This window comes from Peromyscus eremicus, chromosome 5 (genome assembly GCF_949786415.1).
Source record: "Peromyscus eremicus chromosome 5, PerEre_H2_v1, whole genome shotgun sequence".
In the NCBI taxonomy this organism is placed as follows: domain Eukaryota; kingdom Metazoa; phylum Chordata; class Mammalia; order Rodentia; family Cricetidae; genus Peromyscus; species Peromyscus eremicus.
Genome location: NC_081420.1, coordinates 110,802,499 through 110,874,587, shown reverse-complemented (window position 1 = coordinate 110,874,587; position 72,089 = coordinate 110,802,499). Strand labels below are relative to the sequence as shown.

Below are 72,089 nucleotides of genomic sequence, written 5' to 3'. Positions count from 1 at the left end.
GGTTGGGGGTGGGGGGAGTGGGAGAAGGGAAGGGAGAGGAAACAGGCATTTGTATGTAAAAGGAAAGACATTTTTTTAAAAAAAATTATTAAAAAAATGAAATCCTGAAACAATTCAGGTTGTTGCTCAGACAGCTGGTTACTATCCGTGCAAACTGACAGTGGGGCCCCATTGCTGAGGTCAACACCTACACAACTCATTGAGCATGGAGAAGTTGAGCTGGCCCCTACATGGAGCCTTCACCCCTACATTCTAGTCACTTTGGTGCAGGAAGGTACTCTGCAGGATACTGAAATAGAAACATGAACACCAACCCAGCCATGAAACCTTTAAGTTACAATCTGTCCTGCCTGAAAAAATGTGCTAGGGCAATGGTGTCACTGAAGTTGTGTAAGTAGCCAACCAGTGATTTGACTTAAGGCCCACTTCAAGAGTAGGAACTCATCCTTGACACTGCTTCGGCAACTAAGAACCAGAGACTAGATATCTCTGAGACCTAGGGCAAAACCAAACAATACAGACCTAAATAATAATAATAATAATAATAATAATAATAATAATAATAATAATAGAAAAATGATTCCTAGTGATACTCTGCTATAGTCATAGAGAAGTGCCTTATCTAGTCATCATCAGAGAGGCTTCCTCTGGCAGCAGATGGGAATAGATGCAGAAACCCACAGATATTAGATGGAGACAGATTCAAAATTGGAGGTCTCCATCAAATCCCTCCGCTCAGAGCTTAGGGAATCCCATGGAAGAGGATTTGGAAAGATTGTAAGAGCAAGAAGGGATGGAAGACACAGGAGAACAAGGCCCTCTGAATCAATGAAGCAAGATACATGTGAGCTCACAAATACTGAAGCAGAAAGCACATGACCTGCATGGGTCTGCACTGGATCCTTCATGTACGTATTATAGCTATTAGCCTAGCATTTTTATGGGACTCCGAAGTGTGAGAAAGAGTGGATACTGACTCTAAGGCTTACTCTTAGAACTCTTTTCCTCTTGTTGGTTTGTCATGTTCAATGTTGATATGATATTTTTGCTTCATCTTAATGTATTTTATTTTGTCATATTCGGTTATTATCTCTAAGAAGCTGGTTCTTTTCTAATGAGAGATTGAGAGGGAGTGGATTTGGAAGAGGGAGGAGGGAACAACAGGGAGGAGTAGAGGGAGGGCAAACTATAATCAGAACATATTGTATAAGAAAAGAATCTATTTTTAGTAAGAGATGCAGAGTAGCATACTTTATGAGCAAGTCACATGATACGTATATGAAATAGAAAAGACAATATTTTTTTTTTCTTCAAGATAGGGTTTCTCTGTGTAGCTTTGCGCCTTCCCTGGAACTCACTTGGTAGCCTGGGCTGGCTTCGAACTCACAGAGATCCACCTGGCTCTGCCTTCCAAGTGCTGGGATTAAAGGTGTGCGCCACCACCGCCTGGTGAAAAGACAATATTTCTATACACACAATACCTAACAATGCCGAGTCATGAAGAAACAGAAGAATCTAAGAAGAATAAGAATAAAAGGCATATGAAAATCCCCAAATAAATGTTTTTGTAGAGGTTTCTGCCAACCTTTTAAGAACTAATACCAGTCTTCCTCAAACTCTTTAAAATACTGAAAAAGAGGCAAAAATTCCAAACTAATGTTCCAATATCAAGACCATATGAGTATATAATTTGAAAAAAAATGTAGGCTAATATACCTGATGAAGCACCTCTATTTAATTTAATAGAACTTTAGAAGAATAACCCACCACAAGATTCCTAGTAATGGGGATTACAGAGCTTGACTCAACAATCTTCTGTCATCAAGCAAGACTCCTAGTAGTGCGACTGGGACATCAAAAGATTTCAACCTACAATTTGTCCTGCTTGCAAGATGTGCTGGGGTAATGGTGGTACAGAACTTCTGGAAATGGCCAATCAGTGACTGGTCCAAATGACTGGTCAAACTTGAGGTCCATACCATGAGAAAGATAGCATGCTTGATACTGCCTGCATGGCCATGGATAGCCCAGAGACCTAGGGTAGAACCAAACATGACTGGCCACAAAAAAAGTCTATGAAATGGTTGCTAGTGATATTCTGTTATACTCGTAGATTGGTGCCTAGCCCAATCATCACCAGAGTGGCTTCATCCAGCAACTGATGGGAATAAAACCCAGAGACCCATAGCCAGACATTAGTTGGAATTTGGAAAACCCCACAGAAGAGGAATAATTGTAGGAAAGAGAGGGATTGAGGATAGCATGAGAACATGGTCTGCAGAATCAACTAAGGAGAGCTCATAGGAATCCACAGAGATTGAAGAAATAATCACTCACAGAGCCTGTATGGATCTGCACTAGGACCTCTTCATATATGCTATGGTTGGGTAGATTGGTATTCTTGTGGGACTCTTAACAATAGGAGTTGAGGGTGTTGCTAACTCTTTTGCGTTCTCTTTTTCCTACTAAATGGGTCACATAATCCTGCATCAATATGAGCGTTTGTGCCTAGTCTTATTGTATCTTGTTATGTCATATTCGATTGATATCCCAGGGAGGCCTGCTCATTTCTACAAGGAAATGGAACAGTGAATCTCAGGGAGAGTGGAGGTGTGTGTCGGGGGTTGATCATCAGGATGTAATGCAATTAAGAATAATAGAGTATAAAAATAAATAAAATGTATTGGTTCTGGGATAGAAGGAATGTTTATCAATCCAAATATATATAATAACATTAATAAAATGAAGACTACAAATTAAAAGAGCCTTTAGATAGGAGGGAAAGTGTCAAAATTATTTCGAGATAGAATTTTTCTAGAGAGAGGGGGATCTTTGATTGGTGTGTAATATGAATGAAAGAATTTTCTTAATAAAAAAGAGAAAAAAAGAATTTCTCAATAAGATATTAAAGGAATGACTATCAACAACCAAGCATGAAACCCCCATAGCAACATCATTACCATTAAGAACCTGAGAGCAGCCGGGCGGTGGTGGCGCACGCCTTTAATCCCAGCACTCTGGAGGCAGAGCCAGGCGGATCTCTGTGAATTCGAGGCCAGCCTGGGCTACCAAGTGAGTTCCAGGAAAGGCGCAAAGCTACACAGAGAAACCCTGTCTCGAAAAACAAAAACAAAAACAAAAAACATAAAAAAGAACCTGAGAGCTTTTCTCCTTTTTTTAAAGACAACTTGTTTCTAACATGGTATCAGACAACAAAGCAATCATAAAAGTGAGCAAAGTAAATGCTACTTTTAGATGAAAGTGTGGGTTGTCCGTGTCCACAGAAGATCTTACAGCTATAGATAACTCTTACTTTGAGGTGTGAGGCACTTAAAATGTATCTTCAATATTACTAAGAGTACCTCACAATTATCTCAGCACCTTAAATTTAAAAAAAGGCATTAAATGCATTCATCAGTTGATCATTTATTATTGTATTAATGTATCAAATTATCACATTTCACCCCATACATGAATACAATTGATTTGCCAATTTAAAATGGCACAGGCCATTAAAATGGCTCACGGAACAATCATGGACAAGGGGCAGAAAATTGTAAAATCTAGAGGAGACCGCATATGGCTACAAGGAAACCATTTTCTCCAGACAAAGCAGAGCCATTTCACATGGGAACTCGCAGTGATTGTGACAGAAGGCAGCGGACTGACGCACACTCAAGCCGGCCCAAATCCTGGCATGAGTGAGGGGAAGTGGACAGGAAACCATGGCCCCAGCTGAGGAGCTACCAGCAATCCACAGTTTCTACAAGAGGAACAGTCAATTTTCTTTAAGGATTGGATGCCTCGTACGTAGACTTCTCTCCCAGGCAGGCTCCACCCTGTCTGTACTGACTTCTTGTGGCAGTTACATCCTTGAAGTGCGGCTAATGTGAGAAAAAAAAAAAAAAAACCTAAAATTTTGATTTGTATTTATTTTAATAAATTTACATCTAAGTAAACACATATGGTAAATGACTCTCATAATCATCAATGTAGCAGAACTTTGTAAAATAACTGATTATATTAGGAGGTTCAATCACAACCAGTTTGTTATAACATCTGGTCTTTGACAATGATGCTATGAAGTCATCAGTGAGAAAGTGTCCTCTTTTGGTTTGCTTTTGTTCTTATGAAGGCAGTGTTTTGAGGGGTGAATGGGAATAAATTCTCAGTCTGTGTTCTTTACTAAGTTAATTTTATGTTTACACAAGAAATAGTACTCTATTTTAATCTCTCAGGGGACTTAAAAATGACATTTATATTTTATGACATTTACATTTTAAAAATTATTGAACAACCACTAATTACAAGATGCAAGGCATGTTCTTGAGCTGCAAAGATAAATAAAATATGGTCTTCTGCCTCAAACTCATGATTTAGGTTAATACTGCCTATGACAATTACTTTAATATTTATAAAGTGCCGAGGAAAACAAATGTCACCAGACTTCCATTATTTAGTTACTGTAATGTTTCCTGTACTAAAGGTCAGATTCCAACAATGGATAGTATTGAAAAGACATAAATTGGAACATAAAAGCCTATATTGAGAAAAGCTGAGTGATCTAAGATCACACACATCTCTTAGGAAGTGGTTGTTAGGTGACAGGAAGGTAAGTGACTTTCCTGATGACTGAGAGCAATTAGTACAAATGACATCTAGTCAGTGCTTTAAAATTTCTGAAATACGGTCACAATGTCTTGACCCATACTCAAGGTATGAAATGTAAACTCTAGACTGTGGAAAATCAGAGATATCTGAGAAAAAGAGGAAATTGAACTCGTTCCGAAAGACAGGATGTTTAGAGATGAGATTAGATCATCACCGGGGAAGATATTAATGAGAATCAAAGGTCATTGCTTTATGTGTAGGAAAATGAGCAGAAGAAAAAAAAATAGCACAGCTCCACAGTTTGAGGATAATGATTTCTCTACTTTAACAGCCACCAAATTCACGTTTGAGATAAATAACCCTACTAAAGAGAAGAAGGGAGCATTGGAGAGGCTGTGCATACCACATTCATATTAGTAAATATGAATTCATCTCGAGCAGAACAACAGATTTAGTGTCTGATTTTAATTATGTACTCCATGTGAAAATGTTTTGTGTATTTCTAATGTAATGATTACTTTATTTTTTCAACTTTAATTATTAATGACTAACCTTATCTCTGTCATATAATTGGGGAACTGAGTACCAGGTGTGCAGTCACTGGCCCAGAGTTAAGTGGCTCTTAAGTAATTCCAGTTTTCTTTTGTTCAGGTATTTCTACAGTATTTCAAAAACTCTTTTCATTAAAAAAACAAATATAAACAGGCCGGGCGGTGGTGGCGCACGCCTTTAATCCCAGCACTCAGGAGGCAGAGGCAGGCGGATCTCTGTGAGTTCGTGGCCAGCCTGAGCTACCAAGTGAGTTTCAGGAAAGGCACAAAGCTACACAGAGAAACCCTGTCTGGAAAAACCAAAACAACAAAAACAACAACAAACAAACAAATATAAATAGCAAACAAGCTATTTAGAAGCAAAGCTTTAAGTCTCTCTCTCTCTCTCTCTCTCTCTCTCTTTTTTTTTTTTTTTTTGGACATCGATCTAGTAATTTCTCTTTGTAATTACTGGGTACTCAGTAATTGCTGAAAAAGAAATGATTCTGCCTGCAGTAAGATGTCAGCTGAGCAGAAGTTGTGACCATCTCTGGATCAGCTTCTGGAAAGTGATGATCTGCTTCCTTGCACTGGGGCCCATAATTAACTAAACACAATCAATAACTAGCTGTTATTCACATACCTGAACTGATATATTTTCATCTATTGCTGATTTTGAAGATAACCTCAACGTGTCCAAATTCCCCACCTCAGAATCTCTCCCCCCATTATTTTGGGCTCTCTTAGCTTCTTTCTGCAGCCTCCTTCTGCCTGTCTTAGACCTGTCTCCTACTCAATACTATTGCCATCCAGGTCTGAGCTCAACAGCCAGACCATGTTCTCCTCTCCACTTCCATCTGAGTCCAATTTGTGAAGCATCAAAGAACATAATAAACCCTCAGGTGTCAGTAAGAATTTATATAATGGATGAATTCATTTTTGTAATACCTGTCTCACCCCACTACTTTGCTGTTGTCATAAAAGAAGCCAGAGATAATATTTAAATAATGGGTTGCAGCTGTATAATAATAAAAGAACTTATAAAATCTGGATGACTACAGAGTTGGCCTGCTGACTGTGGTTTGTTGACTCTGAATACCACTACATTATGCAAAAAAAACTTCTAAAATTAGAATAATTGAATTTGCTTTTTAAGGTCCTTGAAAATATTCTCATAACGTAACTGTCATGTTAGTAATGTGCAAAACCATATGTTTAAGAGAAATCCACAAAGAGAGAGCACATTTAAGGAGCTAGGTTTGGGACAATGGCCTGTTCTCCATTTCTTGCCTGTGTGATTATTTATTTAAAAACTTTGAAGGTTTGGTCTCTTCTTTTAAAGTAATTGATGGGATTCTTCACATAACTCTCTCTCTCTCTCTTTCTCTCTCTCTCTCTCTCTCTCTCTCTCTCTCTCTCTCTCTCTCTCCCCCCCCCCCATCAAAGAGATTAGCTAAAAAAAAAAAAAACAATGAAACAGGTATATATAAGAGGTTAGGAGAAGTGAAAATTCAGTTCCCTGTACTTGGAGATGCAAAAAGAAAGGAGAAAAGGGGTCATGGGGAGGTGTTGATGCCTGGTGATAGATAATGATGTGTTACTGTGTTCTGGACCAGTTAATTTGTCTGAATCCTCTTTCAAGTATTTATATTCTCCATCTTTAGAGAAAATAGAGGTATAGATACACTACCCACTGAGTTAAATGGTACTTGCCTTTATTTCATATAATCTGACCTTTATCAAGATTGACAGGGGGGTGTTCATTTTGCTTCAACAAATCTCCAAATGACAAATCTGTTCTCGCTCTCTTGAGCCCTCTGTGACACATGAGCAGGTGTGTCATCTGCCCCGCAAGCCATCATTATTCCAGGTAAAGGTATGATTCTTTTGTGACTAATCCCAGACCCGAGGGACTCTCAAGAAAATTTCTCTCTAATTTGAAGATGGGTAAATAATGTTCTGGAATGGAAAGACGCAACGATTTAGAGTTTGATGAATTCTTCCTCCTTTAGGGCTTTCTGTAACAGCATGTAAGTTCAGTGGGTCACCTCATCATTAAGGAGAAAGCACATCTATCAAAGCGCAGGACATAATAAGCCCTGATGATAAAGTGATGGGCCGTATTGGCATTAGTGTACTCTCTTCAAACTTGGGGGCCAATAGAAAAGAAAAAAAATAAATATGCATACTTTCAGATTTAAGTATGTTGATTATTTATGGTTCTTTATTATTTAATTTTAACTCTTTGTATTGGTTGATGAGCAGGAAATGGTTTTTTGAGAAGTAATACTTAATCTGATATTTGAATGATGAGTAGACAATACCAGACAAAAGAAGGACAGTGAGTATACTTGTCAGAGGCAACAGCATGAACCAATTTCTTGAGAAGGTGGGAGAGGAGAAAACATGAATGTAATATGTGTGCATGGCATTGTGTAAGTAGTTATAATATTTGTACAACAAATGTCACTGAATTGTTCTGAACAACAGAGTAGCAAGAATTGCTTTTGTGAATGGTAACTGACTTTAGATAAATGAGTGAGAAAATGTAACAGCAAGATAAGCAGCCCGAGGCCTACTGCCTCCATTGAGCCTAGTCTGTCTGGGTATTTATTTATTGAATTGTTTTTATATTTGGAGAATATAATATAATAAATAAGTGACTATTTTTAGGAAATGATTTTTTAGTTGGACTGAATAGTAATATCTGTTTTCCTTCTAAACCAGAGTTGTTCCCTTCCATGTAAGCTCCATGCTCATTTCATACTCCTCTCTGGGACCGGAAGAATGATAGGACAATGCCACAATTTTGAAGATGAGAGATTTTCATGCCACTTCTGCACCAATTCTCAAGCACAAGTTTCTGTGCAGGGTGGGATCCAGCTGTACTTAGTACCTTCACAATGTTGTGAGTTCAATTTCATTATCATCTTTAAAATGTGTGTGTGTGTGTGTGTGTGTGTGTGTGTGTGTGTGTGTGTGTGCAGCATGTGTATGTACACCTTAGCACATATGCAGAAGAGGACAACTTGTGGAATAAGGATATTTCCTTCTATCATGTATGACCTGGGAGTTAAATTCAAGTCACCAACGGTTGGTGCCAAGTGCTTTTACCCATCATGCCGTGTTACTGGATCTTTATTTTTATCTTGAAAGGGCTTTTTGAAGCAGGACAACAGAAAATCCATTATCCTAACCTCCAATGGTTAAAAACCTCAATAAACATAGGTGACTCCTTCCCTTTAGACTGTTGCTGGACTTTTTTGATTTGAACAAAGTGAGGTAAAGCTGTGTCCATTCTCTTCCTTTTTTTTAGGACTGCCATAAACATGTTAATACAACACATAATATGTAGCACGAATCTTAAAAGTTCTTATTAATAAAAACAAACCTGGAGCCAGGTACTGGGGTCAATGCTGGAAGATCAGAGAAGCAGAAAAAGCCACAGCTTCCTCACCTCACAATTCCTCAGCTGATTCTGTTTCCACAGACTGGAAGCCTCTGTATCCTCATGGATCTCAGTTGAACTGCTTTTCAAAAGCCTGAAAGCTTAACCAGCTCTAGTTCCTGGTCCTCATGCCTTATATACCTTTCTGTTTTCTGCCATCACTTCCTGGGATTAAAGGCTCTTGCTAGCACACCTGGCTGTTTCCAGTGTGGCCTTGAACTCACAGAAATCCAGGTGGATCTGCTTCTGGAATGACCCCAGATAAGTTTATTAGGGTGCACAATATTTTTGGGAGCACAGTATCACCACAGTAGTATAACTATATTTTGAAAAGTTCTGTCTGTATGAAAAAATGGCTCACATCTTCCTGAATTTAAATTTGCAGTATTATAAGTCTGCTTCTCCAGAAATGGGTGAAGGGATTGAGATTAGCATAGAAGATGAGTAGTCATGATAAAAACCTGTAAAAGGAGTTTCAGAAACCTAGCAGAACTAGTGAAAGAGAAATCAAATGTGATTGAGGCTTGGCTCTGTCTTGAGTAACTCAAGTCACTGAATTGATCCTTTTAAGCTATCTCACAGTTTAGTGGAGTTCTTGAGATGGTAAGTCAAGGCCATCACAAGGCCATCCAAGCAGCATAAAACCTGAATGCTTTCCTTAGCACAGAGAGTTTGTTAGAAATCATTTATTGAAATAACTAAAATACTGAATTTTAACCCTGATTTTACTACTCAGTCCAGAACACCTTTTCCAACATAATGATACTCTCTGTTCTTCTAGATCTAGACAGTATGTTTCTCTATGAGAATTCTTAGAGTTTTCTCTGACATCTAGCAGTGGCGGGATCTAAGTAGGACTTTATAATGCATGTTGAATTAAAAGAACTCTCATAAAAATAACCACATTCACAGGTATTGCTTCCAGTTAATTTATTTTAGTTTTAGGTAGGCAGAATTATTTATAGGCTAGACAGTTACAAAAGGCATCTTCTTAAAGATTTTTAAGCCACATAATAAACTGCAAACAAAACACACAACCACTTGTTCCAAATCTGTTCTTTTTCTCCCTCTTGAAAATTGTTGACAATATGGGATAATTAGGAGACAGAAAGAGAAGAGAGGTAGAAAGCACAATTAGATGCCCACATAATAGAAGATACACTAATCTGAGTGTGTATGTCCTCATGAACATTAAGAAGAAATAGCCATTAGATGAACAATTTGGGTTAGATTTTGATAAGATGTAGATATAGTTTGTTATTGCATAAAGCAGCAGAAGATTTTGTATAGAACCTGAGAAGCAACCAATTGTCTTTTGAATTAAACTGGAAAAATAATCATAGATCAATGCACTGGAGTTTTGAGGAGAATAATAGAATTATAGTGGGGTTTGTAATTGGGCACTATGCTGCTGTTTCAACTTGATGTATGTTAGGAAAGCATTGAGGGCATCTTATGATGAAGGCAGTTCTGTGGTCAATGGGATGAGAAAGGATTCAGCATTTGATAAAACAAATTCTGAAATTGCCTCTACTCATGTTATCATTCACTGCTGAGGACTTCAGTCTTATCTTTTCTAAAACATAAAAGAAGGCTAATTCCCTTTAAAAGCAGCATTCTAGTTGTCCCTCTGCAGTCCACTCAGGAGCTAATGTATTTAAAGAGCTTTTATCATGGAGCCAGCTTGATTCCTCCCTTCCTCATGCTAAGTAAATTTCAGTGAATTAAACGACAAAAAGCCATCTGCTTTCTATAAATAAGCTCTTCTAATACCTGGCAAACCTTAAAAGTCAAACCGACAATGCATCTCTGTATGATCAATGGTCTATATTGTATAATCCATCTTCTGCTGAGGAATATGGGTTTCATTATGGCTAACATTAAGTAGTTGTGCTCATGTTTATAATTTTGAGGAGAGTGTCTTACAAGAAATCAACTTTTATGCTGATAGTCAATGTCTATGACATTCTGTCGGGCCTTAGAATCCTGTCCTGTAAGGCTGAGACAATTCCTATTCATCCTTAATGGTCATTTCAGGTGAATCTTCCCTCTGATGGGTGTTTTAATTATTGGTAAGTTAGTTATTGATTCCATAAAAATAATTCATTCTCCAGTAAAATTCATCAGGGACATGTGATTATCCAAATTAAATATTCTACTAATTGGCATATATTATTTATATTTATGCTTCACAATAAAGGCATAGTGATAAATACCAGTGTTCATTAATGATATGCATACAATTAGAAAGAGTTTCTATCAGGTTTCCCAAAGACATACAGCAAGTCTTAGACAAAAGCTTCTGTATTAAGCGTTGTGCTATTAATATGCAAGAATGTAACTTTTCTATTATATATTATATACTTGCATAAACTTGTATTCAACAATAATCTAGGAACATCTTAAGAAGAGTGACTATTTTATCTTCCTTTTGTCTCTCTTAACATTGGCTCACAGTAAATATATAATAAACTTTTCTGAGTCCACATCTCATTATTTGATGTGGACTTCCTTAGCATGAGGAAGGGAGGAAGTGTTTGCTGAAACATAAACCATGTGAAGGAGTTTGAGAATATGTTTCAGCTATCACTGTTTTTTTTTTGGTAAGAATGATTTGGGAGAAGCTAGAAAATTTAATTTGGTACTTATTCCCTAAGATTAGTTATCAGGAAAAGGCCATTGCTTTTTGGATGGATACTGACAGAATAGCCTTTGAAGACTAAGTATTACAAGATTTCAAAGAAAGAAAAACCTCAATAACACCCTTCTTGATATTGTATTCCCTAGATATCATGGGACAAGTTCCCTTGGATTTGTATCTTTCTGTATGTGTCCTTAGACCATTTCTTTTCCCATTCTACTCTGCTTCACAGGCTTCAGCATGTTGTTGACTTTGTGTCAAGGATCTTTCCTTGATTCTTATTTTTACAAAATGTTTATTGAGTTTGTGCTTAGGGCAAAGAAGGGATCCGGGTAAGAGGTATGAGAGAACGTAAAGATGGCCAAGCTCTCCCACTTTACATAACCATCTGAGATCTTTCATTGACTATCTCTGACTTGTAATGTGTTACTTTGGTAACACATATAGAGAGATATGACATAAATCTTCTCGTTCTCCAAAGCTTTGAAGTTTTCACTGTAGAGATTTTTTGCCACTTTGTGTAGGTTTATTCTGAGATATTTTATTGTCTTTGATGCTATTATAAATGGGAGTGTGCCCATAATCCTTTTTCAATGTGTTTGTTGGTGGTGTATAAAGAGGATCTCTTATGGATAATATATCATCTGCAAATAGAGATAATGTAAACTCTTCTTTTCCTATTTGTATTCCTTTTTCTTTTATATCTTCTTTCATTATTGTTGTAGATAATTCTTCCAGCACTATATTAAAAATCAGTGGAGCCAGGCAGTGGTGGTACACGCCTTTGATCCCAGCACTCGGAGGCAGAGCCAGGTAGATCTCTGTGAGTTCAAGGCCAGCCTGGGCTGCAGAGTGAGTTCCAGGAAAGGTGCAAAGCTACACAGAGAAACCCTGTCTCGAAAAAAAAATCAACGGAGTAGTGGGCATCCCAGTCTCATTCCTGATTTTAGAGGGATTGCTTTCATTTTTCTCTATTTAGTATAATGTCTGCTGTAGATTTGTTATAATATATTCTTTATTGTGTTGATTTACATTCTCTCCAGTCCTACATTCTCTAGAATGTAGTCATTCTTAGTGTCATTGATTTTTTTCTTTTAGCATTGTACTTTTGTTTCTACATCATTACTCATTTGATTAATAATGGCTGTAGTTTTTTTAATTCTTTCCATTTACTAGGTTTGGATTTTGTTGTATTATATTTTCATTTTCATTAATTTCAGGAATATTTTTATACTTCTTAATTTCCTTCTTGATCCAGTCATCATTCAGTAAAGAGTTGTGAAAGACATTAGAAAATGGAATGACACTAATGTTCATGGATCAAAAGAATTAATATTGTGGAAATAACCATCATATCAAAAAATTTGAGATTAGGTGTGGTCACAATCAAAATAATTACAATATTCTTCAGAGAATTAAAAAAAAATTCTAGAACACATATGGAAACAGAAAAGTTCTCAGATAGTCAAAGCAATAATGAAGAAAGAATACTGGTGGAATTGCTATTCCTGATTTCAAGCTATATTATAGAGTAATAATAATAACAATTAAAAACACAATGCCAGCACAAAAACAGATGTGTAGACCAATGGAGTAAAATAAAGGATCCAAACATGAGTACTTGTAGTCACAGCTATCTGATATTTGACAAGAGAAAAAACACACACAAGTGAACCGAGAGCATCTTCAACAGATGGTGTTGGGAAAATTGGATATCTACATGCAGAAGAAATAAGTTAGACTTGCATCTTCCATGCTCACAAGAGTTAGTTCCATAAGCATCAAATATCTCAAGTTGAAACCTGAAAAGCTAAAACTGTTTGAAGAAAACATGGGTAGTACCTTTCTAGATATAAGTTAAGAAAGGCCATTCTGAATAGGATACCTTTCAGAATAGCTAAGATAAAAAAGACAAATGACAGCTCATGCTGGAGAGGTTGTGGAACAAGAGGAACACTCCTCCATTGCTGGTAGAAGTGCAAACTTGTACAGACACTTTGGAAATCAAAATGGTGGTTTCTCAGAAACATGGGAATCAGTCTACCTCAATTCCTTGCTGTTCAACTCCTGGGCATATACCTAAAGGATGTTCTACCATACAACAAGGACACTTGCTCAACTATGTTCATAGCAACTTTATTCATAACAGTCAGAAACTGGAAACAACCTTGCTGTCTCTAAACCAAAGAAGGATAAAGAAAAGGTGGTGCTTTTCCATAATGGAGTATTACTCAGCTGTAAATAACAATATCATGAAACTTGCCTGCAAATGGATAGAACTAGAAAAAATCATCCTGAATGAGATAATTAGTCCCAGAGAGACAAACATGGTATGTACTCACATATAGGTAGATATTAGCCATAAAATAAAGGAGAACCATGCTACAATCCACACACCCAAACAAGCTAAGTAACAAGGAAGTCTCAAGGGGGAACACATGAATCTCACTGGGAGGGAGAAATACAATAGACATTGCCAGTGGATATAGGGAGGGACCTGGAATGTGGAATGGGGATGGGAACAGGAGGGATCAGGTGGGGGTAGGATGGGGAAAGAGAAAGTAATGAGAGACAAATGGAATTAGAGACATCTCTGGTATGAGCTAGAAACCCAGTGCAATGGAAACTTCCAGGAATCTACAAGGGTGACCCTAGCTAAGATTTCTAGCAATGGGAGATATGGAGCCCGAACTGACCATCTTCTGGAACTAGGCAAGCTTGCAAGTGGAGTGATTAGGACCACAACTCTACCATACAACCTCTGACCTGCAATTTGCCCTGCCTACAGGATATGATAGGAGAAATGTGGCACAGACTCATGGGAGTGGCCAACCAATGACTGGTCCAGCTTGAGATCCATGCTATAGGAGGGAGCACACCCCTGAAAATGCCTGGATGGATAAGTCCCAGAGGCTGGACAGCCCAGAGAACTAGCATAGGACCAAACAATACTGGTAAAACAAAATAAATAAAAGAAAATTCAATATAATGATTACCAGTGATGTTCTGCTGTACTCGCAGATCATTGCCTAGCTCAATCATCATCAGAGAGACTTCACCCAGCAACTGAAGGAAACAGATGCAGAGACCCACAGCCAAACATTAGGTGGACCTTGGGAAATCCTGTGGAAGAGAGGGAGGAAGGATTATCAGAGCCAGTGGGCCAAGGTCACCACGGGAAAACACACAGAGTCAACTGACCTCAGCTCATGGTGGCTCACAGAGACTGAATCAGAGAACTTGTATGGGACTGATCTGGGTCCTCTGCACATGTGTTTGCAGTTCTGTGACTTGGTCCTCTTGTGGGACTCCTGGTGGAGGGAGCAGGAGCTATCTCTGACTCTGTTGCCTGCTCTTTAGAATCCTTTCCTCCTGCGGGGTTGCCTCATCCAGCCTTAATGGGAGAGGTGGTGCCTAGTCTTACTGCAAATTGATATGCCATGGAAGGCTGACATACATGGGAGGCCTGCACTATTCAGAAGGGAAGGGAGAGGGAGTGGAGTGGATGAGGGGATGGAGGTTGGGGAAAGGGACTGGGAAGAGGAAAGCGGGCGGGGTGGGGTGGGGGAACTGTGATTGGGCTGGGAAAAATTAATTGTTTTTTTTAATGTGAAAAAAATAAACACGGAAAGAGAATAAGCATCTTAACATCCTGATTTGAGATTTGGAAAATATGGTCTTTTCTTTTGGAATAAATCATCTAGAAAATTTGTAAGATGAAAATGAACATGGAAGACTAATGAACAGAAGCAATTAGGTACTGTTCTCTGATCAGAACTGCCACTCATTAACAAGGGTTGGGAATATTCAGAAGACCAGAATAATGTTTGATGAGAGACACAAGAAAGCCCTTTCAGGCATAAAACTCCAGGCAGGGAGCACAAACCTTGTGTATACCCAAGGAAGACATAATGGATCCACCACTCTGTGCAAAGGGTACTTTTGATTTATTGTTTCTACTCTTTAATGTATAATTCACTTCCACACTGCCTAGCAAATGGCTATATATTAAGACGGTCAATCAATAAAAAGAAGAAAAATATTGACCTGTGTTGAATGCAGGGGCAAAAAAGCGCAATAAAATAAATGTTGGGGTTCAAACACATTGGATAGATGGTTATTAATTTTAATGACATCTTCTTCAAAAAATAGCATGAATTTAGATCAAAACAGTTCCTTTTTCTTCTATCATACACTGTGCACAATCTATACACACTTACACACACATGCTCACATATGCATGCATTTGCAGAACCTGACCTTGACTTGTATTAAAGCACACTGAATAGATAGAAAAAAGAAATGATTTTCCCACTAAAAGAAACAATTTATACAGAGACCACATATTTTGTTTTTTTCTTATAATTTTTAAATGATCTATAAGAACCCAGATCCCTATGCCATCATAGTGGGAAGTATGGAAGGAAATTCAATTTGAATTAAAAAAAAAATATTCCCAGTGGAGCAATTTTAACAAAGGGATAAAAGAAGACTCAGGAGATAGCATAATGAGAAATAGTAATAACCCTTCCAGCAATCACGGCTCGATGGGTGAACATAATCTGAGATTAGAAGACCCACCAGGGAGCTGCAAAGTTACAGGACTGCTTGATGAAATAATTTAATACCTACCAGCTCCAATAAATAGTGCATACAAAGAAGTCTTGGTGACCTGGCAGTCCTGTTAACCCAGAGCTCTAGGGAACCTGCCTGAGGCAATGATGGATCTCACAACTCATCCTCTACCTCAGCCCTGGAGTCCCACAGGACTTTTTATTTCTCTTACCATTTGATTCACCTTTAACACAAGCTCAGAGTTCGAAGAAATTCCCCATGCAATTATCGAGAAATTCTGGAAACATTTTTTTTTTTAAAGAAAAAGAATGATAACTCTGAAAACAAAAAAAAAGCTATACAAATACTATTATATTTATCAACACCATGAATTTGCAATAGCATTTCTTGAGATCCATATCTTTTAGCATCAGCTAATCCTCAAAAGAAGCCTTGGAGACAAATAGTCAGAGGAGACAGCAGCAACAGTAATAATATTAATAATTTAATAAAATTAAAACAATACAAGCTGTGATTGTTATGTGTTTACTTGGTATGCCGGTCTTGCTTCATTCATTATTGCTACCATTATCTCAGAGCAATCATATGAGGGAATTGAAGAGTTGAGGCTTTGGTAGAGCATTCTACCAATGCAGTTACTTTAATGTAGAGCCATGATTGCGACACAGGCCATCTGTCTTTTGGCCAATATTCTACATTCCCTGTGCTAGCTTGAGGACTACATAAGGGTTAACATTTTATTTGCTCTAAAGCAAACACCTATCTAACACCAATTTTTGCCATTTTACCAATCTTCAATACTAGAAGTTAGGTTTGTTCCAACTGGGCCATAGGCAAATCAACTTTCATGACTTCCTATAGCTCAGAGCAAGTCTTTTATCCACAGAGCTCAGGATCCACTAAATGTCACCCTTGTATTTACACAGTCCTCCTTCTAGGCAAACAGGGGACAAGATACATTATCCCCTAAGTTAATACACCAGATCCTCAGGACCTGAGGGCTGAAAGCATGAGCCGCCAGAACTAATCTTCGATTTATTTACATCAAAGCTCAAGATAGGCCCAGATAAACTTCACAACTGTCATGACCATCATAGGAAAGCAGCTAAGTACTGAGTGGGAATGTAATTCCATTTTCAGCTGTTGGATGTCTCCTTGAAATACCAGCAATTGGGCCAATTAGCTCCAGTTGTTCAGGTGATATTAGATCTCTATCTGGTATCCATTGGAGTGAAACCAATAATTCATTTCACATGGGCACTACAGTGCCATCAGATAGTAATGCCTTTTAGTTACTGCCAACTTGGGGCATTTTTGAAATAGTGACCTCAAGATTTAAGCTGCAAAATTCCATTATCTATCCTCAAGCCAACCACAGCTGAATTTTTGAAATATCCTATTAAGTTTTCTGCTCTGATAAAAATTCAGAGACTCCTTTTATATTAATCTCCCCATGGCAAATAAAATTTGCTGAGTGGTAGATTTAATTTGCTCTATTTATGTATTGCTTTATTTTGGAAAAAATAATAATTGCTTTCAATATCATTTTTCTAGCATTACTAGAACAAAAATATTATAAAAATTTAAACCATCTCCTTATTTATTTCATTGTTTAGACTCTACACAGTAAATAGCTTATTCTTGCCTTTTCTATCACTTTGGCATTTTAATTAAAATATAATTACCACTCTGACTGTATTAATGTACAAGTTTAGGTAATTGTCTAAGTCAGGTCATTAAGTATATTTCTAAGATGAAGCTAAAGTAACTTAAAATGTTCTACATATTTACTTGGGGCAGGTATATCTTCATATATTGTACTATTTCCCCTGGAGAACTTCACATTTTAATTATGTAATGAAATTGAGAAGTATAAAAGAGAGAAAAGGCTCCCTGTAGAATGTGTAATAATAAAATATAAATGTTTTCATTGCTATGGATTTTTAGAAAATCTATAGGATCTTGAAATAAAAGAAAATTGATGGCTCATATTTCTATCAAAAAATGAACAAGGAAAAATAAATGCTTTTTAATAATAGAAGAGAGACCAGTGTTTCATGCCCACATCCACAGCCCACTCTGCACCCCTTCTGCATAAATTTTGTCATGAGTTGAAGGTATTCCTATTTTATTACTTGGTTTTGGTGAATAACCCTTGGAACTTATGAAGATTTAATTTTTCTGTTTTGTTTTTCTGATTGAAGAAAGTTAGTATCCTTACAGAAGACAAAGTCATGTAAGGAATTTAAATAGCCCACAGCCCCCCAAAAGATGTAACTTTAAGCAGAAAAGTTTGTTTCTTCTCAGTCTCTAGTGTAGATTGCTGTAGATTGGGCTTCATCTTGTCTCACCCTGAAAATCAGGTTATGTAACATCATTACAGTTGTTAAGGGTAACTTGCTGGTAGTTTACCAACCATCTTCACAACCTCTGGTTTAATAGTGACATACATCATACAACAACTACTCCTGAGGGAAATAGAAAATGCCATACAAGACTAAAAACAAAGAGTTCAATGTAGTTTGTGAGCATCATTAATGAAGATCCCAAGTCATACCACTACATATTTATCTCATAATTCAGCAATTGGATGTATTATAAATAAAGTCCACTACATGAAACTTGAGAGAAAGATTTTTACTTATTCAGTGATCAAAATGGCCTCAACAATCCCGACAGCTTGATTAAATCTTTGTCTTCTTGCCAACAGTGCTTTCTTTTTTTATTTTAAGAATTTTTTTATTCCTTTTACATACCAACCATAGATCCCCCTCATCCTTTCTCCTGCTCCACCCTAGCCTTCTCCCCTAACCATCCCCCTCCTCCAAAATGGTGAGGCCTCCCATGGGGAGTCAGCAAAGCCTTCTACATTGAGTTGAGGCAGGACCAAGCCCCTCCCCCTTGCATCAAGGGTGAGCAAGGAATCCCACCATAGGTAATGGGCTCCAGAAAGCTAGGTCATGCACCAGGGGTATATCCTGATCCCACTGCCAGGGCCCCTTCAAGCAGACCAAGCTACATAACTATCTCCCACATGCAGAGGGCCTAGTCCGGTCCCATGCAGGTTCCACAGCTGTAACTCTAAAGTTCGTGAGTTCATAAAAGCTTGGTTCAGTTGTCTTTGTAGATTTCTCCATCATGATCTTGACTGCCCCCCCCTTGCTCATGTAATCCCTGTTCCTTCTTTTCAGTGGACTCCCAGAGCTCAGCCTGGTGCTTGGCTGTGGATCTCTGCATCTCCTTCATCAGTTACTAGATGAAGGCTCTATGAGGACAGTTAAGATATTCACCAATCTGATTACAGGGGTAGGCCAGTTCAGCCACCCTCTCCACTATTGCTAATAGTCTAATCTGGGGTCATCCTTGTGGATTCCTGAAAATTTCCGTAGCACCAGGTTTCTTGCTAACCCCATATTGTCTCCCTCTATTAAAATACTTCTTTTTTGCTCTCCCACTCCATCCTTCCCCTAGCTCAACCATCCCATTCCCTCATGTTCTCATCCCTCCTCCCCTACTCTCTATTGTCCCCCCTCATCCCCATTTTACTCATGGAGATCTCATCTGCCAACAATACTTTTATGGTACACCTTTCCTTGGAGCATTAGCTTTAGAAAAGTCTCATTTGTAAACTCCTTTTTTTTCTATTCTTGTGAGATGAAAACGTTTCTCCAGTCTTTAACTGGACATATAAACCAAAAATGTCTTTCCAAAGAATCTGAGAGTCTTCACAATGAATACAATGGCATGGCCTCTTAATATCTGTGAGCTAAAAGATTCATGTTAGTAAGTGCCCATTACCAAACAAACATGCCTATCACCTTGATAAAACTTACTCCTAGTATTCTGTAGATTTCATTGGCTGAATCTGAACTTAGAGGCAATATGAGGTTGCAAAAAACAAAGTATGTATTTGAGTAGCTGTATTGTGGGGAAAATACTAGACTTAAATTAGTGTCAATATCCATGATGAATGTTCAAATGGAAAGTTGAATATTCAATCTAAACACATAGTAATCAAAATTATAGTAACATTATTTAAGACCAAGAGGTCAAATCATGTATCTTAAGAGGTTAATATGGTAGGAGGAAAAATAGCTTATCTTACTTTCTCTTCTACTAAAAATGTTAAGATCAAAAACACAAGAAACAGCTCATGCTGGAAATGTGGAGTAAGGGGAACACTCCTCCATTGCTGCTGGGAGTGCAAACTTGTACAGCTACTTTGGAAATCAGTATGGTGGTTTCTCAGAAAATTGGGAATTAATCTACCTCAAGACCCAACTATACCACTCCCGGGTATATACCCAAAGGATATGCAATCATACCACAAGGATACTTTCTCAACCACATTCATATCAGCCTTATTTGTAATAGCCAGAAACTGGAAAGAGCCTAAGATGTCCTTCAATCAAAGAATGGATTAAAAAAATGTGGTATATTTACACAATGGAGTATTACTTATTTGTTAAAAACAATGATACCAGTAAATTTTCTGGCAAATGGATGGAACTAGAAAACATCATTTTGAATGAGATAATTCAGAACCAGAAAGATAAACATGGTATATCCTCACTTATAAGTGAATATTAACTGTAAATTAAAGGAGAACCATGCTGCAACACACAGACCCAGAGAAGCTAAGTAACAAGGAAGGCTCAAGAGAGAACACATGAATCTCACTGTGAGGGAAAATAGAATGGACACGTCAGTTGATGTGAGGAGGGACCTGAAAGGTGGGATGGGGATGGGAACAGGAGGGATCAGGTAGGGTGAGGATAGAGGGAGAGAGTATGGGAGAGAGAACTGGAATCTGAGGCATCTGTGGAATGAACAAGAAACCTAGACCAATGGAAACTCCTAGGAATATGTGAAGGAGAAACTAGCTAGGACTCCTAGCAATAGAGGATACAGAGCATGAACTAGCCATTTCCTGTAATAGGGCAAGACTTCCAGTGGATGGACTGGGACACCAACCCAGCCACAAACCCTGTGGCTTGCAATCTGCCCTGCATATAAGATGTGCTGGCATAAAGATGGCACAGAAACTGTGGGAGTGACCAACTGATGACTAGCATAGCTGGAGACCCATACCCTGAAAGGGAGTTCCCCCATGAGGGCCAGGACCCAGTAGCAGTATACCTCACAGACCTAGGATAGAACCAAACACAAATGGCAAAAAAGTCAATGGAATGATTCCTAATGATATTCTGCTATTCTCATAGATTGGTGCCCAGCCCAGCTGTCATCAGAGAGGCTTCAGCCAGGAACTGACTGAAACAGATGCGGAGACCCATAGCCAAACATTAAGCAGGGCTTGGGGAATCCTTCAGAAGAGGGAGAGGAAGGATTGTGTGACGGGGTGGTGTCAAGAGCACCACAAGAAAACCCACAGAACCCACTAAGCTTGGCTCATGGGGGCTTACAGAGACTGAACCAACAACCAGGCAGCCTGCATGGGACTGAACTAGGCCCTCTGCCTATATGTTACAGTTGTGTAACTTGGCTTTCCTTTAGGATTCCTAGCTGTGAAAGCAGGAGAGGTCTCTGATTTAGTTGCCTGCTTCTGAGACCCATTCCTCCTGCCAGATTGCCTCCTCCAACCTTGGTGGAGGAAGGGGTGCCTGGTCTCATGGTAGCTTGATATGCCATGGCTAACTAATATCCATGGGATGCCGACCAGTATATGAAAAGAAACAGTGGCATGGATAGGGCAGTGGAGGTGGGGGTGGGGTGGGGCAAAAAGGGGAACATGGGGAGGACTGGCAAGAGGGGAGGGAGGGAAAGCTTTGGACAGGATGTAAAAACAAGAAAATAAATAAATGAAAGGAAGTGCCAACACACACACACACACACACACACACACACACACACACACACACACACACACAACTAACTGGTTTCTTCAGTAATTTGAAGTAACAACAGAAAGATTTAATTCATGTATGTGTCTTCAGTTTGCATCTTAGAAAATTCAAGATAGTAAATAGCACCTCTACTAAACAGAAAAAAATCCTGATGCTGAGACTAAGTGAATCAAAAAACAAGGATCCAGGACACTAGTGAAAATGCACATCCTCAGAGCTCCTCTACACTAAAGCATCTCCCATAGTCAGACTCAACATCAAGACTGAGAGTGGTGTCCATCAATGCTGGCTGGTACATTGCAGCTTCTTTGGAAATCTGGAGTTGATAACCACCAGACAAATGGTTACATCCCCGACACTCAGGATTCTTTTCACTTCTTCTATTAGGAGTCCCCTCTCATTTGCTAGATATGAATTAACTTGTTTTATTCCTCAGATAACAACCTCCATAAAATCTGTACCATATTCTTAATATCTGTCACTTTTTCTGACTGGAGTCAGCACCTTTTAAGGAAATGAATATTTCTTAGTATGTATCTCTTTCTTTAATAACTTAGAAACCTCAGCTTTCTTCTCTTTTTTCGTGTTTTATGATTTTTATAGATAATCACACTTGATTGCTCTTAGTAGACTAGCTCATTATCTGAAATTTGATTTTTAGTGTGCAAATTTGACCAAAACAAAAGGAGAAATCTATGGCTATTTTCTTATAACATGATCTCTCAAACACAAGACCAATTAATTCTCTGACCAAATATTTAAAATACCAGCATTGTGTATTAGAGCTATTTTACTACAGAGATGTTTATAATCTGCATTATCCAATAAGATAGTCACAAGAGAGTTCTTAAGGAAGTTATTGTGGCCACTGAAACTAAGCAAATGATACAAAATCACTTGTGCCTTCCCTATTGCATAGTCTTGCTATAAAACTAAAACAATTATATTGCCATATATCCGACTTTGGTATATTGACCTCTGGTATCAGTCACTGCAATCCCCCTGCTGTAATGATGCCTAAAACAATAGGAGCTAAATGTTAAAAGTTGTCAGGAGACAACATCTGAACGAAGGAAACAGAAAATATAGGTGGAAAAAATAACGGTGTTTCTTTAGAATATTTGTTCAGGTTAGTGGGCCCAAGGAAAGGATAGGGTGAGATAAAACTAGAGAGCTGATAGAAAAAAAAGTAAAGAAAAGGAAAGAAAATCCCACAACAAGCCAAGCTCTGCAGGCTGGAAAGTACAGTTACTGATTGCATCTGCTAAAGTATTGTCAATAACAGCAACTTGTGACTATTATGTATTTTACTTTATGTATTATTGAGTGTAATGCTGGCTACTGTTAACACTTGCCTCAGAAAGAAAGCTGTTTCTCTTCAAATATAGGAGAAGTTTGTATTTACTCGCCTGACATGAAACTCAGCAGGTGCCACTTTCAACAAACATGCTGTTACATCCCACTTAGGAAAAAAATAAAGAATGGCAAGCACATGTGGGCTTTTTGTGAGCCATTCCTGGGTATAGTGAACATCAAATCAGTTTATAGCAAATGAACTAGCTCCATGATGGAACAGAATAGCCTGAAAACATCAATTTTCTATAGATACAGGAAGAAAGTGAGATGGATTTGGTGGCTAACCAGATTTTCAGTAATATGACAGTTGTTAGCTAAACATATGATGCAATAATATTGTGAATCAATTGATAACACCCAATTCAAAGACCACTTTCAAACCCAAAAGACACTACAGAAAATTATCAGTAGATCACACCTACTTTGTGAGACGATTCTGCCCTTTTCAAATTCCCAAGCCTCCAGTTTGCTTCTTTTGACATCAGAATTTGACATTTAGGTACTTAAGACTCAGCAAAAGACAAAAAGCATGTGTTTAGCATTCAGGAAACTGGACCAAACCAGCATCTCAGAATCATGCTGTATCTGGTGGGAAATAAGTACATACAGCAAATAACCATGGGGAACTTAGGCTACAGCAGTGAAAACAGAGTCCCTAGTACTCAAGTTTGAACTCAGTGGAAATCTCCTATATAAATAAGTGCCTGCACCACACACTTGCACACAGTCATAAACACTCAGGATTCAAGCTTAATTATTAGGAACAGAGAGGTAGCAACCAGAATTAGGTTTCATATTTTATTTTAACTCTTACTATAAAGACCTGAAAAAGCTGCTTAAATCATAGTTTCTTGTTTTTACTATCTGTAAAAGAGGAGCCTAAGTTCTACCACATGTAAGTGATATTTAATGCTTAAATGAGTATATATATATATATATGTATATATATGTATATATATGTCACTAATAACTGATTAATTGTGTACATTCTATTCCTTAGACATTAGCCTTAATACTTTGAGATTTCATGTGGAGGATGGAAAATGTTGAGTTTGAGTCAGTCTTTACATTCAAGTGGTATACATTTCCAGGTTTCATAGCTCTAAAGTCCACAATTTTGTGTTATACAAATGATATCTTAAGATATCTCCAGAAATAATCTTTTTTACTTTTAGTCATGTCTCATAACTTGTATGTTGGAATGTTTTAAAGATATTTAAATGATATCTTCAGGTGTAAGATAAACAGTGTAATTATAGCTACATATTTGGATTGCATCGAGAGTGATATTGGAGACTGAATTTACAACACTTTACTCATTGCTTGTCACATTCATCATTACTAGAATCAATGATGATGATGGTTATGATGATGAGAAAATTATTTTGTTAGTTTATTTATTCATTTATTTATTTATTGTTTTTTGAGACAGGGTTTCTCTTTGTAGCTTTGGTGTCTGTCCTGAATCTCGCTCTGTAGACCAGGCTGGCCTCAAACTCATAGAGATCTGCCTGGCTATGCCTCCCGAGTGCTGGGATCAAAGGCATGCACCACCACTGCCCGGCCTTGTTAATTTATTATCATCATGTAAACATTATTTCTATGAATGAAAATAATTTCCAATCATTAAAAAAAAATTCTTTCTCTTTCTTCCTATTTTTTCTTTTTCTTTCCTTTCTTTCTTTTTTTTTGAGACAGAGTTTCTCTGTTTTGTCTTGGCTGTCCTGGAACTTGCTCTGTAGACCAGGATGGCCTCTAATTCAGAAAGATCCACCTGACTCTGCCTCCTGAGCAATGGAGTTAAAGGTGTGGGCCACCACTGCCCAAGTTAAAACTTAATTTCTTAAAAGAAGATAGTACAGTTTATATTTTTTATTGCACTATTGATGATTTTTTGCATGTCACTAATTGTTATTAATGGTGCTTTCTCCAATCCAATTATATATCACTAAATGCAGAGGAGAAATTAGATCAGTATCAATACAGGATTTAAACAATTAAACATGCAGAAAACCATTTTATAGCATGTTGAATTTCAGTAATTAATAACTCATTGATAAGAAGAGTGGTTAATACATTACGATTAGGTCCTTCCCTATATTACAGACACATACCCAATATTTAAATATAATATATTATACTCTTGACATTTCTACAGACAACTCATGAACAAGAGCCCATGATTTATTCACATCTGTTATAACACATTCAGATAATTTATTTGGAAGAAAGCAATCTGCATTAATCATTTATTAATTATTAATAAAATATAAGCATAGCATTAACCAACAGTTGTTCAAAATAACCTTTTCTTCTTCAAGCCAAGGACTTATTTATTTCCACCCTGGATTTTATAAAGATTAATCACCTTTTAAGTTGTTGTTCTCTGATTTTGCCTGATGAATCCTTGGGGGATACATTTCTTTTTCTTTTCCCTTCTTTCCTGTTTCTTCTTCCTTCCTTCCTTCCTTCCTTCCTTCCTTCCTTCCTTCCTTCCTTCCTTCCTTCCTTCCTCTCTCCCTTTTTTCTTTCCTTCTTTTTTCCCTCCTAATACAACATTATATTTCTATCCTCTGTATGCTCATGAATATTTCCAAAGGTTTTAGTGGAAAAAGAAATATTGTGTGGTAAGGTCGGAGACTCAGTGTATAAATTTTAATTCAAATGTGTGACATTCACTCTCTGTGTTACAGTGTTTGGTGAATTTGTGCATGTATCTAGATCTTCATTACATAACATGATAAGCTACACATATTCCCTCACTTAGTTTTATGTCTACTTTTAAACAAATAGTTTTTGCTGCTAAAAGCAGTGGTGCTCCCAATTTGCATCACATGCTCTCCACTAAGAGGGAGCAGCTGTTGTTTGTGGGAAATGATTTATATTACATAACAGTCACTTGCGTGGTAGGGTTGATCTCATGCAGTTAATAAAGTTAAAGTCATCAGTTCAGAATTTCTTGTTTCCTTTAGTTTTAGCTTTGAAGTGTGGAAACTTGTTAAAATAGTAAGAGAAGTTAATGTAATATAATGTAAAATGCTTACATACCAATAGCTCAACACTTTCCTGTCTGACACAACTTATTATGATTTATCAATTGGTTTATTGGTTCAAAAGCTGTATTGATATTTATTTTTTTAGAAACTATAGTATGTTCATATAGTTGTAAAGAGTGGTGAGGAATTGTTACTTCTACTAAAAATTTTCTTTCTGGTAATTAATTCTATTGTGTCATTTTCCAAGATTTTTACTTTCAATATTGAATATAATATCTTAACTCAAGGAAGTAGTCTCAGATCCAGTTAATTTTACTCTAGCATCATGAGTGTAGGGGTGTGTGTGTGTGTGTGTGTGTGTGTGTGTGTGTGTGTGTGTGTGTAAATATAGACAAGCATGTTTATGTATTCTATTATGGTGATTTTCCATATGTTTAATATTATAACTCACTTGTTTCTTTGTGACATTCTTTTGCATCTATCCTTCTTTTAAAATACTGCCTATGTTTTTGTTTATTTCTTTTTTGAGACAAGGTCTCACTATGTAGCCTTGGCTTGCCTTTAACTCCTACAGATCCACTTGTCTCTTTCTCCCTAGGGTTCGGATAAAAGACATGTGATTCCATGTCCAGCTTAAAACACTTTTTCAAATACTTTATTTGTTAAAGTTCAATTATTTTTATTTTTTCGTTTCAGACTTTATTTTTCTTATGAGATCTTATGTTGTGCATGCCTTAATGTGTGCCTTCTGATATCAGACTCATTTCAAGTTTTCTTTAAGTATCTAATCATTTCTGAACTTCTGATAGGAAACACATGGAACTCAAAAGTTAATGAGGTCAAGATCATTGAAATTTGCCAAGGAAATAACAGAGAGACAAGATCTACAACTAGGGAAAATTGTGGATATTTGTAGAAATATTTCTTGTGTGTTACTGAGTGTTCTCCACACATTCACATGTGGAAAACTCCCAATCCTGGAGAAAGTATTAAAGCAGAAACTCACTGAGGCTCTTTCTAGGAAAAAATACCTCCTATTTTCATAAACTGAGCTTGAACTTCTCATAAGTCATATGAGTATCCGAGAGCATTTTGCAGGTATTCAAATGCAGCATCTGACAGGACAAAATGTTCATGTCTCTTAACAATATCACAGATGACAGGAAGCAATATTTTAAGGAGCTCAAACATATCTACTATGGCAAAACTTCCAAATTACATTGTTTAAAATTCAATAAAAATTCCCAGAAGTGTAAGAACCAGAAGTCCATAACTGATTAGGATTGTAGCATTTAACTAATTAAAGCTGAACCAGACAGAACAAATTATAGTTTTAGGAAATAAAATAATCAATCCAGTGAACATAAAAATATCCTGAAAATGCAATGAGGTATAGAAATATTTATTATTTATTGAATGGATTGTTGTTCATTAAACAAACTTTGTATTAAATTAATTTTATAAATAAAAGAATTACACTCAAATGGCATTTTAAGCCTCTGAGAGAAGAGTGTTCATACATAAGAATTAGCAATAGAAATAATCTAAAATGGTATACATAGAAAAGATAACAATGCTGGGGAGAGGGCTCAGTTTGAAAAGTGCTTTTCGTGCAAGTAAAAGTGTTTGAGTTCAGATCCGAGCAGCCGTGCTAAAAGCCAGGAGTGTTGGCCTGGGATGCAGAGACAGGGCAATCCTAGGAGCTCCCCAACCAACTAGTCTTGTGAAATTTGTGACTTCTATGTGCAGGAAAGTACCCCATTTCAAAAAGAAAGGGAGCAATAGAGTGAGACACCCAATGATAACCTGCAGTAGAGAACACCGGAGAAAGATTGGTTACTTTTCTGTCGCCTTGATAAAACCCCATGACCAAGGTAACTTATTGAAGGAAGGGTTATTTGAGCTAACAGTTCCAACGGGCTAAGAATCCATTATGATGGGGAGGCTTGGTGGCAAGCAGAAGGCACAGCAGGAGAAACGTGAAGCTGAGAGCCCACATCTTCAAACACAGACACAGTATACAGAGAGTGAACTGGAAGTAGCATGAAGTTTTAACACTCGAGCTCCTCAGCCATTGATATACTTTCTCCATCAGTGTGCAATGTCTAATTCTCCCTAAACAATGCCACCAACCAAGGAATAAGTATTCAAATATCTAAGACTATGGGGGACATACTCATTCAAGTCAATACAATATCTGATATTTGAATTCTGTCTATCACATGCACATGCACATATGCACATAAATACCACTCACACATTTTTTTAAACAAAGAAAGTGGTGAAAGGTAGAAATTACTCAGAGAACTGAAAGGCATATTCAAATTGCTTATTATCTGTACAGCTAGTATTCATGAAGAGAAAGAGAGGGAAGGGACATGTAGGAAAATATTGAAGCATCAAGCATGGTGATGTATGCTTGTAATCTCAACAGTCAGGAGATAGAGGTAAGAGGTTTGTGAATTAAGGCCATCCAGGGGTAAGCAGTCCTACCCTGTCAGGAAGAGAGAGAGAGAGAGAGAGAGAGAGAGAGAGAGACAGAGAGAGAGAGAGAGAGAGAGAGAGAGAGACAGAGAGAGACAGAGAGAGACAGAGAGAGACAGAGGAGAGAGAGTTGGGGTGGGTGCAGGGAAGGCAAGAAGAGCAGAAATGGTCAAAGAATCACTTTTCAAATATGGTAAAACTCAATCCACAAATGATTATTAACAATGTTTTCCCAATAAGTATACACACATTATTTAAAGCAATGTAAAAAAGTAAATCTTCAGAACAATTAATGGGACAAATATTTTTTTATAGAGTAATAAAGTCATGATAATTGATTCTTTCTTATCAGAAAGCCATAGAGGTCAAAAGTGACACAGAAGTTAGAGTAACTTCTTTAAAATACTGGAGAAGAGAAAGATACACACACACACACACACACACACACACACACACACACACACACACTTTCTAGCGTAAAACTCCACAGTAAAATGAAACATCTTTTAAAACAAAGGTGAAATAAGTCATTTAATTTTGAAGAATTATACAAATGTGTCACTATCTGAATTGCCACAGAAGGAGAGATGCTCTTAAGGTTGGATGAGACAATGATCAAATATCTAGATATACATGAATGAATGAAGATAATCCAAGGTTCCAAATACATAACTAAATGTTAAGACATTTCTGCTATCTACTTAAAAAGCAATTGGCTCTTTGAAGAAAAAGTAATAACAGTCTATGGAAGTGCTGAATAATATGAAATAACAAAGCAAAAATGCTAAGGAATGTATTTTAATAATAATTTAGAGATTTGAGAAAGGTAGAAAATGGGCATATTCTTCCAGATTCCTTATATCAGAATGAAAGTGGTACATTTAAACTGAAGTATAAAATCTTTTACACACACACACACACACACACACACACACACACACACACACATTATAATGTAAGCTCTAAAGATAACATAGGGGAGGAAGATAACATAAATCTGTCAAAGTTTTCCAGGGATTTAGAAAAATTATAAATGTAATATACTGCTTGAAATAAAAATGTATCTTCTTAGCAATTTCTTCACCTTTCAAATTTTTAAATGCATATTTTACTTGTAATCCATCCATGATCCATACATAATCAATCCATATAGTAATTGAAATATCACCCAAATTAGAAAGAATCTATTGATAAAATATCCATCAATAACAATGGAGAGGAATGAACTTTTGAGGCATCAATGTGAATAAGATTTAGGCTAATAATGTTAAGAGGAGCAAAGCAAGAAAGCCATCCTGCATGACTGTATTTGCATAGAGAGTTCCAGAAACTATGGAGTAACAGTGATGTAAGAACAAAAGCTATTGTTTTATATCTAAATACCAAATAAAAGGAGGGATTGGACAGGTAGGCATATGGCAGTTTTAGATATATTCATTATTTTTCCCTTGGTGGTGATGGTGGTGGTGGTGGTGTGTGTGTGTGTGTGTGTGTGTGTGTGTGTGTGTACAGTTTGTTTCATGTGAACAGAATTACATACAAATACACAAATGGACACATATAGAGTTTATGCATGTCAACTCTACCTACTGAAATTTGTTTAAAAGTTAAATAGTTTTGCTTAATTTAGATACCTTCTGGGATGTTAGGGTGGACCAGGTTTATCAGCCTTATGATTACAAGGATCCTCTCTCATGTCTGTATAGAATAATATAAAACATAATGCATTATTTATTAAATGTTTTGTAATGAACTGGACAAGAGGGTTTGAAAGTTTCTAAAAAATGGTAAACATTTAACGATTTGGAAATAATTGCCTTGATTCTATCATTGCACATTGTAACATGAATCTAGTCATGACATTTCTCTCATAAGTACAATTATGACACATTAATGAAAATTATTTGAAAACTGTAGTGCTGTTCTGTCTAGACTTAACAGCAAACTTTGCCATGGAACCTCTTTGATAGTTAATCCTATTTTTGTTTAAGCCATCATTCTCTTTTCCCACGAAGTCCATACCTTGATTAATCAAGGTTTTATTTTCTGTAGCTAACTTTGTGGATTATTTTATGTATCTCCGAGAATCAAGACCTTCCTGGCAATCAAAGTTTCCTAAGCTCTAGGGTTCCCTTATGTAATACAATGTAATAGTGATCCCAAGGATCGTTTGAACTTGTATGAGAGAAGATCCTGGCCAAGAGACCCGAAATGGAAATTGACATGCTTCTAGTTCGTAATTGCCTGTGTTGAAAATCAATCCACTGGATCCCCAGAGGTCTGTATGTAGACTCTAGTCCCTTTGTTTTCTTTACTATGCTACACAAATAGTTCATTATCTTTATTAGCAATATTGTAGCATGCCTTAGGTTGAAAGAAAATAAGTCACACAAATTTGTGGTTCTTATTTTAAATTTTGTTAAATGCTAGATGTGGAGCTTTTGTATGAAATTTAAAGTAATCCAAATGATGTCAATTAAATGTTTAGTTTAACAGGGTTTGATTGAAAGTGTATTAAACCTATGATTAATTTTCAGAGAATTGGCCCATCAATTTTGAGTCTCCCTATGCAATGAAGTGGAACATTTCTCCATTAATTTAGTCAATGGACTAGAATTGTGAATAGAACTTCTATGAAGGAAGCCCCTCACTGTGCACTGTGGTCCTTAGAGAGACACAGCTGTGTGCTCACTCTCAGTTGAGAGCTCTGCTTTGAAAGAGTATTTGCAGCCATTTTTCTTGTCAATAGTTCTTAGGCTGATCCAAAGTTTCCTTTGTAATCGCTAAGCTTGCTGCTTCATAACATAGCAGTATTATCCATCTAAGTCTTCTTCCTGGGGTTTCTTTCTTGTCACTCCTTACTCACAGTTTGCAGGATACTTTTTTCTGACATTGTAAAAGCGATATCATTTTATTTACTTATTTCACATTATTATTATTTTTGTTATTATCATCATCATCATTTTTATCACTGTCATCATCATCATCATTGTATCTTTGATGCTGTCAGTCTATTTTAGGGTTATGACCTCCTTCTTCAATTGCTGAAATTACGTTTTAGATATAAATACTTTAAGAAAATGTTTAAATCTTTTAAAAAGATGTGAACATAATGCCAATAGATACTCTACATTCAGTAAATAACATATGCAAATGAGGTAGTTGTGTTTCAAATCCATGTCTGTATGCCTTTAAAAACTGAAGACTAGGGGTAATAGTTGCTTTATGTTATTACTAGAAAATACCACAAATTGAGTTGTTTATGCAATAGGAATTCTTTTTTTATCATCTATATACTGGAAGTCTGAGGAGTTCAGTGTACCAACTGGAATTTTCTGTTTGCATACAACACCTGTTACCTGTACATTTTATTTTATTTTTTTGATGAACACTGGTCATTTTGGATGTGAGCATTAGCTTTATGACTTCATTTAACATTAATCAACTCTTTAAATACCCCTTATCTAGATATAGTGCAATGGGTGTTGTGAGCAAGGAATATAATTCAATCCATAATGCTATTAGAGTACAGAATAAAACTAAGGAATTTATGGATGAATGAGAATCTATTTGGCCTAAATAATAAAATATCTGAATTAGATATTAATTTAAACAGTTATATCAAAACAGTATTTGTATCTCTGTAAAGAAACATGTGACAAACATTGTACTCATCTAAACAAGAAGATTGCTACAGTACCCATCCTTGTAACAGATATCTGCTTGACACTACTGTATCAAACCAGTTTAAACTGAGGCTAGTATCCAATCTTCACTGTTCAATGTGGCAACACTAATCAAATGTGTTGTTTTAAATTTTACTTAATTAAAATTAGACAAAACCAAAACATAGTCTTGCAGTTGCACTGGTCAGAGCCCCAGTGTTTAGTGGCCATCCACCAAAGCATGTAACATGTTTTCTTAAAAATTATGAGTGAGTTCGTGCTCTCTTACCTACTTCTTTTCTCATTCACCTTAGCAATATCTGTGTTTTATCAGTGTTTATGTCCTCAAAACATATGTGTACTTATAGTGCCTGGGCAAATGAAATTTGTGAGAACATTCTTTTTCAAGCATTTTCTACCCACCCCTTTTACTGCTCTTCCTACCATATGCAAATTTATTTTTCTTTTATATCGTTTCTACTTTCCCCTTCTCTTCTTTAAAACCTCCCATATACTTTTTCTTGATCTTCATCACACTCATGACTTCTATCATTAAATGATTAATTTCTCTTGAATCACACACACAATATATATATATATTTAAACTCTACTCAGTCTATACAATGTTACCCATATGTATGTTTTCAGGACTCATCATTTGGGTATTGGATAACCAATTGGTGTTCTCATCTTTGAAGAAGACTATTTCTCCAGCTTGCAGAATTCACTGGCAGAATAAAGATGACACCAAATAGACACGCTGTAGTGGATGGAGGAAACCTCACCTGGCCACAGCCTATACAAAAACCAGAGACACAAATTTTAATGTGAAGCCCTCGTTTTCCCATAAGGATTCTCAGTCCTCTTAGGGCCATCAGAAATGAAACCTTTGAAGAAGGAAGTGTTAGAAGTTGAATTTAGTCTGATATTTCCCAACCAGAGTTACATGGGATCAAGAGGTATTGGCTTTTTCTTTTCTTATTTGAGAAGTGTTGGAAATCGTTGATTGATTCACTTCAATTATACATGTTGTAAAATTGTAAAGATAGAGTAATAAACCAGGACAGACAGACAGCAAGCAATCACCAACTATTGTCATGCATCAAAAGATCTGTATTTTACAAGTCAACCATATGGTTTTCTTTCTTTTATTTTCTTCACTCGTATCATTTTCTTTCTAAAACTATTTCCCACTTTTTATTAGTCCTCTGACAAATGCGTCTGTATGATAAAGGACGGTTTCCCCTCCCTGCCAGTAATTCTGAAGCAATTAGAGTCATACCATATCCAGTTTTAGCATTCAAAAAAATCTTTAAGTTGCATAAATGACATGAAAACACCATCATACACCCATTATGTTAAAGATGCAAAATTCTTCAATTTTTCTCTATTCTAATCTCATACATCCTAAAATCAGCTTTCCCCCCTTCCACTCCTCTCAGTAGTCCCCTACCTCCCCTCTCCTCCAAGTCTAACCTCTAGGTAACCCCAGAAAAGAGCAGGTCTCCCAGGGACATTAACCAAACAGGGTACAATACAATACAATAAAACTCAGCACAAACCCTCATATCAAGGCTTGATGATGTAACCCAGAAGGAAGAAGAGTCACAAGAGAAAACGAATGAGTCAGAGATAACCCAACTCCCACTGACAGGAGTTTCCCTAAACACCAAGTCAACAATCACGACGTATTTGCACAGTTATCTAATGCTGACCCATGCAAGCTCAGCAATTGCCTCTTCAGTCTCTGTGAGCCTCTATGAACCCAACTTAGTTGATTCCAGGGTCCTTGCTCTCCTAGTATTGTCTACTCTTCTTGCTCCCACAATTCCTCCTCCCCCTCTTCTGCATGATTCCTGGAGCTGTGAAGGGACGGATCTGATGGAGACTGCCAACCTGGGCTCTCTCTCTGCCTGGTGTTGGTTGTGGGTCTCTGCATCCACTCCCATCATTTTCTAGAGGTGGCCTCTCTGACAACGATGACTGTACTGGGCACTGAATTATGAGTACAGCAGAATATCATTAGGAATCTTTTTCTTTCTTTCTTTCCTTCCTTCTTTTCTTTTTTTCGGTTGAATTTGGATTAACCTAGGTCTCTGGGTTAGCCAGCTCCAGGTCCTGGTCATCCAGGTAGGGTCAGGTGTGGACCTCAAACTAGTCATTGGTTAGCCACTTCCACAAGTTCTGCGCCACCGCTGCCCACAGCACATCTCGCAGGGAGGACAGATTGTAGTTAGAAGGTTTTATGGCTGTCTCGGTGTCACAGTTCCACCACTAGAAGCCTTGCCTGGTTGCAGAAGGAGATTGGTTCAGGCTCTGTACCTTCCATTACTAAAATTCCTCACTAGGATCACTCTAGAAGATTCCAGTGTGTTTCCACTGTGATGAGTTTCTTTATTGTCCCTAAAATGCCCTCTAATGCCAGTTGTCCCTCCCTGTACTCTCTCCTTCCATTTCTCCCCACCTGTCTAATCCCTCCTATTACCATCCATATCTTCCCCAGTCTACCCTCCAAGTCTATGTGTCACCTCTTGAGCCCTTCTGTTATTTAATGTCTATGGGTCTGTGGATTGTAGCATGTTTATTATTAAAACAACAGCTAATATCTACTTATAAATGTGCACATACCATGCTTGTCTTTCTGAATCTAGGTTACCTCACTTGGGAAGATTTTTTTTCTAGTTGCACCCCTTTGCTTGCAACTTTCATATTGTCATTTTTTTAACAGCTGAGTAACACTCTGTTGTGTAAATGTCCTCCATTTTTTATTTGATTCTTCAGTTGAGGGGCATCTAAGTTGTTTCTAGTTTCTTGCTATTATGAATAAAGCCACTATGAACAGAGTTCAGCAAGTGTCCTTTGGGTATATGCCTAAGAATATCATTAATTTTTAAGAAATTATAAATGTAGTACATTCAAAACACTTAGAGTATATTTTAATATCAAAACTTAGAGGTAAAATTTCTCTACTGGTAACATTTTTGTTACTGTAGCACATATCAATGATAATCCATTTATCCTAAAAATAATGAAAGAATTATTGTGATTTTTAACTTCAAAATTTCAATGAACATCTTATTCTTGCAGTGGCACATTTCATTATGGCAGAAATGCATGTCCCATGAAGTCCCTCCTCCACAAGGCAGGGAAAGAAAAGAGAAATAGCCCTCCCAGGACATGACTAGAGGGCTAATCTTGCTTACCAGCTTCACATACCTATGAAGAAGAAAACTCAATTGAAGAATTGCTTCCATAAGATTGGCTTGTGGGCATGTCAATAGGATAACTCTTGATACTTTATAAAGCAAGGCTCAATCCATTGGGGGCAGGTATATAAGTCAAGTTCCTCCATTCTATTTATGTCAGTTCCTGCCTCCAGGTCTTGGACTTGAACAACTGCATGGCTTCCATGGATAGTGCATGGTAACAGGCAAACTGAAATAAACTATTTCCTCCAAAAGCTGATCTTGGTCATGGTGTTTTCACAGCAACAGGAAAGCAAACTCAGATAACCACACACTAGGCCATACCTCTCTAAGTTTCCACAATTTCAAAATGATATAAAGATGAGGACTAACTGCCGTGATATTTTATTTGTGCTGAAATGTGGTGATATTTTATTTGTAAAATAAAATATTTGTAATATAAAAATTGCCTGTAAATCAGAGGAAAAAGCAACCCATTTTAAGTAAATAAAGAAGTCAGGCAACAGTAGCACATGCCCTTAGTCCTATCATTTGGCAAGCAGGATCTCTGCGTGTTCAAGGCCAAGTTTTCACCCATATATCCAGCTCCATGTTTTTTTCTTTAATAAGACCATTTAGAAATTCATCTACAATTAACCCTTTAGCACATGAGTACATTGAAGTACTAGGCTATGACAATATACATACCTCCATTTGGGTCTTTATAACTGCATTGACATATATTAATCTATCTATGTATGTATTGGTATAAATATTAAAGTAGAGATAAAAGGGATAAATACAGGTATATGTAGGTGTGGTGGCTTAGATGAGAATGGCCCCATGGGCTGGCTATGTTTAGTCCCTAAGTGGTGGACAGTTCTGGAAGGGTTAGGAGGTGTGTCCTTGTTGGAGGAGGTCTGTTGCTGGGAGTGGGCTTTAAGGTTTCAAAAGCCCACTCCTGGATTATTATCTTTCTCTCAAGATGTAAAACTCTCAGCCACTGCCCCAGCACCATGCTTGTCTGCTTCCCTTCACGATGATCATGGACTAACCCTCTGAAAAGGCAAGCAAGCCCTCATTTTAGTACTTTCTTATAAGAATTGCTTTGTTCATGATGTTGCTTCACAGAAATAGAACAGCAACATGACACTAGCTTTGGTTTAGATATAGAATTAGAAATAAAATAGTTACACTCTAATTAACTGAATTTTTTTCAGTTTTATTATGAATTAGTTGAATCATATTTTCTGGAAAACCTCTATGTTAAATGCTGTGACAGCTCCAGAAATAATTCCCATTTCAAGAAATTCAGTTTCTAGAACATAAGTTCAGGGGCTGAAGCGAAGACTCTGAAGTTATGAACATGTACTTCTTTTCTGGAGGAGCTGACTTTGATTCCTAGCCCTTATGTCAGGTGACTCACAACTGCCTGTTACTCTAGCTCCAGGATATGCTACACCTCCAGTCTCTAAGGCCACTCACATGTGGCAAGTATTCACACGAAAACATGCATAGACATGATTAAAATGAATATTTTAAAAGAAATCAATCCAATATTTCAATTTTACTTCTGTTACACATCCCTGTTTTTAGAAACATTGGATTAGAAAGAATATAGATTATATTAAAAAGCCAAGGCTATTTGAAATTGAAAGGGCTTATATGTAAGCTCAAAGATCCTTTGAACATTGCATGATATAGAATAGAATTTCAAAGAGAAAAATAGTTTTAAAGATGTGAGAGCATGCATTGTGTGTTCATATGTATGCAAGTACAAATGCTTTGTGCAGAGTGCATGTAGTGGCCAGAGGTTTTTCTTGGGTGTCTCAGCTTGGGAGTTATGTCCTTTGTTTTATGAGATATGATCTCACTAGAATCTAGGCCTATACCATTTGTCCAGACTGGCTTGCCTGTGAACCCTGTGAGACTACATGATAATTAGACATAATTCCGTCTTTTGGAGATGAAGAAGAAATAAATAGCATTCTCTATATGAGATAGCAAAAAGTACACAATCCAGTGTATTCAACATGGAGGATGGAGAGAATACAATGTTTATTGAGAAGATTAAAGAAGTCCAGGACCAAGATAACTATATAACATAAATAATTTTAATCAACACTCATAAAAGTGTTCTTAGAACTCTTTTGATTGTTGAGAGCAGGATACTGTTTATTTCATGTCAGTTTTAGACACAGCTTGGATCAAAGCAAAGGGATGATCTTCCAAGATGACACACCATCATCCTGTGACTGTAACCTAACACACTTGTCACCCAATCAGTCAATGTCCAAACTGGAGAGATGATTGGGATATGTCCAAGTGCTACTTGCTCCGAGAGTGGTAATATTTTAACAGCCAAGAGCAGGGATTAAGGAAGAAACACTAAGGAGCCTGAGGAAATTGTTTCACCAAGAAAACACTATAGGATACCTGCAAAATCTTTGTTTTCTGATCTTTGTTCATACTTCAAGTACATTTTCTGTCATTACCTTTTCAGTTTGCACTGGGATCACATTGGGCTCTGATGAGACACTTGGCAGCTTCATAATCTGGGAATTCCACAGTGCTCTTGCTCTCAGTAAGCATGCTCATGAGTTGTCCTCACTTGCCTGGTATCTGAGACAGGTTTCCTGTCACTTTCCCTAAATACAGGCCTCCTTTGGTTTTGGATAGTCTCTATTTTTCTTCAGATAACTTTTACTATTTGTAATTATATGTGTTATGCATTATAAGCACAATCAATATTAGAGCAGGGGGCTCATTTGTTTTGTGCTTCTCAGTTTTCTCACCACCTAGGTGTAATTTGATTTTTGTAGACATAGATAACAGTTCAATGACTAAAATGAATGAATGAAAAACTATAATGCACACACACACACACACACACACACACACACACACACACACAGAACTTCTATGACAGACTTTCATCAAAATAGTTTATGGATTATATAGGAATGTATGAAACAACAAAATGTTCATTTTCCCTTTCAAATATCACCAAAAATCAATTACAATATAAATTATTTAAAGAACAGAAGGCAATTGAAAGATCTTTGCCCCAAAATAGTTGAAATTGAATGATAGCTATCAAATGTGGAAAATTACAGGTTCCATTATTAGAAGATAATAGAATCTTTGTAAATTATTCAAAAGGAACCAGACAGTAACATGTGAAATTAGATATGAAATTGAGAAATGACTGGGGTTATTTCTTGTTATAATGGTGATGTTATTTGTTTTAAAATAACCACTGAGCATGATGACTACATTATCTGATTTCTAGACATAAAGAGCATGACTAAATCTTCAATAAAAATATGCTGTGATTGATTTACAACCTCCATGTGAAATGCATAATTTGAACTGTAAAAGTCAGATTTTTTGAAGATAGTTGCAAGACAATGACACATGTCTTATAAAATAGGAATGCCAAAAAACATGGAGCCAGTTCAAAAAGCATCGTCCTCATGATGTAGAAAACAATATTAACTGTGAAAATGATGTTAATTACTTTCAAAATGTCATTCACTCTGTTTATTCATGCTGTATTAGCAAAAATATCTATTACATCTTAATGGTTAGTAGGAAAAATAAGTAGTATATTGTTAGAATAATTGCACCATTTTAGTAAGAACATGTTTGGCTCTGTTAAACATGGATCACCTTGGGAAGGGGAAACAGAGGAGCTCACCCCTCTGTTTCTGAGTAAACTGGGGATAGAGGGGAATTAGAGGGGAGGAGATTGGGGATAAGAACATGAGGGAATGGGATGGTTGAGCTAGCAGAAGGATGGAGTGGGAGAGCAATGAAAAAAATATCTTGATAGAGGAAGACATTTTGGGGCAAGGGAGAAACCTGGTGCTAGGGAAATTCCCAGGAATCCACAAGGATGACCCCAGATTAGACTACTACCAGTAGTGGTGATGGTGCCTGAACTGGCCTACCCTGGTAAGCAGATTGGTGAATATCCTAACTGTCATCATAGAGCCTTCATCCAGTATCTGATGGAAAGAAGTACAGAGATCCACAACCAAGCACCAGGCCAAGCTCCACAAGTCCAATCAAAGAGAGGGAAGAGGGATTATATGAGCAAGGAGGGTCAAGACCATGATGGTGAAATCTACAGAGACTACTTAACCAAGCCCATAGGAACTTACAAACATTAGACAAAAAGCTGTGGAACCTGCATGGGACCAGACTAGACCCTCTGCTTATAGGAGAGAGATGTGTAGCTGGGTCTGTTTGAGGAGCCTCTGGCAGTGTGATCACAATCTATCCCCAGTGCGTGAGCTGGCTTTCTGGATCTCATTACCTATGGCTGGACACTTTTTTCACTCTTGAAGCAGTAGGAAGGGGCTGGGTCCTACTTGAATTGAATGTACCAGACTTAGCTGTACCCCCATGTCAGAACTTACCCTTTGGGAAGAGGGGAGAAGGAATGGGACGGGGAAGGGAAGGTGGGGTGAGGAGTGGAGGGATCGGAGGGTGAGATGAGAGGGGGAAATCTGTGCTTGGTATGTAAAATGAGTAAAAAAAAGTAAAAAATAAAAAAAAAACGACAAAAAACTTATTTTTAACAGGATTAGAGGAACCCAGATAAAGGGACAACATTAACCTATACTTGTCTAAGTCTGATTCAGTTAAACAATGTAAATAGATAAATGTATATAAAAAAGTTGCATATATAAAAAAGACATTATAATAAATAGGCACTAAAAGTCAGATGGAGAATGTTTACAGAATAATGACTTCTTTTATTACACATTATCACCTCAATAAATGCTTATCAATTGCATTAACAATTCTGATTTATGAAACAAATGTTTCATTATTGTATTTGTTTCTTCTCACAGAATTGTTGACAAGCTACCAGATAAAAAGCCACTTAAAGGCAGATTTAACAAGTCCATACATATATGCAAATTGAAGCCAAATGGATTCTAGGTAATTTTCTTTGGTACATGAATGCCAGTAGAATATATTCATTTCCAATGGCTTCCTGTCTTCCATTCTTACAATGCATTTTGTATACAGGAACCAGCACAGAGAGTTAGCAGGAATAGCACATTTCTTAATAATACTAAGTCATTTTAGCACTTTATTTTTTGTTTTAATTATATACTTATCATAATTTTTAAATTTACTTAAAATAATTTTTAAATTTAAATATATTTTAAACATATTCTCCTAAAAGTCCTTCCAGATTTTCTCCCCTCTCCTACTCACTCAGCTTTAATTTCCTTCTCAAAAAAAAAAACCCCACCAAAACAAAGGGGAAAAAGTAAAACACCACCCCCAAACAAAGAACAAATAAGCAAATAAATAAAAAACCCACCAACCTATAGCCAAATAAATATACACACACAAGACAAAATGTTAACAAGACAAAAACTGTGGAGTCCATTACAGAGCCATAGGAAGTGACACTATTCGGTGATGTGGCCTTATTGGAGTAGGTGTAGCTTTGTTGGAGGAAGTGTGTCACTGGGGGTGGGCTCGGAGGTCTCAACTATTTAAGTTAGAGCCAGTGTCTCACTTTCTGCTACCTGCCAATTCAGGTGTAAAACTCTCAGCTACCTCTCCAGCACTATGTCTGCACGTATGTTGCCATGCTTTCTACCTCTGACAATAATAGACTAAACCTCTGAACTGTAGGACAGACCAATTAAATATTTCCTCATAAGAATAGGCATGATCAGGGTATCTGTTCACAGCAGTAGAAACTCTAACTAAGACAGAAGTTGGTACGAGGGACTGGAGTACTGTTGTAATAGCTAGACCATGCCTTTGGAGGATGATGGAACACTTTGAGACTTTGGACTAGAAAAGCAGTTGGATGTATTAAGTTTGTACTTAATGATCCTTGTATGAGCTTGGAGTACTTAATGAGCATGGCAGAGTGATTTGAACTATGGGGGCCTGGCTTAAGAGGTTTCAGGGGAGATTAATGTGGCCTAGAAACTGCTCTTGTAATATTTTGGTGAAGAATGTGGCTGCTTTCTTCTTTTGTCCAAAAAAAAAAATCTTCCTGAATCTTAAAGAATTAAAGGTTAATAGTTTTGGCAGAGAGCCTTCCAGAGAGCCTAGTATTGACTGTATTGCTTAGTTATTAATGGCCATGCTTGTGCAAATCTGTAATGAAAAGTGGCAGGCTGAGCAAGGAAAAATACAAAATGTACAGTTTGAGGAAAAAAAAGGATACTAGGGAGTATAAAGGGAATTAAGTCCTGTGTTCAAGGAGATAACCAGATTAAAGAAAAAGCCTGACGCTAAATGGAATAAAGGGAGTGGTGACTTCTGGACAAGACCCTACCCAAATAAACTTCCAACTTGTGAAAATTAATTAAAGAAAAGCTTAGGGCCAGGTATGGTGATGCATGCCTTTAATGCCAGCACTGTGGAGGCAGAGGCAGGACAATATCCGAGTTCAAGGACAGCCAAGCTTAGGCAATGAAAGAAACCATCAAAACTAGAAAGCTGGTGAAGATGTCATTGGCCCATGTTCCAGATCCAGCAAGCAGCAGAACTTGGCAGCTTCAGCCATGTGGTTCTGACTTTAGAGTCAAACATAGAAGAAAGGGGGTTATAGAATCTCCCTCTATGTTTAAGGAAAGCTGCTAAGGCCAAGTACGCGGCAGGAGTGTCCCTGCATGGAGGCTCAGAGAGGCCATTTTATGAAGCTGTGAAGAAGAAGCCTGGATTGCCTTGGAGACTCCAAGATATTGGAGATGCCAGAGTCTGATACCTGCTGAGGAGAGCTGCTAACAGGGAGTGGAACCAGCCCAAGAGAAATAAGGGTGTTGCAGTCAACAAAGTTGAAAGGGGTTGGAATTCTAAAGAGGGCTTTGACATCAGACATGGAGATGCAGAATTTGGAGTTTGGGAGTTTGCCCAGCTGGTTTTCAGTCTTGCTTTGGTTCAACATTTCCTCATTATGCCCTGTTTTTTTTTTTTCACCTTTTGGAATGGTAATGTATATTCTGTGCCATTATATGTTAGAAGTATAGGATCTGGAAGTAAATTTTTTTTAAATTTTACAGGGGATTAGAGTTAATAGATTGCATGAATCTCAGAAGAGACTTTGAACTTTGGACTTTTAAACAGTACTGATACTGTGATAGACTATGAGGACTTTTGAAGTTGGACTAAATGCATTTTGCATTATGATATGGCTACAAGCCATAGAGTGGAATGTAGTGGTTTGAATGAAAATGGCCCCCATAAGCCCATAGTGATTAGGAGGTGTGGCCTTATTGAAGCAGGTGTGGTTTTTTTAGAAGCAGTGTTATTGGGGGTAGGCTTTGAGTTTCAGGGCTCAAGGCAGGTCCAATGTCTCAATTTCTCTCTATTGCCAGTGGAACCAGATATAGAACTCTTGTATTCTTCTCCTGCATCATATCTGCCTTTACACCATCATGCTCCTGTCCATTATGATAACGGACTAAACTTTTAAACCTGTAACCTAGCTCAAATTAAATGTTTTCCTTTATATGCTGTCGTGTCTGTTCATAGTAATAGAAATCCTAACTAAAATAGTGGTGTACTTGTTCTCAGAAGTACCTTGAAATTTATGAATAATACTGTGATTTTGTTTAAATAACCAACTTTAAATTTCAAGAAATACATTTTTATTATCAATATATGTAAAGTCTTCTTTCTAGTAACTCACAGCATATATTGCTTTAAGGAGTTCAGCAATCTATGTTTATCTATATAGATAATTTTCCAGGATGGATGCATGTTCCCCACTTGCATGTCCAGTGCCTGTGGAGTCAGAAGAGGCCATCAGATCCTCAAGAACTAAAATTACATATGGTCGTGAGCTGGTATCTGAAAATCAAACCCAGGCCTTCTGGAAGAACAGTCAGTGCTCTTAACCATTTATCTAGCTGCATATGTTCAACAATCTTTAATGAAACAATTAGCCTCTTCAATGATCACAATATATCATTAACTTTTTAAGATCAATTATTTATGGTGAAATAATCAATAACTCTATATTTAATAAATATTCTAAATGTACAGCAAAGGATAACTTTCAATTACAAGTATCATCACATTTAAATAAGATGCTTCCTATAAAATTATTAGTTAGCAAACATTTGTTGTTGTTGTTGTTTGTTTGTTTGTTTTTGAGACACTTTCTCTCTACATAGCCCAGACTCTCCTGGCACTCCCTAAGTAGACCAGGTTGGCCTTAAACTCAGAGATCTACCTGCCTCAGCCTCTTGACTGGTGGAGTTAAAGGCATGTGCCTTCACCCCCAGCTCAAACACATAAAAGTTTTATGAGTACTAAAAGTGCTAAAGGTAATGCTGAATTAAGCAAATTATTTGCTTTAAGAAAAAGGACCTGTAAGTTAAATATTTACTATTCCTTCTCCTCTAAGATCTGTAGCTTTTTATTAACTTTACAGAGGGCTAAGAATTTATTCAATTAATATTTATGTATTTATACATGGGGTCTGAAAGGAAATACAGAATGGAATGGATCCTTCAGTAATAGAACAACAAGGCTTATGAAGCAGGCAGAAAATAATATTACTTACAGCTGGGCTTAAGGCCCAAGTCTGCTCTCCCAGCAGCCAGGAGGCTGATGAATCTTTAGGTATATGTAAGACTAAAGACTATTTGCTCTACAAGAAGATTATTTTAGGCTGTTTTAGTATACTTACACTGAAGCAAGAAGAGAAGAAAAGAGACGATCTATGAAGTACACCATCCTCTAGGATCAGAATTGGAAAGCAAGAGAGATATGAGAGATAGGGAAAAAACGGGATGCCAGCTGCTGTTTCTACAGTGAACGGACTGTGGCTAGAAAATAAAGATCAATGAGTATTTTATACACAGTGTGGAATGGTCTTGTGTTTAACCTCAAGATAAAGAAAAATTATTGAAATAGGAAAAGTAGATGAGTGATGTAAGGCTGAGAAGGAATTGATTCCCAGTATTTCCTATATCCACTGTATAGAGCCCCAGATTAGACAAATACAGGTGGTAATATCAAGTGAAACCTGTAATAAGTTTTATCAGCGAATTAAATTAAGGACACTTTATTGGCTTGTGTGAATTTAAAAAATGGATTATAATAAAAAAGCAAGTTGTTTGGGCCATTTGGTAGCATGTGAGAATGAAAAGAAGTAAGTTTTACTGAACTCTTACAATGTGTACCACACAGTGCTAAAATTTGCTTCAAAAATAATGAACAAGCGTCTAGTCTACTCCTTCCAGCCTTAACCACATACTGTGGTTGCAAATGTTAAATGAAATATTTTTAGGTTACTCTTAAACATATATTTCTCACAGTACCCTTAACAGTTTTCTGTATATTACTTCACTGATACTGAGCAAAATAAATCTGTGGCTTCTTTCTCTCTCTCTCTCTCTCTCTCTCTCTCTCTCTCTCTCTATATATATATATATATATATATATATATATATATATATATATATATATATATATATATATATATATGGGATGGAATGCATGAATGTAATGTATTTAATTATGTGAACCTGGCTTTCTCTGCTTCACCTCCTCCTGGGTCTCCCCCTATGTCCTCATTTTCCCAATTTATGTCTTTAAGTTTTTATAAGCCACTCAGTATAATTGGCATTGTCTGTATGCACATGGATGTGGGGCCATATACTTAAGATGACATAAATATAAAGAAAACGGATTCTCTCTCTCCTAACATTAGTTAACTACTACACTTGGATGACTGATAATACACTTGAGTCTATAAACAGCTGTCAGTTTCCTCTCTGAACTCAATGTACAGCCCAGTAACCACTAAATAATATATATAAAACAAATGCATCTTTAATTAGTTGATGAGATCAAGAAGCCAATGAACAACTTATAAAATGATTTTTAATGAAATGGATCTACTCAATGGATAGGGACAATTTATCACTTTATTCCAATGATTTAATGTCTGGATTTGGTCAATTTCTTTTTTGTTAAGTTTTTTTCCCAGTTTTAACTTATAGTTCCTTCACATAGCATCAAGCCAAGTGATAGAGAAGTCTCCAGAAATCCACAAAGGTGACTCCACTATAGACTACTGGCAATGGTCGAGAGAGTGCCTGAGCAGTCATCTGGTGATCAGATGGCCGAACACCCTAACTGTCATGATAGAACTCTCATCCAGTGACTGATGGAAGCAGATGCAGAGATCCACAGTCAAGCCCCAGGTGGAGCTCCAGGAGTCCAATCGGTGAGAGAGAGGAGGGATTATATGAGCAAGAGATATCGAGACCATGATTGGAAAAAGCACAGGACAAATAGCCAAACTAGCAGAAACACATGAACTGTGAACCAATAGCTGAGGAGTCCCCGTGGAACTGGACTAGGCCCTCTGGATAAGTGAGACAGTTGATTAGCTTGAACTTTTTAGGAGGCCCCCAGGCAGTGGGACCAGGACCTGTCCTTGGTGCATGAACCAGCTTTTTGGAACCTAGGGCCTATGCTAAGACACTTTCCTCAGCCTTGGTGCAGGGAATAAAGGGATTGGATCTGCTTCAACTGAATGTACCAGTCTGACTCCCCAGGTGAGTTCTTGCCTTGGAGGAGGTGGAAATGGGGGGTGGGTTGGGCAGGAAGGCTGCGGGGTGAGAGGAGGAAGGACAGAGGAATCCTTGGCTGATATGTAAAACGACTAAAAAATCTCTTATATAAAAAAATTAACATTAAAAAAAGAAAGAAAATTTGGGAAAAGTAGGATACTCTGTAATTCCTTAGAATTTATCCAAATTACACACTACAGTATACCTAGCATCATTATAAGCACTGGTAATAATGACTAGAAATTGTCTTTGCCCTTAAGAGTTTAGAGTTTAAAAGGCATCCATGTTTAAAGCACAAGAGGATATACCAATTTCAGTCTTTGAGATAGAATCCAAACTATCATTAGTAGCAACAATTTCCCTTCTGAGGGATTACAGAAAGAAAGCCAGTTTTATTTTTCACAGCCCAACTCCTTTCAGTGCTGTGAACTGTTATCTGTGTGATAAACTTAAGGAGTCTCAATTACCATCTTACCAATGACCACTCATAAATGGACATTGTATGAGCCCAAGTGTGATATTTTATTCATTAAAGTATTACATCTATGAGGTCATTAGAATCATGACAAGGACCATTGTGCAACTGAATGTGCATTTCTATTTTTGTAATGACCAAATGTTAAATATTCTGAAATGTTTCTGTCCATGGGAAGTAGACAACCAGATCCACGTCCACACACGTGTTACAGCTATTGGGAGATGAGTCAGGAGAAAGTTGGGGAGTCTTTAAAGCAAAATGAAGGTTTGTCTGCAGCTCTGAAGGTTGGGTTATTTGTGTTACTATGACTCTTAGATTGCAGCACAATTGTGATAACGTTCTTTAGAGGTCAAAGGTGAGTGCAAAAGCTAAAATAGACCGACTTCGTGCCTGATCACCTATTGGTTACTCTGGCATGTTGTCTTTGGCTTATTGTGTCCACATGAAGCTTCACCCTAATACACACTTGCCAGAAGTTCTAAGAGATAGCTGGGAATGCCTTCCCATCTATTTCAGATATGATAGTCGGGATGTACTGTCATTTCTTTATGCATTTTATTTGATCTCTTTTTGTACTTAAATGTTCAGAGTCATAATGTTATTTCACAGTTACCATGTACATAAAATAGTTTTAAGAACCATCATGAAAGTTTCCAAAAGATATCATATTTTTAAAGAGGCAATTCAGAAGATATTCATAGATACATGGCTTCTAACCATTGCAGGCTAATACTGTTATTAATTACAGCCCTCATGGGTTTATGGATCACAATTTGATAGAAATATTTTATCTTAAAGCTGTGTTTCTATTACGACTTTTGTCATTTTCTTGACAGAGCAAAAAGAAAATTCAGTAGACAGCACAGTAGCATTCAAGGATACAAATTCTATTCCTCAGTATTTCCCTTTTTCCGTTGTCTGATTAGGCTCAATGCCAGATCTTTTCTTAAGTTCTTTTGGTCGCAGACCCTCCCTTTGGCTTGTTCGCTCATTTAGTTCTGTCCTGGGCCATGGTAGGTGAACATATGGAGGATCCTGCCTTGGGAGAATCGGGAACAACAGCAACAGCAGGCATGCTGGTGGGGAGCAGTGTCTTGTTTGTTAAAATCAACCCGCCTCCACAGAAGCAGCTCCAGGCAGAGGAGCCCTGCAGCCAATAATGTCAGAGAACATGGAGTGTCCTAGACCTTCACCCAGATTGTCATTTCAGACCGGAAGGGAGCGTTTGCCTAGGGGATGTTACTGTAGAGTTTGATGGTTCTTGGTAATTAATCAACAGCTTCAGGGAAAGCATCAAGCTGTATCAAGAGTGTGTAACAATAATACTTCACATGAGTATAGAAGAAGCTAGGATAACATTCAGTAAAGATGATAGGTTCTCTGGGGGTGCAGGTCCTTTCATCTGTAAATAAGATGAATGTTTCTGCTACTGTTCTGTCGTTAATGTAAGGTATAACCTTGGGCACAGTTGTATCTCTGCTTCTTCCACGGTAGAAGAGACTGCTAGAAATATGATACCAAAAATGTTTATCCATGTAACATTCTGCTAGAATAATATCTCCCATCTCCATAAAACTAAGATTGTTTTCCTTTGTTCCCAAACTTGGGGTCATTTGAATTAACACCCATGTCACTTGACTTAAGTTGAATTGTGGTTGCTCAAGAGCTCTCTGAATCAGTGTGCAAGCCAAGCAGTCTATTCACTCCTCAAACATCATGCTCTTGGCTCTACCCCTTATCATCCACGTGTCTCAATGAGGTGTTTGATATGCTTCCCTCAAGTTTCCCTCCTGAACTTAACAGAATATCATTTAAGTTTTCACTCATTAAACAAAAAAAGCTCTCTGCAATTTTCTTCTTACTTATTTGTTTAATGCCTCTCTCAAGCTTTCTATAATTTTCTGTGTTATGGTACAAATATTTTATACAAATATTTATGATCCCTTTGGGGAAATCTATTCCTTGTCTCCTTTGTTATTTATTTAAATTTGTTCAAAACAGTGAATTAAAGCATTTTACATTTTTAATTGTAATTTAGAAGCAGTGGTTTTATATGAATAAATTAGCTATCATGAAATGAGACTGGAAGCCTACTAATGTAAATACCATAAGGTAAAAATTTCTTGTTTTTTATTATTAATTTATTTGATTTCAAAATTTTATGAATTCTTCATATACATCATTTCCATACCTCCCTGTCCTGCTTGAATTCCTCCCTTTCTCCTAGCTTACTTTCAAATCAATGGCCTCTTCTTCTGTAATTTTTACCATGTATTATACAATAATAATAGTTTAGTGCTGCTTGTGTGTGTGTGTGTGTGTGTGTGTGTGTGTGTGTATGTGTGTGTGTGTGTGTGTGTTTATTCAGGAGCTTATCCCTGGAATAAACTGATCCTTTCTCTATTTTCAGCCATTAATTGCTTGTATACTTTTATAAGGTCTTGTGAAATTTCCCATATCTGCCTTGGCTTGTCAATGTGTGTATTCATTATTTAGGTCTTGTTAGGTAACTCTGTTGCTGAGAATTCATGGGCATGGCATTTTTGTCATAGCTAAAAGATACTAACTAGCAAAAGACATCGTGGTTCTTTGTCTCTTACAATATTCCATCCCCTTTTGTGAGATATTTTCTGAGATTAAGGTATAAAGTTTGCATTGTAGATATATCAGTAGGGTTGGTCACTACATAGTCATTTATTCTCTATGTCTTGGGGAGTTGTATAACTCTATAATCATCTATATATCTATTGTCTCTCTATCATCTTTCTAGTTATCTATCTATCATCTATCTATCTATCTATCATCTATCTATCTATCTATTATCTAGATATGCATCCATCAATACATGCATTTTTTTAGTAGAATCTCAGCTTTATTCAATGTATTCCACCTCCTGTATGTCAGTCTTGATTCCAATGTCATATTGTCTTCATTACTATTGTGTAACACTAGACTTTCAAATGGTGAAAATCCTGGAAATTGTTATTTTTGGTTTTTCAGGATTTCACATGTTGTTTTTTATGGAAAAAAAAAAAGTAAAGTGAACTTAAGATTACTAGCCCTAAGGGGCTTGTTTCTTTTCTTCCTAGAATTTGACTATACTGTCCAATTTGACCTCAAACTTGTGTTCCTCCTGCCTCAATGTTATAAGTGCAGGGGTTACCTGTCCTGTGCCACCAGGACCAGCCTGGCGTAAAGCATGAGTTTAGATTAGCCTTTATAATCTAATGAAACCATGCTTCAAAATTAAAACTAACAAGATGGGAAGGCCACAGATCCCTCCCAGAGCATTTACTTAGAGTGTGTGGTACCTTCTAGGGTTCATGTTACAATAGTGAGACAAAGTAAACATGATATTTTTTTGTCATGTTTGAGCAATGTATACATTTTAGTATGATTTTTGAGGGATATGCATAAAAATATGAAATTTATGATGGAAGAAACAGAAGAGACAAGAATAGAGAAATGGTAAGAAACAGAAAGAAGTAGACAATGATACTGTGTGAGATGGGAATTCATGGAAAACATTTCGTGATAAGTAACTGAGTATAGGCTGGAGTACTCCCGGGCTGAGAGATAATTTGAAAGCGAATAGAGTATGTGATAAAAGGTTGCTTTTATATATTAATAAGATTTCCTTAACTTTTCTTTACAAGATACAAGCTCCTTTTGGAATATTTCTATTACTATTTTCATTTGCTAGTCTATCTTTAAAAGAAAGAACACACTGGAATGTGCTAGAACACACAAACAATGAGATTTAATAGAGTTACAAATATTTACATTCTGGTTTTTTTTTTTTTTTTTTTTTTTTGGTTTTTCAAGACAGGGTTTCTCTGTGTAGCTTTGTGCCTTTCCTGGAACTCACTCTGTAGGCCAGGCTAGCTTGGAACTCACAGAGATCCACCTGGCTCTCTCTCCCTAGTGCTGGGATTAAAGGAGTGCGCCACCACTGCCCGGCTTGAGTTACAAATATTTATCTGGAGAAAGTTCTATATAGATATTATTAAGCTCAAAAACTCAATATTATTAGTTGAAAATGACAGTATTATCCACATCAATTACATTTATTAAGAGTAAAATATTGTACAGCATAATTTCTAGTGGCATTTCTTTAGTGTTGATCATCTCCTCTACTTCATTTTTTGGTTTATATTTTTCATTAGAAAAAGGACACAAACAAAGGCTTTTGTCAATGGCCTCTAAGTTTTATGCTCATTGTATTAAGAAATCAAAATACAAAAAGGATACATTTAAAAGGGATAGTTTAAGATATATTTATTAATCAGCATCATACTAACTGCAACCAAATATTTGAGCAAATTAACTCATGAAGTAGAAAGGGTATTTCAGACCATAGTTATTTCTGGAATGTCTAGTTAAAGATCAGATACCCACTTGCTTTGGTTGTTCGGCAAGGGCCAAGCATATCATGTCAGGAGAAAAGGCAGAGCATGAGGCTTACATCATGAGACAGGAAGCAGAGAAAGAACAAGGACTCTACAGTCCATTTCATGAGTAAGCTTCCATGACTTAACAGCTTCTCATTTATCAAGGTTTCTCCCTCCCCTAGGACCAAGCCTACCTTTAGAAAACAGCTACCCAAATAATGTGAAGAATTTAATGAAGTGATTAGCTATAAAAGTGCCATTAGGATTAAAGAAATAAACAGCATATAGATAATTATTCCACATTCAGAAATAGGAAACAGGCATTATTATGTATAAGTATGAGCAAAAGGATTAATAAAAACATGAGAAGAATTGCAACTGCAGCATGAGAACTCAAATAGGAGAAGAAGACATTGAAGCAGAATCATATACACAGTCCAAACCTAGATTCAGAGTGCAAATACTTTGATTTTTATGTTCCCACATTCTGTTGCCTCCCCGGGTGGGAAGCAGGGAGATCTTGTTGATTCAATTCTTGTAGGTTAGGATTTTCACTATTTTATAATTTTATTTACTTTTTAAATGTTTGCTATTTTGCTAGTTTGCTGGGTGAACTAGCAAGTGTTTTAAGACATAACTTGGATTTCATTCAAATCACAGATCCAATTTTATGCAATGTGGGGTTGTTATTTAACTAACGTAGCTGCTATAAGAAGAGGAATCATCCTTTGTCAAGAAGCATGATTAACATCAAACTCAGAGTTAGTTTTGAAATATATAACATTATCCAAGGAATAATCATTGTCTTTACTATATGCTGCTGATAAAACATTTGCTTGAAGATCGCTTTCACTGGAAAGCATCTATCTAAACAGTGGGCTTATTTATCCTTTTAGAAGTCTGTAAGCACTCTACTTGTGCAACAGTATAAGAAAAGGACTTCGTTCATTAGAATAGCTTAAAAGAAAATGCTGGAGCCAGCATGGTGACACATGACTTTAATCAAAACATTCAGAAGACTGAGGCAGAAAGACTAGGTGTTTGATGTTTATGGCCTGTTTCAAAAGGGAGAATCTTTATAGACTGGAGTGCACAGTGCTCGAAAATCCTATATGCATGTTAATAAAGGGTGCTTGGTACTAAGAAAAGGAAAAAAAGAAGCAAAGGGATGAAACTCACTGCACTCAGTGGAGTTGAATGAATACAACAAAGAAGATTGACTGTTAAGTAGAGGAAGCTTTGACCTTTCAGAGGAACTGTCATTCACATTCAAAGTCATACTTGAATGCTGTCCTGGGACCCCTGTTGAGGTCATATCCAAGCCCACCCACAGTGTACTGATCATGTGTGTATAAACAGAGCATGTTTATTTTCTTGGTTGAGAGCTTACCTGAAATCTGAAATTTTGTTAAAAGGAATAAAACAAGATAATAACAAAAGTAACACTCTCTCAAAGTTACTGAATTAGGAGCATATTTCTGACAGAGATCAGCAACGAGTACATGGTTGGCTTTTATATATGCCTCGACAATTTTTCTGTCATTTAAATTGGAAAAAATTTAGGAAGCATGCAAATATAGTTGGTCTGATTCACCAGAAGCACTCTTGTGTGCCTACAGGGACCTTCCAAAATGTCTGCTTATGATAAACTACTCGGAGCATAAGAAGTTTTCAAATGCTGAGTTGTGATCAGCTATAAAAGCTATGAATGTTAATATCTCTGTAAAAAAAAAAAAAAAGACTAAGTGGCATCCATTCCCTCCCACACTAGGCTGCCAAATTATCATAGCACAACACAATATCATATGCTGATAATTATCTGATGAATTTTGTATGTATAAAGAAGAATGGAGGTAAATTCCACTTAATTAAAAGCATATCTCTCTATGCAGGTTTAGAGAGATGAAATGATTAGCCCCTTATGAAACACCTGGCATTTGAAAGATAAACAATAAATAATAGTTACTTTTGAAAGATTTTTTTAGTGCTCACTCCCCACATCCATGCATCCTGCAGAGACTCTTAAAGCCTTTGAAAATTTCCATTTTCTCTAACACAAAATAAGTGGAATGGTTTCTCTTCCATAGCAACAACAAAAAAAAATTGAAAAGTATTGAGTATCTAGTATATGGTCTTGCCTGTAGAACCGTTCAATGGGGTTTTCTAAAAACAAATCCTCAGCTGATATAAATGGCTATTTAAATAAAATATGAGGAAGTTAATGAGGGAGGGGTGTAAATATGTAGAAATTGCTACTAGTTACACACACCAAACTGGAAACACATGGCTCAGAAAATATTGCTTGTCAACAGGAATTGAACTAAGGAGCCATTGATTCTTATTAAAATTAATCTACACTTGACATAGTTTCTATTCCTGGAAAAAAAGCAGCCAACCAACACTATGGTGATATTGATGACATATGTTCATGTTTGCCTATGACAGACAACTACAAATTTTGCCACTCTGCTGCTAACATAAAGAAAAAAAATTCCAAAGCAGACAGATGCATGGGAGAAGCTATAGGATTAATTATTTCCCATTGTTCTGAAAGAATCACTAATTGAAAGGGCAGATTATCTATGAGTTGTATTAAATGTCATCTCCTACACACCTGTATCTTAGAGAGGCACTGATTTTTGTATAAAGCAATGATTTTAAGATACAAATGTACTTTGATCGAAAAAAATTGGCCCCACTATGTATATATAATCTATAATCCACTACACAGAATTCTAATAGATTATCTCTATTGTTTTGATATTGCCACAGGCATATCACAATAAAACCTTTTAAATTCTTCAAAGTAGAAGGATGATCTTTAGAATTTTTACCTCTTAAGGGTATAGGACATTTTTATACAGAAAATTGTTGCCTTCTCTGACCCTGCAGAATATGGAAGGTGAGTGTCTAATAGTCTTGTGATTAGATGACACGAGGTAAGATCCAGTCTTAGCAGACATTGAATTTGGGGGATTCTCTTGCTGTCCTTCAGAGTCAAGCAACTATGTTATGAACAACTTCTCCTGAGGAGAGTTACCAGGCAGGTACAAGTGAGAGTTTTCCATCCATTAGCCAACAAAAATCAATGCCTTCCATTCCACAGCCAGAAAGAAAGGGATTATGCTAATATACTATGTGAGCCTGGAAGCAATTCTGCCTCAGTCTGTATGAGAACACAACCTCTCTGATACCATGGAGACCTGTGGGTCTCTGGCAGAGGTGGTCTAGGATGATCCCAATAGTCCTGTTCTCTAATGTCCTCACATCTCTCAGCTATTCCATCAAGCACTAATCCAGGTACCATTATGAAGTCATTTTGCAGATGCAAATATGATCTAAATGAGTTGACACTAAGATATTAAGGGCATTCTAGCTGGCCTGTCCATTAGGTGAGCCTGTGAAAGAGACTGACCTTCCCTGAGGTAAATGTAAAATCTTCTATTTATTAGAGCTAGACACTTTGTATTTTATCTATAATACAATATTATTACCTTTTACAAAAATGGCCTCCATTTATGTATTTGTCTCATGAGGAATATAACTGTGTAGAAAAATGTTTAGAATTTGGCTAACACTCTTGGTATATGAACGAAATAAGCAAGAGAATCTGACTTTTGGCCACACAGTGGAAATTTAAAATGTGCCTGTCAAGTCCATCTTGTTACCATTTTCAGGACAAGCATTAGAATCAACTCTGCCCTTGAATCACAGACCTGGCAGCTGTATCTCATGGACCACCCCATCTCCACCTTCAAGAACTGGCCATTCCTGGAAGGCTGCTCCTGCGTCCCAAAGCGGATGGCGAAAGCTGGCTTCATCCACTGCCCTACCGAGAATAAGCCTGACTTGGCCCAGTGTTTTTTCTGCTGTAAGGAGTTGAAAGACTGGGAACCCGATGACAATATCATAGAGGAGCACAAGAAACACTCGCCTGGGTGTGCCTTCCTTACTGTCAAGAATCAGTTTGAAGAACTAACTCTCACTGAATATTGGAAACTGAACAAAGAAAGAGCCAAGAACAAAATTGCAAAGGAGACCAACAGCAAGCAGAAAGAATTTGAAGAAACTTCCAAGACCTTCCGCCACTCCATTGAACAGCCTGCTTCCTTTGCTGGGGTGACCTGAACCTGACTGATATTTAAGCCATGTGTCCCAGCTTTCCCAGCCTGGGCCTCTTAGTAATGTCTTAGAGAAAGAAATAACGGTATTTTGAAACTGGAGGTCAAATATTATTTTTGTTTTTGCTTGGAAGTGGCTCAGCCTGTGTGCCTACCTCCTCATTTTCTGACTTTGCTGTGTTGTGACATGGACTGAGACAGTGAGGAAAGGAGTGGGTAAGGAGGGCAGTTCCAGTGGCAGGACCGAAGGGGGTGGGGGTGGGGGTGGGGGTCGTGCAAGGTGTTTCTGGTCTTCATGTTTCCATACTGGTAGCTGACACGTTCTGTGCACTATAGTTGTGGTTCTGTGTGGTGCTGGCGATTCATCTGCCCTCTGGTGTGAGTCTTCTACTGTAGGGGAATGGAATAAAATACTTGAAAAGTGGGGAAAAAAATCAACTCTGCCCTGTCTACCTCTCTACTCTGGGTTTCATTTTTTTTTTTTTTTTTTTTTTTTTTGCCCAGGGCTCCGCAGAGCCATGTTTGATTGATACATTTATGATTGTATATTAAAGACACTAGTATTTCCTGGTTAGGTATTTACTAATGCCTGATGACTGTGATGTATTTACTTAGGACTTTATAAGGAAGTGGCAGAGATAGTGAATGGGTAGAAAGATCAGACTGAAGCATTTCAGTTTTAGCACAGAAATGCAATGAGGAAAGCATGGGTATATGAACCAGATTTACCTTCTACCATTTCTGACCCTGTGTCTGTTATCTCTGTTGCACTGGGAAATTTGTCAGATGTCTCCCGATCTCAGTTCTCTCACCTTTATCTTCATCATTAACAGTCTTGAATATGAAGTGCTGAATCTACACAGTTGCACCATATATGGCTGTGTCTCTTTGTATCTCATTTGTTCCAGGACATTTACAACAAAAAGAAATGTACATTGCATTTTGAAAACTGTGTGATTCTCTGTCCGCACACCATACTGAAACACCTAAGTAGCATTGTATATCAAAAATATTAAGGGAAAATAAGTGTGTTCATTTTCAAACCCTTCAGTATAGGCCTTTCACAATACTAGTAGGCTTCTAAGTCGCTGTTATATTTGATACATGTATCTTCATCACAAAGCCATCTATTTTTCATTGTTTTTTGTACCCTTTTTCAGTTTTTTAACCTTTCTTTCACTAAGATAATGATGTTGAAAATGCACTCTTCTCCAACAAACTTTTCAAAGCAACTTCCAACATTCTGCTTGCCAGAAAATTAAAGTTAAATATTAACAGTCTCTCATTTATTTGTTAAACTTAAACACAATGTCTTTGGCATATAAGGCAGTCTTAATTACTGTGATGACTTCCATTATTTACAAAGTACTGTTTCGTATAGTTTGTAGCTTACACAGTGAGGAAAACATCCCAAATTGCCTTTGGTGCTGCTAGATTGCATAATGAGATGAAGAAGGGGAAGAGTCAGTGTTTCAATCCCTGGAAACCAAATGAGACTGATGGATGTTCCATTAATTTAGAGAACATTGAAATGGGTGATGAGTTTTGAACACATGTAGTACTTACTGGGCACACAAGAGAACATGGAATGAAAGAAGAACTAACAACTAACATTTTTTAACTATCTGCCAGATCCTGGAAAGATGACTGCATTGAACATATGCGCGTTTTATTTAAACCATAGATCCTAAGATTGTCAAAACTGCTTTTAGTAAATGAAGAATTAAATCAAGTATTGTAACTGAGGTTTTGTTTTTGATTTCTGTTTCAAACAAAATATTCTTAATATACAGAAACACTACTTATTTTGTGTGATTTTGTAGCTTGCTATGTTGCTAAATGTTTGGCTGTAGTATGTGAAGTTGCATTGATGCAGAAGTGAATTCAAGAGATTTATAGTATAAGACAGTGAATTGTAAGTTGATCACAGTGTTATTATAGATATTTACAACACAAAATGATATAAAAATATATATGATACTGCATATACTGTTTAGATTAATTTAGCCACATCAAAATATGTGGGTATTTCAGACATTATGTTATATTCTATGAATATTTTATAATACTTATAATGTAAAAGAATTCAGAACAAAAGTATAAAAATGCAAATGGGTCCCCCAAAAATAGTTCCAGAAAGTTAGGAATTAAGTTGGTGGAAGCATTATGCATTATAAATAGATTGGGACAAATCTCCAGATTCTTCTCTTTTTTTTCAAAGCATGAGTGAGTTAAATCAGGATAGGAGAAAAATCATATTAATAATCAGAAAAACAATGAAACCTCAGTGCCTACAATTATATAATTAACATTTTTCTAAATGCAATTTCCATAATGAAGGGAATATATACCTCTTATTTGAAAGATTCAACCAAATAATTAAAAGTCTCAAGAACTATCTCAATGTATTTCTGTTTTTCATGATAAATTTTTTTAGCAAATCAATTTTTCCATATTTTTGAAGTAAATTTTGAAAGAGTACTAACCAGAATTTCATAAACACTTCAGTGAGTAACCAGACGTCAAACTATTACTATTGTGTGACTGCAATTAATCAAGAGCATTATTTTTCTAGAATATTCCGTGGGGTTGATTCTCTGACATTAATCCCATATTTGAGAGCACATACCTTTTAAAGAGAGGCTGATTTCTATCTACTTCTCATTCTGTTGTCTGAAATCCATCTGCTGGTTCCACTCCAGAGTTTACTGTTGTTTGTGACAGTTGACAATTATCATCCTCTACACTGGCTCTCAGGCATTATTAGAGCTTACAGTTAGATTTCATAAGAGGCTCTGGGTACCTCAAAGGGAATAAAAAATTTTATATTGTTTTTAATACATACTAGGGAGCAACTATCAAGCTATGAATTATAAAGTCAAGATCCATAGCATACATTTGCTCAAATTAGTTAGGTTTATTTTTTTTTTTACAAGATATTATGTAGTCTTATATAAGTCTAAACTGTCTTTGAATGCTTGGTAATTCAGCTGGCCATAACTTATGGATTGCCCTGCCTGCAGCTCCCAAGTGCTGAGATGACAGACATATGTCATGCTTACCAGCTAATGGGTTTGTGATCAAAGAAATTTACAAAACTTATTTAGCTACATGAACTGAGTTTAGTTATGATCCCAAATTTCAATGTATCTATATGTCACATGGAAGTAAAAATTGTAATTATACTACAAATATTACAAAGCTTTCTAAAGCTGTCTCACAGACATCATTTCCCCCCAAGGAAGATAGGATTTATAATTATGCCGGCTGTATCTATTACACAAGTCACTTGAAATTCATCTGTCTAAAACAATTAATTGCCCATTTTAGAATAAAGGTAATATACCACATTTTAAAACAAAGAATTTACATAGTTCAACTACTTCCGCAATTTCACCATTATCCAAAAATGACCATGTGTATCACTTTCCTTCACTTCCATTCTACTCCACCTATCTTGGATGAAATTTCCAGTGCCAGGTAAAAAAAAAACAAGAAGGCAGAGGCAATCTGCTGGGAGGAAAACAATTATCTAAATTTGAAAGGAAGGTATAGAGAAAGCTGAACAATTGCCTTGTGCCGTTCACTGATAGAAACTTTCATGTGAGATTATCTTTTTCAACAGAGAAAACAAACGATAAAAGGAACATCATAAAGCCTTGGACTGAAGTGAAAGAAGCTGTGGTTAAAGGTCTAAAAAGTTTAAGTTATTAGCTGAACAACTTCTGATAGCCTTAGAATCACACGGGTACCAACAAAGACTTGGTTTGTGAGGCTCCCTTAACAGGACCTTCTGCATTGTCTTGAGCCTCTTTAGTTCCCTGACTTGACATAAAATGTCATTCCCTGTTCTCTCTACTATCCATACCTGTTTATAATGCTTGCTAGTATTTCCCTTCATCAATAATCAGAAGTAAGCTCTACTGGATCTTACTGTATTGATACTTTATAAGGGGGAATATTGTTGAGGAAACAATCCCAGTGATTCCATTTAGCTTTACAAATGGAAACTGGCTTTCTTATGTTTGGCCATTTTCTCTCAAATGCTAAAATGAAAATAGTTTGTAAGACAAATCTTAAAAGGTCTTATTAAGAAAAAAAAAACTGGTACTAGATATTGGGGTGAAATCTGAGAGATCAGAAAAACAGAACAAGCCACAGCCAACCTCGCCTCACCAACTCCTCAGCTGATCTTGTTTCCTCAGACTGAAAGCCTCTCTGTCATCACCCTAATGGATCTCAGCTGAACTGCTGCTAAAAAGGCTCTAGTTCTTGGTCCTCAGCCTCAAGAGAGCAAGACGTTTCTGTTTCCTCATGCCTTATATACCTTTTTGTGTCCTGCCATACTACTTCCTGGGATTAAAGGTATTTGTCTTTCTTAAGTAAAGACATGAGACCTCAAATCCTTGGATTAAAGGTGTGTGCCACCACTGCCTGGCTGTGATTCCAGTGTGGCCTTGAACTCACAGAGATCCAGACAGATCTCTGCCTCCTGAGTGATAGAATAAAAGGTGAGTGTGCCACCACTGTCTGGCCTTTATGTCTAATCTGTTGACTCTTCTGTTCTCTGATCCCTAGATAAGTTTATTGGGGTGTACAGTACATCAACCACAATAGTTCCCATCGCCTCACCCATAATATGGAAACATTTTGGATTACAGTGTACATAATGCAGAGTACATAAAACAAAGGACCACTGATAAGTACATTTTAATAGACATCTTCCAAATGCTAGTCACTGTGGTTTTTAATTTGCAATTATCTTTTATAATCCTCACGAAAATACAAACAAATGGGAAATATTAACCTTATCATATAAAGAAAAATAAAGTCAAGTGATAAACTCAAAAAAATCCTTCCTATGAACAATGCCAGTAGGCAAGGGACTCAAGGGAAAAAACATTGTATGCCTTCACTTACTAGAAGAAAAATATTATTGTTAATGGTTTGTGTTATATTCAGACTTCAATTTATTTTGTCTGTTATATTTTCATTTTAATATGAACTTGGAAAAAAGAAATTTTATGCCTTCTTTTCTTATCAAGTTACTTCAATTTCACACTAACAATATATTACAAATTTAATACAAACTTTGGCAAAGAAAGTCATATTTATTCATTTTTATTTTGTTTAAGTGTGTGTTCCTATATATATATATATATATATATATATATATATATATATATATATGCATCATGTGAATGGCTAGCTTTTATGGAGGTTGATGAAGGGATTGAAGCAAAGGCCTTCTGGAATTTTAATTACAGATGTTTGTGATGCATTTGAAGTAGATACTAGGAATCAAGTTTGGGCCTTCTATAAGATCAGTAAGTCCTCCTAATCTCTGAGTCACATCTCTGGCCTCCCAGTGTGTGTGTGTGTGTGTGTGTGTGTGTGTGTAACATATACATATATATGCACACACATATACAAGCACATATGTATGTACACACATATATAATTTTATAATATATTATATAGTACATATGAGGCATAAAATAAACACACAAATATACATATTTACACACATATATACACACATATATACATTATATATATATATATATATATATATATATATATATATATATAATACTTTGTAGAAGCCTGACCAAAAGTAAGGCACACTTTTTGTTGTGGGAATTTGAATGTGTGCTGTGTTCAAAGAAGAAATCAATTATTTTAAGTGCTTTTATCAATGAACTATCATCTCAGCAACAGAAATAAACAAAACTGACACTTTCAAAACTTTATAGAAAATTAATATCATTAAGAGTTGGTCAAGCCGGGCAGTGGTGGCGCACACCTTTAATCCCAGCACTCGGGAGGCAGAGCCAGGCAGATCTCTGTGAGTTCAAGGCCAGCCTGGGCTACCAAGTGAGTCCCAGGAAAGGCACAAAGCTACACAGAGAAACCCTGTCTCGAAAAGCCAAAAAAATAAAATAAAATAAAAAAGAGTTGGTCAAAAGAAGCAGGATGTGGAAAACTGATTTTGTTGAATTTTCAATATTGTATCTACAGCAATAGTAGTGTATCTCATTTATTTTAATTTTCATACATTTGCTTACATTGGTTGTATTCATTGTAAAGCACAAATTCTCTAGTCAGATAGTTGTAGTTTTTTTTTTTATTTTTCTACATTCTAAATCTTTTGCCTTTCTGAATGTTAAAATCTCTAATTTCAACATTTTTTAAAGGCAATCAGTGAATGGTGTTATCAAATTGTTCAATTGTTACTAGAATGTTGGGGGATGTATGGGAAAAATGAGAATGAAGACTATGAAGACATCTCTGTGTTCAGAACTTTTAAACCAACCTGCTCATTATGCAAAAGGGCCCACTCTAATACCAAATAAAATGTGCAGTATCAATTATTTTACTTAAAGGATGAGATGTGTGCAGAGGGGAGCAAAAAATTACTTCATAAATCAAAGAAAGAGGTAAGAAAAATATCTGTTTTTGTTTATTTTTTTACTATTCTTATGAACAACATTCATCTTTGCATAATATTGCAGATTTATGGAATTATGCCTCTTTCATGTTCATGAAAAGATATATTCTTGTCCATTTATTGTGATATCAAATTATGTATAAATAAAAACATAAATATGAAATACAATTCTTGTCAATCATTGTAATTTATTCTCATTTCTGATATTTTCTATATCCTCAATATTTTCTCATGAGCCTTTATCAGTTCTCATAGCATAAAACATAAATCACATTAAAATTTATTTTGAAATTAACCTAATGTGTTGAAGGCTGTTTGAGGGTGGATTATCTTTATATTAAACCCCAAAATAAAATAGTCAACATTACCATCCCCAAAACACTGGAGATTTTACCTGGATAGTTTGACTTGCTCCTCCACACAACTAGATCATATTTTTACATTATTATTATTTTAGAAAACTCGCATTTCAAGGACCTACAATACTGGGCATCATTCACATGGAACCTAATTAGAAAACAGGTTGGAAGTTGGAGAAATTCTTAATTTAAAACAATTAAAGGGAAAGATGTCAGCTTCATTTTGGCTTTGCTTACCTTTCCCATCACAGCTGCACTAAAGAGATCTGTCTTTCCCTATCTCCGTGCCTTCCCCCAGCATTATGTCATAGTGCACTGTGTGTAAATCTAGGAATCCAGAGTGGCAATTAGTTTCTGAGACTCCTGCCACAGCTAGGAGAAGGAGTGCTGACAGATAACACCCAGCACTCCACATTGAAAATGCTTTGGTGGGTGCTTTCATTCACAAATGACATCTCTCTAGTGGGTGGGGCCAGCCAGCTGTGTACTCCAGCCCTATTTCTGTTCTGAGTGGAGAGCTCTGCTTTCTCCCTCACCCATGCCCTGAATCCTACTGTGTCACAGTTAATCTGGTTATTAAATGGGAAAAGCATGTCACATAGTGACTATTTAAGGAGCACTGTCTTTTTGCAGAGCAGATCATTATGGGCCCTTTACCTCTCCATTGCTAAAATAAGGTTCCCAGTGGTATCTGTCACCTACCCAAATTTGGGGATAGGTTTAAATATGTGCTCCCTCTCCATGTCTTATGTAGAGCTACTTTCTGCATAGTGATTTCATCTGTTTTAGTCATTCTGAAATCATCATTATCTGCCAAGCAAATGGGGCAGAAACACAAGCATGTGCACATACACACTTTAAAATTAAAAATTGGGGCACATGATTTATTAATTTAAGATTCATTTATATCTGCCTTATGTCTTTGGTTGTGGTCCATGAAACAAGAACCAAGTTTTAACCATCTTTATTACCTCAATAAGTAAATTATTTTTAATTTATAAAAACTGATTATTACTTTAGTGTGCAAATTACACTTAATTCATGCAACTAAGTTTGTGAATGAATTTAAAAAAAATTACTACTGGACACACTTTGAATGCCTAGAATATAGTATATTAAATATCAGTTCATTAATACAAATTTGAGGGCTTAAGATCAGGAAATATATTTGTGATAGTTCTGTAGAATACTTAATGAAGAGAGTTTAGATGACTCAATTAAACATTTCTTTATCTACAATCAAAGTGGAGTAAAAGTCAAGTCTACTCAGTTAGCAGCATAATTATGGTGATAAGATTTGTTTTGTTTTTATCACATTATCTTGTACATAATTTTTGTCTTCTGTTGTAGTATTGTTTGAATTTTCATAATCACCTCTTTGTACATCCTTCATTGGTTCGATGTGGTTAACTGACTCCTATAGCAAAAGGATGTGAAAAATGCACCATTTCCTTGGCTTCTATGTACTTTCTTCAAATGGTTGCGTCTCAGTGGACTGAAGTCTGTGTGGAAAGGCAGACATAGCCATAGAGAAACTCAGAATAATAAGGGACACTGGTCCAATACAAGGTGACCAAGCATTCTTTAATTCTGTTTTTAATTTTTCTGTGCTTCAAAATCATCTTGAATACTTTTAAGATTAACATTTTTAAGCTCATGTCCAGATATTCTGATTCAATACTCTTGGATTCCAGCCCAGAAATACTCATTTTAAACCATCAGTTGTCACTTACATGTAGGTGTTTCATGAACCACACACTGAGAAAATGCCACTTATTTGTGTCTGTAACATGAAGAATTTAACTCTCTCCTCCCCTGCTGCCCTCACTAATTGTGGTGGCCCTTCTCTTCCTCTAGATGAACAGGGTGAATGCATATGTAATCTTGTTCAAGCAATCTTGGACAAACAATGCAATGGGACTACTTGTATGCTGCTTGAATCTAACTCCAGAGAAAGTTTGTTGAAGTCATATTCTCCTGATTGCCACTTAGTAGTCTTTATACATTCATATCTGTAATGATGTAAGCACCAGCAATTTATCTACGATAAAGATTCCTTGAAACATTTATGGACACTTTGAAAAGTAAAAGAAAAAAAAGGGGGGGAGATAGGAGGAGAAAGATGAGGGTGAAGAGTGAAAGGAGGAAAAAGAAACAGGGCTATAGACAGAGTGTTTTAGTCCTGACTGCTTGCTCCCAAATAACCAGCAGCCCCTTCCCAAATAACTGACTTGGAGACTTAATATAAATTATAAATGTTCTGCCAATAGCTCAGGCTTGTTACTAACTAGTTCTCACAGCTGAATTCATTTCTATTAATCTATGTGCTGCCTTGAGGCTTGTGGCTTTTACCTCTACCCTATTTTGTGTGTCTGACTCATTCTCCATCTGGCTGGTGACTCCTCTAACTCCACCCTTCCTCATCCCATCATTCGCGGTTTGGCTTTCCTGCCTAACTTTATCCTGTTTGCTATTGGCCAGTGAGGTTGTTTATTAAACCAATCATAGAGATGTATATTCACACACTGTACAGAAGGATTGTTCCACAGCACAGGACAGAGGAAACTGAGGAGAAAAAGAAGGGAGAGATGGAAGAAGAGGATCAACAGGAGGAGGGAATGATTCCTTTCAGTCATACAGCATCCATTGCTAGCTACTTTGACTAGTGGTTCTTCTGTTTCTTTCTTTAATTTTCTATCTTTATATTTTTTTTAAAAAAAATTATTTATTCTTCTTCCATAATCACATCCTGACCACAATTTCCCCTACCTCCACTCCTTCCTCTGCCCTTACACCCATATCTACTTCTTCTCCATTTCCCTTCCAAAAAAAAAAAAAAAAAAAAAAAAAAAGGCTTCCCAGGGTTATCAACCAAAAATGACATAACAAATTACAGTAAGACTAGGCACAAATTCTCATATGAAGGCTGGATGAGGCAACCCAGTGGGAGAAAAAGGATCTCAAGAGCAAGCAAAAGAGTCAGAGAAATCCCCACATTCATTGTTAGGAGTCCCATAAGAACACCAAGTGACACAACCATAAGGTATGTGCAGAGGTATATCAGACTCATACAGGCTCCCTGATTGTCACTTTACTCTCTGTGAGTCCCTATGAGCCCTGATTTGTTGATTCTGTGGGCCATGGTTCTCCTGCTTCTCAATAAGAAAGAACTAGATAAACTTTTGGGAACCTGGTGTACATTGACGTACTTTAAAACCTATCGTCATAGTTAACATGGAATAATATTATCATGATTCTGCATGGACATTTGTGAACACTTCTCCTCAACAAGTGTTTTGGGTATATTTAAAAAGGTGTATTTTGCAGTAAGCTTTGTTCTAATCTGAGAGTAATACTCAGTTAAGAATTATTGGCTACCTACTCAGCACTGAATATAAACTCTGGTCAATGAAATACTGTCTGTGATGTCTCAAAACATTGTTCTAAGTGAAAATGGGTAAGTTAGAAGAATGGGAAGTGGGCTTAGATGGTAAGATTTTTATGAAATGTTGATTGTGATAAATTAATGAACAAAGACTAGAGAGAATGGTTCCTTCCTTGAGAGTGATCCTGGAGCATAGACAAGAAGCTAAAGGAAAAACATTCAGTAAAGTCTGACTGACCTTCAAAAGTCTGTCACAAAAAGATTCTCCAGAGGATATTATAGCAAAATAAACCTCTGATATGAAAGCAGGTGAACAGTATCAATGATATAAATATACAATTAACTTAGAAAACGGTTCATTGGTTCAGTAAATTCTTACTGTTAGTAGTATTTTCATACTAAACAGGTCCAATGCTTTGAAATGATAATATTATTTTACAAAATTAAATTGTCCTATCATTTCACTCAAAACTTTGTACACACACACACACACACACACACACACACAGAGAGAATATATTGACTAACAGTGCCCTGTGGGATGCTAGTGTGATAATTTTTGTCTGAAAATAGTTGGTCTATACATTTCATTTTCATTGTTGAAAATCCAGTCTTGAGTAGGGATGGTAGTTATTACTGTACTACATTCTGTATTTCAGGAACTTTTCCCATTTCTTCTTCTCGACCATCTTGGGTCCATTTATGTTTTTCATTTCTCTTTTTACTGTTTGTTATTTGGAAGTTTGTAGTAATTCTCTATTTTATGAATGGACCATATTTTATACATGCTTACTATAATTGTAATGACATCTGGTTAATTCAGTTATTGGAATGTGCAAGGTATTAGAAATTTATGCTACTATTATAGAAAGAATAAAGGAAAGAAAGGAAGACAGACAGACAAAGAAAGACAAGATGGCTAGGGCCTTCAAAGTAATGTGATATTTAGATAATGGGTAACATCCAATATAATTAATCATGGAGCAAGAAACTTTTCTCAACTTGATTTACTATCTTCTTTGCATATTTTCACATTTCCCCTACAGTTTTTTACTTAAGTCATCTTAATTTCATCAGTTTTCTTACTTCTGTATTATCTGTATTGCTGTTATTTTCTAATTTTGCTGTGATGAAACACCATAACAAAAAGCATCTTGGGCAGGAAAGAGTTTATTTGGCATATGTACATAGACTCACTGTCCATTAAGTGATGTCAAGGTGGGAACTCAAACTGGATAGGAATCTGGAGGCAGGTGCTGATACAGAGGCCACAGAGGAATGCTGATTACTGGCTCCTTCTCAACATTTTTTATCTCCCAGAGAGTACAGCCCACAGAACTCTCAACTCTGAATAACTTTTCTATTGAAAAGTTCCTAATTCCTTCCACAAACTTCCTAAAATCACAGGTCAGGTATGTCATAGCAATGCTGCACTGTTCTGATACCAATTTCTGAAACTTCACAAACCAGGTCTCCATAGTATGTATTGTTCTTGGTGGTTGTCATGGTACTGGCATCTCCAAAATGCTGGGATCTGCAACTGAGGTACACTTTCACCAATAGCGTCTTCTGGATTCTCTTCCGGAATTCAAGCCCTGTCACATGGTGTCAAGCCTCAGTTGCTCTCCTACATGCCTTCAAACCAGCGCCATGTGGGTGACTCTTAACACTACAGAGTTCAGCTGTCAGAATGAGATACCACCTTGGCCACCTTTGGAATACACCTTCTGTGTGCTGACTCTCAGGAAACACTTCCCATATGACTTCACATCAATGTTGCTGATATCTTCTTAATCACTGCTAATTTCTTAGCTCCAGCTGACCAGCATCCACTGTCCCAGCAAAGCAAAGGTTTCACTTTAGTCATCCCTCCATGTTGGAATCACAATTTATTCTTCAACTTCAGCTGCACCAAAGCACACATTGTTAATTCAAAATGTGCAGTGGCCTTGCTCAAGTCTGGGACTCTCAAATTCCTCTCTGGGATGTCACAAGCCAGACCACTATATTTTGCATTCCTCTTGGTGGCTGCCCCATTGCACTGACGTCTCCAAGCAGCTAGGCCCACCTGTGAGAGATTTTTTTTTGACTGGATCATTTGAGGTTGATTCAGCCCAGATCTGGACCACACCTTTTCATGGCAGCCTATATAAAGGATTGTGGAAGAAGGAAGCTTTTTTTTTTTTTTTTTTGCTTGCTTGTCTTCATTCTCAATGGCAAGGTCACATATGCTGCTGCTGACACATGCCTTCATTGGTATTATTAGAGCCTAAGTCTTTAGGATTCTGATGAAATACTGAATATCAGCTGAAAAAGACACATCACCCTGAATATCAACTAGAAACTTTTTGATCAGTTATTATATGGCTGTCCTTAATTTCACTAATGTAACATTAAAATACTGATAGTGTGTTTAATAGAGAATGGTAGAATGAATCAAGCCATACTTTAATGTGTAAGGCTTATGGTTTTAAGAGCAAGGTGAGGTTTAGTAGACAATTGATGATGATCCCATCAGGACCAGCTCAATACTTTTAAACTGTGATGTTCCTGAGAGTTGTGAGTGAGATGACTGTCTTGTCTATTGTGTTAACATTTTAAAATATAAATCTTTAAAAACATTTTTGCAAGCTATCCCACACTAGAGAATGTGTTCCAAAAAGCTATTTCACATACCCAGGATAAGTCCTGGTCCCACTGCCAGGGGCTCCCCAAACAGATCTAGCCACATAACTGTTGTCCACATTGGGGGTGGGGGGGACTAGTTCAGTCCCATGTATGTTCCCCAGCTGACAGGCCAGAGTCCATGAGCTCCCACAAACTTGGGTCAGCTGTCTCTGTGGCTTTCCTCATCATGATCTTAACCTCACTTGCTCCTTTGATTCCTCTCTCTCTCTCTTTAACTGAAGTCTAGGAGCTCATCCCAGTGCTTGATTGTGGATCACCACATCTGCTTCCATCAGATACTGGATGTAGGTTCCACGATGACAGTTAGGGTAGTCACTAATCTGATTATAGGGGAGGTAGCTTCAGGCACCATCTCCATTATTGCTAGGAGTCTTAGTTGGTGTCATCCTTGTGGATTCTTGACATGGGGGGAAGGGCTTGGTACTGCCTCAACTTAGTATGTCAGAATTTGTTGACTCTCCAAGGGAGGCCTTATCCTCTCTGAGGAATGGATGGGAGGTAGGATGGGGGAAGGTGAGGAGGGTGGGAGAAGGAGAGGGAGAGGGAATTAGTATTGGTATGTAAATGAAAATACTATTTAAAAATAATTAAATTAAAAGAAACATTTTTGCAATGGAAGTGTAAAAGATTGTGTGTGTGTGTGTGTGTGTGTGTGTATTTGATAGAAGGATGATATAAATAGTTGATGGTGGAAGGAAGGAAGGAAGGAAATAAGGAAGAAAGAAAGGAAGAAAAGAAGGACAAAGGAAGGAAAAAGAAAAGGAAAAATATCTGGTTTTCTATTTATCTATCATACAGTTGTAGAATTTTTGTTTGCTTTTGGGTGGCCACCACCTAATATTAATTTTAACTTTAAACTCCTTAAAATGGTCAGTCTCACGTGGGTGCAGTATCGCCCATGAGGTAGAGAAAGGAGGATCATGAGTTTGAAGTCAGCCTGCACTACTCTACTACATAGGGAGCCTCTAGCTCAACAACAATAGTCAATCTCTTTTGTAGATGACAATGTCTTTTCTTTGCAATTCAGTTTCCACTATATCTCAAGATAAAACTACTTTATATAGAGACTAAATACTAGTTAATTTCTTTTCCTAAGGGGACAAAAATTACTGTCCATCCTTTATAAGAGTCTCTTTGATTATTTTTAATTACCTGGAGATAATTTTCAAAGATGTGTCTAATAGCTTGTAAATAAATCTTAAGACTGTTATTAAAATATCTACACAAAGCCACTCTGGCTGATTTTCATAACACAACCATTTTACTAAAATTTTATGTGTGTGGATGTTTATCTATATATGTATGTCCATAAATCACTGGCATGCTTTGTGCCCATGGAGGCCAAAACAGGACATTGGATCCACAAGCTTGGAAGTCGACAGACTATTGTGAACTGCCATTTTAGTACCATGAACCAAAAACATTTCTTGTAAAAGAGCAGCCAATGCTCTTAATCATTGAGCCATCTCTCCAGCCCCCTACAATACTTTTACTTATTAAGCATCAGTCTGATCAGCTACATTATAGTCTACCAATTATTATAGATCTAGTTTAAGAAGAATCAACACAGTACAATGGGTAATATATAATTTATTTTCAAAGTGGGGGGCAGTGGGCATGACACTTTGTGTAGGAAGTTTATATTTATGACCTGCAGCCAGCAATGGCAAATATTTAGCTTTCAAATAAGTTAAAAAGGGGGATAAAATCTTCACTTTGTTATTTTGTAGTTGAATTAACTTTTTTCAATTTCCACAAGCCTGAAGTTTATTATATCTCCTGTATGATAAGGCTCCATTGTCCAGTATGTTTATTATTTCATTGGGATTGCTATTATTTTGTGTGTGATTTGTGTATTATTGGGTATGTTCCTTCAGAAGAATAACAAAGCTTTTCTATCTGATTTCTGTAACGGCTTATAAAAATGTAACATTTAATTTTATTTTAGATAAGGAACACCAAATACTATCTTTTTAGACTGCAAGCAAGAGACAAAACAGGAGATGCTTTCACACATTTTAGGCTTAAAAAAATAGCCCAGCTTTGGTAGTAACAAGTACACACAGGTATATTTAGAAGCTTGGACTGCCAGTGGTGTTGATTATTATTAAAAGTTATATGCATTTTCTTGAATTTTGAACTAACCAAGGTACATTATAAAACAAAACTTGTCAAGATTCCAAAAAAATGTGTGTGAGAACCATGTGATCAAAATTAAAAAGAATCATAGTATACTTTAAATCAATAGAGGCAATAATACAAATATTTCTCAAGATAGTTCTATTTTGTGCTTTCAGTCAAGTAGTGTGTCTTAGTAGTTTAGTGAACCTCTTTTTAATTAAAAAAACAGAAAAAGTATAATTTCTAAAATATTGTATAACCCCTTTTTATGTGTGTGATTGATGACAAAGTTTAACCCGTACATCAGGACAGTGTGAAATTTAGGCTTAAAATGGAATAAAAGCTTGTTCTTTTCCTATTTATTTACTTTTTCTAATCTGTTTATTCTATTATTGTAGAATCATGAGTTCCTATTTATTATAGTATGAATTAATTATTTCCTTTAATACTTATAAGGTTCTAGAATCAGACCTCCGTGAGTTAACTCATGCACCCTAAAACATTCTCATCAGCTTTATGACATGAGTCTATCTTCTAACTTAATTACCATTGTATTATTTTTATGGAGAAAACAGATTATACTAGAGTGTATTTCCACTGATGAGCACTATCAGCCTTATATTATAATCACCATACATTTAACCTGGAAATATATTACAGCTATCTTAATAACATTATAAAATAAATTGACCTTTAAAAGAACAAGAAGACAGATACTGTGTAGATTATCATGCTTTTATAATTCCTGATATCTTAACTGCTTTGTGTAAATGCTAAGCTCTCTATGTATGATTTTGCTTCCCTTGGTTGAATTTTTTTCCCTCTTGCTCGTCATTTGTATATTTTGTAAAGATCTTTTCCTTGCTTCCTCACTTTGTATTTTATATCTTTCTGTGGTGTTGTTTGATCAAATTGCTATAGTCTTGACCTCTGCTCTAGGTTATGTGAAACCAACAGAACCTCTGAGCTTTTCCTTTCACATCTATTATGCACCACTGCAAGCAGCAGCATTTTCTAAGTTATGTTCAACTTCTGGTGAAATAGTTTTAATTTCATGTATAATACTATACTTGAGCCAAGCCATTCTCTCTCATGAATGTGTTTGCCATTAACATGGTAAAATGACAACGCTAAGGATTTGTTGTTCTGATCTGCAGAAATTTTTCTCTGCAACTCACTTCTTTCAACTTTTTAATCCTATAAAGACTCCTTTCATCTTTTAGATGCTTCTGATTCACTTCAATGAAACGTAAAGGATTTCTGCTAGGAGCACACATCTTCTAACCCTGGACTAATGGCTGTGGCAGCAATGTAAAAGTCACATACATTCCACACAACCTTGGGAACTGGATTTGCGAACAATGGGACTAACTTCTACTGTTATCAGGCATGTTGACACTACCAAAAGATGTGCGATTATCCTTCATTGTAACAGAAGAATGTCATTAGCTTGTCTGCATAATCACTCTCTTGCTTTTCATAGATAATCTGTGTCCATGTTCTATCCATTTGATAATGAATGTCTTTGGCCCAGAATTCCTTATTCACAATTTCAGAATTAGGAAGGTAAGATGAAGTTTAGTTGAAGCAGCTTTAAATGGTTCACCTAATATTGAATCTGAATTTTAGATGTGGTATCAAACTCACAGTTCCAAATTCCATTCCTATGACCCAATGAGGTGGGTGAATACTGACCGCATTCAGTATCATAATTGCTGGAGTATGGACATGTTCACTAGGCCATAACCCTGAGCTATTATTTGGATCATGCATCTCAGGTTTTGCTTTTCTGTGCTGATGGATGTTTCCAGGGCAATTATTTCACAGATTTTCTATATCGTTTCTTGGAAAATTATAGATTTGGCACAGTATATTCCATCATACTAGTTAGTAGCTTTCCTTAAAAAAGTTAGATACTCGTGATTTTAAGATCTAGCAGAAAACATATGATTATTAAGCAAATAAAGTGTTTAACTAGCTAGAAAAAAATATCTGGGTTACTTTAAAAAATACAATCTATCTTCCTACTCCTTCAAGTTTATAAAATGTCTGGAATGATGAGAATAAAGAGGAAATGTCTACTGAGCATTAAGAAAAACAATGAAGAATGAACCACATTTTACCAGATTAAACCCTGGATTTGGACAATTTATTTATTTTTTC

The 72,089-nt window shown here is 36.7% G+C and overlaps 1 protein-coding gene across 1 annotated transcript; it reads left to right on the top strand.

Annotated features, from left to right (window-relative positions):
- Positions 1–50,842: 50,842 nt before the first annotated feature.
- Positions 50,843–54,929, top strand: LOC131911126 (baculoviral IAP repeat-containing protein 5-like). The gene is made up of 2 exons (XM_059263075.1): positions 50,843–50,928; positions 54,479–54,929. The coding sequence occupies exons 1-2, from the start codon at positions 50,843–50,845 to the stop codon at positions 54,927–54,929; spliced, it is 537 nt and encodes a 178-aa protein (XP_059119058.1).
- Positions 54,930–72,089: the final 17,160 nt, after the last annotated feature.

What these genes read in the sequence shown, in the direction of transcription:
- LOC131911126 (XM_059263075.1), top strand. Translation starts at nt 50,843, where the DNA reads ATGTCAGGAGAAAAGGCAGAGCATGAGGCTTACATCATGAGACAGGAA. An exon ending in CTCTACAGTCCATTTCATGA is followed by an intron (nt 50,929 to 54,478) that starts GTAAGCTTCCAT and finishes TACCATTTTCAG; the next exon opens with GACAAGCATTAGAATCAACT.